The 71287-nt window shown below is 50.2% G+C and overlaps 1 long non-coding RNA gene across 1 annotated transcript; it reads right to left on the bottom strand.

The window, feature by feature from the left end:
* Positions 1 to 47081: 47081 nt before the first annotated feature.
* Positions 47082 to 63335, bottom strand: LOC115513459. Its single transcript, XR_003968701.1, has 3 exons — positions 63264 to 63335; positions 58282 to 58290; positions 47082 to 47092 (listed from the first exon to the last, which is right to left on the bottom strand). It is a non-coding gene; the product is annotated as an uncharacterized LOC115513459 (long non-coding RNA).
* Between the last annotated feature and the right edge of the window lie 7952 nt (positions 63336 to 71287).

Here is a 71287-nt window from a genome sequence, read left to right as displayed (position 1 = left end):
CATTAAAAAAAGTCTGTCAGATCAGAGGTGCCTGGGGGGCTCAATTGGTTGAGCATCGTACTCTTGATTTCAACTCAGGTCGTGATCTCAAGGTCCGTGAGTTTGAGCCCCGCATCAGGCTTTGTGCTGACAGTATAGAGCCTGCTTGGGATTCTTTCTCTCCCTCTCTCTCTCTGCCCCTCCCCCAGTTGCATGGGAGTGTTCTCTTTCCCTCTCTCTCTCTCTCAAAATAAAAAAATAAACTTAAAAAAAAAAGCCCAGTGTTATTAAAAACAAACCTCTTAGCTCAATATTCTTGTTCTTCCTCACATTTTAGCCCACATTATTATGATATAATTGTACAATATTTTACATTTTTAGTCTCCCAGTTTTTCCCTAGGTCATTTTTTTTAATGTTTATTTTTGAGAGAGAGAGAGAGAGAGACAGAGTGTGAGAGATGACACAGAATCCGAAGCAGGGAGAGAGGGAGACACAGAATCCAAAGCAGGCTCCGGGCTCCGAGCTATTAGCACAGAGTCTGAGGCGGGGCTTGAACTCACGAACTGCAAGATTATGATCCGAGCTGAAGTCAGACGCTTAACCGACTGAGCCCCCTAGGCGCCCCTCCCTAGGTCATTTTTATTCTCTATCAAAAACAATAATGGCCAGAGTTGTTTTGGAACTCAAAAGATAGCTACCAATGATAAAGTTTTATGACATCGGAATTTCTCAGGATTCGCATGGGGTCATTTTGATAAAAGTCCTTTTCATCAATTTTCTGAAGGACTGTTCATCATCTTTTGATATTCAGATCATTTTGTTTGAAGAACCCACCCCATCCACACCCTTGTTGGTTCTGTCTTCCTCGTACCTGGTCTTACTGCCGGATCCCCCTCTGTCAGCGGGTCGTGGGGATAGGGTGGTCCTTCCAAGTCACTCTCGTCGACTTCCCGGAATCTTCGCTTTTATTTTACCGTAAGGGGATGCAGTTTTACTTTACGATAGATTGGCATTGAATCTTGTCCTGACATGTCTACACTGTGAAGGCAGCAAAGACTGACAAGCACAGGCATCGATCGGATGGTCTGGAACAGACATCCCTAGTAAGTGGGAGAGGTTCGAATGGGGACTCAAATTCCTTAGATACTCAATACCTTAGGGAAAATGTGTTTCAGTGACTTTGTTTTCCTACCCGACCCTGTAACCAGCGGGATCAGATCCTGAATTCTCAGAGCATTTTCGCTGGAATGAACTTGAAAACAGTAAATGTCAACATCGTGACGTCAGCAGTGAATGAGTTACTGTTACTTTACCAGAGGACAGTTCAGCCCAGGATCCTTCTGCCAGGTCAGAGGGCCCATAACCCAGGAGCTCTAGGGAATCCTTCCTCCAAGGGCAGGCTGGGGTGGGACGGGGGTGGGCCGGCGAGCCCACATTTGAGCCTAACCCCAGGGGTTCTGTTTCTCTTCCCATTTAACGATCTCTTCGTACTCCCTTCTGTCCTGGGTCCTTCTCTGTGTAAATGCGTACCGGACGAGTGCTTGTCGCGAATTCCTGTGTCCAGGAGTCACCTGGGGATTGTTGCCTGCCGGTTCTGGTTCAGCAGGTGTGGGTGGGCCCTCGGGTCTGCATTTCCGACCAGCAGGTGCTGGCCGGGGGTGGGGGGGGGCGGTGGTCACACCTGCAGAAGCCATGCTGCAGAGCCCATCCTGTGTGGCGTGACCCGAGGGGGAGGCAGGCAGGGCACGTGTCCTCTGCCCGCAAAACACTCAGAGCTTAGAGAGGGTCACGGACCAGCGCGGGGTCGCACAGCACAGAAGCTGAAGGGCCGAAGAGCTGGGAAGTAAACCCAGACGGGGACAACTCTAAAGCCGACTCAGCCACGGCCGGGGGGGCACTTCCTACCCTCTGAAGCCAGGGAGACAGTGAAGGCCACTGCTCCCCCTTCTGGAAGGAAGGAAACGCAGCCGGCCTTCCCGTGGGTGGACCCCGCAGTGTGGGGGTCCAGGATGAGGTTCTGGCAGGTGTCCCCGTCACCCCTCCCACGGTGATGAGCAGGAGGACAGGGGGAGGGGGCCTGGCCCTCACACAAAGGAAGGCCGTAGGCCGGCTCTCCTCCCGGCCATCCTGGTTCTCGGGGTCTGCACCAGCCGCACGTGGACGTTATCTGGGAATGTTAGTGACGTAAATTCTCGAGTCCCGCCCTGGCGGAGTGAGGCTACCAACGTGACGTCACCGACGCAGAGTCGGGAACAGATACCCACGATGGGCTCTTGTGAGCGAGAGCCGGTGGAGGGAGGGGGCACCCAAGTTACTTCTGTCCTGACACAACATCCTGAAAGTCAGCACGTTAGGCAGAACCGTGTGGCAAAGAACCCACAGGGCCCGTGGGAACACGGGCCTGGGGCCGCCCTGCTCAGACACCACCCCTGTGACACATCAGAGGACAGCAACCCAGTAAACACGGCAATTTGTACGTGTTCCCTGGATAAATAGTGCAAGCAGCACATCACGTGGAGAAGGTCGCCTTGAGGAAGACCTGAAGTTTGCTCTGGAGTTGGTACGTGCATTTGTGTGGCCCCCCTGTTTGGAGGAAGAGGAGAACAAGGCGGGGTGGGGGGCGGCGAGCCAAGAGGGAGGCACCGGGAGAAAGGGAGCAGAAAACAGCAGAAAACAAACCAACCAGCTGGGGAGGAGAAGGGGGAGTCCCGGCGGGGGGGGCGGGGAGGGCAGGCAGGAGAGTCGTCAGTGTCCCAGAGCCGTGTCCCCAGATGTGGGTGGGACGGCGACACCAGAGTGTGTGGTTTGTGATTCCTGCTGTCTTCACCTGGCTTTTCCGAGATGGAATTGCACACGTGCAGGCTGAAAGGCACATTCTGCTCACATCGTTCGGTATGTGCAATCCCGTTGGAGCAAATCCTCATGTTCGAAACGGGCTTTTACCAGAACTGGCAGAATTTACACCATGGAAATCGGCAAACTCTCGACGTCGGGGCTTTCCCTCCCTGCGGGGCCAGCCGAGTACCTGCCAGCGCACCTGCTGATCGTAGAGCACTGCATGTAGTGGTTGGTATACAGCAAGTGCCTAATAAATGGTCGGAATGAGTAGCACTTTTCCCAGGAGGAAGTCAAGTGGGATTTGAAGGGAACAAGCCGCAAGTAAAGTGGACAAGGCCACGGCGGGTGAGCGGAGGGGCCGGCACAGGCGAGCACCCGTGGCTGGGACCTCAGGCAGACAGAGAGAGGCGTAGAACCTTCTGGAACCTTCTCCCCCTCCCATCCCCTGGGAGTGCGAAGAGACACCAAACGCGTCACACATTCTTAGCATCTTCCGCAATTATTTTCAAGGTAGAAACAAAACAGAAAGCCAGTAAGTTCCAGGGAGACTTTTAATTATTCCGTGAAGGTGTTTTTTTCATCCAGAGTTGTCATTTTCAACTCTCCTGCCAACCCCAGGGCCTGCACAGCTCACTACAGCGTGCTTATTGGCAAGCCTGAATGGGGTATTTCATAAATGAGGCAGCAGCAGATGTTTACTGAACGAAGTTTTTATGAGGAAAACCAAAATGTGCAAGTTTTTATGGTACTTGCCATTGAGCACAAGGGGCGAAACTTACTCCTAAACCGTTGTGCAAACTGCGTGCTAAGAGGAAGGCTGAGTGAGTGGAGACAAGGGCAAAGCCCGGGTGAGACCCCTCTGCCTGGAGTCTCAGAGAAGGCATCACTGACGATGGGAAGCTGAGGCCGGCCTTGAGCCAGCGTGGAAATTGCAGGAGATGGGTGTGCAGACGACACTGCAGGTGGAAAACAGACTCCAAGGGTAAGGGCGGCGAAGCACGGAGCATGTTCTAAGGACTGGAAGACGTTCGCTTTGGGCAGACAGTTTATTTTTATTTTTATTATTTTACTTTTGAGAGAGAGTGCCAGCAGGGGAGGGACAGAGGGAGAGGGAGACAGAGGATCCCAAGCAAGCTCCGTGCTGACAGCCAAGAGCCCTATGCGGGGCTCCAACTCACAAACCGTGAGATCGTGGCCCGAGCCAAAGTCGGACGCTTCACCGACTGAGCCACCCGGGCGCCCCAGGCAGACAGTTTATGAAGGGGCATCTCTGTATCTCTTGCGGGACAGTGCCTTGACGGCAGTAGCTGGGGAGATTTGTGCTGGTTTCAGACAGGCTCGTGTCAATGTCCTTATTCGAGGTTCACTGTTAATGAGTTACTAAAGCTCTCACTTGTTGGTCAGAGATGGAAGTGATCAGCCTCTCCTTTAATCCTTACAGAGATCTAGGAAGCGGGGGATACTGCCGTTCCCCTTCGACATGAGGGAACCGAGACGGGAAGAGGGTAAGGAGCTTGTGTAAGGTCACGGGGCTGCTGAGTTGCGGATTTGGGTTCACGTCCCAGCCTGACATGGCGGCTAAGCTCCTGACTTCTCCTGCCACTGCCTCTTCGTGGGTCCATACCAACAGGTGCTGGAATGTGCCTGCAGGCCGTCCTGAAGCTTCGGGCGGACCATGGGTCCTGAAAAGACTACGAAGATAAAACGTTGTCAGCGCTGTGTTCTTTATAGAAAAACAAAAGGATAGGGTTGCGTCAGAATCTGGAGAAAATTACCTTTACCCCCGTGTGTCACCCAGGAAAGAGGTTACGGAACCGCGCGTGTCATTAGTTAATTCCCAATGACCGATCACATTTCACTTTATGCGAGACCTCGCGAGAGGTGGGGCTCCGGGCCGAGGGTGGAATCGGTGGGCGCTCTGGGGAGATCCTCCCAGAGGCACAGGAGAGACTAGGTCCCCAAGAAGGCGGATCAGCCCCCAGAAAGGGGTGCTCAGCGGGGCGTGTGGAAAGTCTGCCCAAGGTGACGACGTGAGTTCAGACACTGAACACCCAAATGGATCGGGGCTGAAGGGAGAAAGTCAGCGTGGTCAGCAGGGCGCCGGGCCACTGGTCCTACAGATTCATCGTGCTGCAGAACTACACCGGGGCCTCAGGTGAACATTCCGCGAGCACATGTGTAAGAGGGGAGCTGTTGTTCCCAGCACGTTCCGCCTTCCAATAGGAAATGGTTCGGGTCGATTTTCCCTGCTTACACCTTCTCCTTGGCCTAGAGGCTGGCTGGCTGCTGACGGTGTATCTGTGGGCTTCCTCCGTTAGTTTCCTCGGTGTGTGTTTTAATACTGGCTTCCGTTTTCCGCATTGATTCAGGCCAACCCTGCCTGCAAAGACTCAGTCTGATAAAATTTGAGTCCCGGTGCCACAGATTGGAAGGCACTAACGACACTACAACATGTTGCTCAAAGAGTCTTTATTCTGAGCGTAGAGGAGACACCTAGTAAATGTTCTCGGACAACTAAACACCTGGGACTCGTGTCTTGAGGTTCTCCAACTGAAAGGCCTGGGTGTTGTCACATCTAGGGTTTACCAGTTGCCTCCACGGCATGGATGTGGGATTGCTGAGCACTGAGAATCCTATGACGTCCTCAGCCAATCCCAGGGCCCACCCAGGAACTCAGGGGTGGGTGGTGAGTGCAGTCATCAAAGCGTTTAGTGGCAAAGAGTGTGTCCATTGTTGGAGCTGACTCCGTGTGATTCCCCACGCGGGTCTGATGTGACAGAATCAGACAAGGGTTTCAGGAGGCTCGTGAGTAGTCCATATGATTTGGGAGTTGGGCGGCCTCGGGCGACAGGTCCGGTCCTGCTGGCTATGGGGTTACATAAGCGCAAGCGTCTTAACCTCAGCGGGAACCATTTTCCTCACCTGCATCTCCTTCTGAAGGTCATTACAAGGGCAAGGACAAGGCAGTACCTACAATGTGCCAGACATCGGCTCATACCCAGTGTAGATACTGTTTACAGGGATAGAAATACCGGAAGAAACCGAACGATACAAGTTAAAACAATTTACCTGTTTCATTTCTTCCTTTTAGAAATTGTGGTTAGAATTTTATTACACGGATTTACATAAATACTTTTATAAATGTGGAGATCTTTTATAAATGCAGAAAAGTGGAATAATGCTGTTTATTGATGTACACATATAATTCATATAATTATATAACTATACGACTAACTCTCTATATACACACACATACATATACACACACGTATACAGACACCTATGCAGGTGCCTTTCACTATAATGAAATCTCATTATCTGAACTTGTTATTCAAACTCAAGAACAACAGGGCTGGAGAGAAAGCACACATGGCTTCTGTGTTATTGTTTGCTTTGCAAAATAAGGACATTATACATATTTTCTATACCTTGGCTCAATGAGCCGTGCTACCTAGAAATCTCACTGAGTCAACTGGTGTATATTCTACCTAATTCTTCATGCTGGCTGAATAATATTGTGTGGTGTAGATGAGCGATATTTTACTCGTTCCCGTATCAAAGGGCATTTATTTTCTTTCTAGTTTTCTGAGGCTATAAAGAATGCTGCCATAAATATTCTTGTACAGACATCCCAAGGACTCAAGACTTGACTTCCCTAAATAAAATATCATTTGCACTCTCTAAATAGAATTTCATTTTCCTTTTTGTTTAATCCACTTTTACACACACACACACACACACACACACACACACACACAACCCAGGTAACCTAGTTATTTGTAGTAAGTGTTTTATTGTTGTTTTTGTTGGTATAGCCTGAATACTTCTGGACTTCTTTATGTCTATGTCTTGATGAAATACTTAACAAGGGACTCAGGAACTAGTGTGTTGGAACTTTCTCCAGCGAAAAAACCCTAGGTGGGTTCTCTGGGGCCCTGAACTTGTCCGGTGAGCAGTACAAAGCTGCGTACCCTCACATAAAACTCTCACAAGCTCAGTAGCATTTTAGCCAAAAGTCAGCTTTATGGCATTATTTCATTAAAAAAAAAACATACTGCATTGCAATAAAATTGGTAAACTATACGCCGAGTAGCGACTTAAATGAACTCTTCAAAAGATATAAGCTGGTGATGTCCCCTTATTCAAGTAGGAAACTTAATCATATTTCTACAGTGTGTCCAGGGATGCCCATCACTGTCAATGAATTCTATACTACAGTTTTACGAAAGCTTTTTTAAAATTGGAGTACAGCGGACGTCCAACGTTGCGTTAGTTTCAGGCGTACGACAGGGACTAGACAAGTTTATATGTCACGCTGTGTTCACCACGGTGTAACTGCCATCTGTCACCACACAAACTGTTCCGGGACCTTTGCCTTACTCCTGTGTTGTACCTTTCATCCCTGTGACCTCTTCATTCCGTGACCGTAAGGCCGTATCTCCCTCTTCCCATCACCCATTTTGGCCCATCCTCCCGCCCCTCCCACCCCCACAGGCCACCACCAGGTGGTTCTCTGTATTTATGGGTCTGTTTCTGCTTTCTGTTGTTTATTGATTTGTGTGTGTGTGTGTGTGTGTGTGTGTGTGTGTGTGTTTAAGATTCCACATATAAGTGAAATCATAAATTTGCCTTTGACTTATTTCACTTCGTGAAATAAGTCCGTGTTGTCCATGAAATAAGTCACTCCGTCCATGTTGTGGCCCGTGACAAGACCTCATTCTTTTTCATGGCTGTGTAATATTCCACTGCATATGTGTCACGTCTTCCTCATTCCTGCATCTGAATGTTCAGTGGACACTTAGGTTACTTCTGTATCTTGGCTTTTGTAAATAACGCTGCAGTAAACATAGGAGTGCATTTATCTTTTTTGAGTTAATGATTTCGTTTTCTTTGGGTAAATACCCAGTACTGACATTGCTGGAGCATGGGGTAGTTCTATTTTTAATTTTTTTGAGGAACCTCCCTACTGTTTTCCACAGTGGCCGCACCAGTCTGCATTCCCAACACCAGTGCATGAGGGTTCTCTTTATTTTCCACATCCTCACCAACACTTGTTATTTCTTGTCTTTTTGATTCTAGCCGTCCTGACGGTTGTAAGGTGATATCTCATTGTGGTTTTGATTTCCTGACGGTGAGCGATGTGGAGCATTTTTTTCGTGCGTCTGTTGGCCATCTGGGTGGGTTTTTTTTTTTTCTGTTCAGGTCCTCTGCCCATTTTTAAATCAGACTTTCTGTTTTTGTTTTTGTTGTGGCATTGCTCGTAGAAGTTATATATTTTGGATGTTAACTCCTTATTTAGTATATCACTTGCAAATATATTCTCCCATTCATTAGGTCATCTTTTTGTTTCGTTGGTGGTTTCCTTCACTGTGCAAAGGCTTTTTCCTTTGGTGTAGTCCCAATAGTTTATTTTTGCTTTTATTTCCCTTGCCTGAGGAGACCCATCTAGAAAAACGTTGCTACAGCCAGTGTGGAAGAAATTACTGCCTGTGTTTTCTTCTGGGAGTTTTATGGTTTCAAGCCTCACATTTAGGTCTTTAATCCATTTTGAGTTTATTTTTGTATATGGTGCAAGAAAAAAAAAACAACCCACCAGTGTTAGCTTTTGGTGGCACAGCTGTTCTGCTCGTGTCATCAGGCCGTTCTGATTTTGAGCTGGTTTCATCGGGGTGTTTCACTCCGAGTCGCTGCTGTGTGCACGGTTGTGGTTCAAGAGAGCCAAAGCCCATCACGCCGTTTACAAGGGCCCTTGACTTGGTGGGGAGGGGAGCGCGTCATTTACTGAGACTTTGGACACTTACAATCCGATTTTTTTTTGCTTCCGAAGTCTTTATGGAGAGAGAAGCCTGGGGACAGACCAACATGCGACCCTTCCTTGGCGTGGGGTTTCTGCAGACGTCTGGATTTTTAAACACTTACGCTGCTTTATTTTCTACATCAGGAGCTGGTTTGTAGGGCCCCGAATGTAAGCTTTGACAGGTAAGAATGTCTGAGCTTAGCAAGACTCTTTTGATTAGCACTCATTAAAAGGCCAGTTTGGCTTAGAGCAAGTCAATTCTTAATTATGTCCTGTTTATAGGACTTGAGTAATGTTTTTTTGTTTCCAGTTGTGATTTGCTGCTCTTGATGGTAGGCTTTGTGTAACAGACAGAAGCTCACTTCTTAGCCTGGTTTTGTGTGTTTGCCGAAAATAACTGGCCACTGTCCTTTCACGGAATGATCACTGTTGATTCTTCATTCTTGCAACAAATATTTATTGAGTCCTACTGTGTGCCAAACAGTGGAGAGCCTCTAACGACGTCTAGACATGTACCGGGCCCACTCTTCTGATAAATATTTCTTTCGTAAGTTGTGAAAAAGTGTTATTCAGAGACATTAAGAAAGAAGGGATCTAGTAAGGTCAGGTTTTTTTTTTTTTTTTTTTTTTTTTAATATGTAAGCTTATTTTGGGTGCATACGAGAGCGAATTCCAACGCAAAGTTGTTCTTGGAGAATGTGAATATCTCATTTGAATGACTTGGGAGAAAAGTTGCTTCGTGGATTCACAGAAGTAGGTCGCAGATGAAAAGAGAGCTCACAGAATAGGGATGTTAGCTGATGTCTCCTTATCTTGTACTTTGGCAAATAATAATAATAATAATAATAATAATAATAATAAAAGGCAGGTCGAAGCCTCGCCAGATCTCAAGAGGGCGCCGCGTGGAACCCATGCGGAGGATGGACCAATGTCGCAGGCAGCTTGTGGGGGAGGGCCTCTGGGATGCTGTAAGGGGACTCTTGCAGGCCAAGGAGATCGCAGTCGCCTCCTCGCTACGTAGGACTTCGGTCCAGTGTCGGTAAGCGGTCCTCTGAAATTTGTACAGACCTTTCCCTCACATCGCGGTCCGACTCTCCCATCACGGCCAGGGTCTTTCTCCCCCATCTGTCCCTCCTCAGTCCTAGCAGGAGAGGACTGAAGAAACGCACCTGGGGAGAGGAGGGCTGGTAGCGTTGCTGGCTTGAAAGGGAGGATGCTGGGGAGGATGCCCTGTGGCCCATCTCTACCCCTTGGCCCCTCTTCCTCAGTTTCCCCGCACATTCCTCATTCCTCTAGAATTGCCCCCCACCAAATGCCTACTCCCTCCTCCTCTGCCCTCCCTGACCCATCCGTCTTTTTTCTCCTCATATTAAAAGTATTACTGTTCTAGGGGCGCCTGGGGGTGCTCTGTCGGCTGAGCGTCCGACGTCGGCTCAGGTCATGATCTCACAGCTTGTGAGTTCGAGCCCCGCGTCGGGCTCTGTGCTGACAGCTCGGAGGCTGGAGCCTGCTTTGGATTCTGTCTCCCTCTCTCTCTGCCCCTCCCCTGCTCACACTCTGTCTCTGTCTGTCTCTCAAAAATAAATAAACATTAAAAAAAATGTTTAAAGTATTACCGTTCTCCAACATGTATGAGCTGACGATCTGGAATCCTTTCTGCTTTCTTGCCCTCACTCATTACCTATATCCAACTAACCACCGGAGCCGTTAGTTTTCTGCCATACAAGGGTCTCTCAAACACACCCCTGTCCCCACCATCCCTGCCTCAATTTAGATCATACTCATTTCCTGCCTGGGTGTCTTGCCAACAGTCAGTCGTTCCAAGTTCACGTTTGATCTGTGTCTTTCTCCCGGTTGAACCTCTCAGTGGCTGCCCACTGACTATCAGATAAAGTCAGAACATTGCCATTTGTCACCGACCCCCCTGCTTTCCAGCGGTCTCCGACCCGCCGTCACACGCGCACACACCTTCAGGGCTTTGCTGTTTCCGGACGTTTGCATGCGCCTTTTCTCCCTCTGGAACCACCTGCCCTCATACCTCCCCTCTTCCCTACTCGACCTGAGGTCTCACTCTTCAAAGAAGCAGCCCAGTGGGGCGCCTGGGGGGGTCTCAGTCGGTCAAACATTCGACTTCAGCTCAGGTCATGATCTTGCAGTTCACAGGTTCGGGCCCCGCGTCGGGCTCTGTGCTGACAGCTCGGAGCCCGGAGCCTGCTTCGGATTCTGTGTCTCCCTCTCTCTCTGCCCCTCCCCCACTCATGCTCTGCTCTCTCCCTGTCTCAAAAATAAATAAATATTCAGCAACAGCAACAACAACAACAACAAAAAGCAAAGAAGCAACCCAAACACAGCCTTGCGTACACAGCCTTCCCCAGTCCTCTCTCACCGGTGATAACCTTCTTTCCCTGAGCAACCTGCTGTGTGTCTCGGGGTGGGGGGCCCTTCGCATACTGCTCTGGGCTTCTTGATGTACGCGTCCCCGTTCGCCACTAGATGGTGAGAGCTTCCTCAGGGAAGAAGCTGCACGTTACCCATGGCTGGAGCTTTCCGGAAGCCGTGCCTGACACGGAAAGTTCCTGCCTTCTCAGATGCTTCACGTCGGGGGCGCCCCTTGCGTACGTGTTTCCCACTCCAGTGGCCTGGAGAGAATACTGCCTGTCATCTGCCTCGCGGGATGTGCGACTCTAACACGCGGCGGTGTGTGTGACAGCACTTCCCAAACTGAAGTTCATAGCCAAGAGCACGGCAGCATTGTTGTTGTTGTTGTTGTTGTTGTTGTTGTTTTCGCCTACCAGCCCGCTTTGGTTTTGGATCCAGAGCCGTGTTGTGAGGCAGACGCGTCATCGTGGAGGCTGGTGGGGGAGGAAGGGGGGAGTGAGAGCCCTGCGTGGAGGTCCCGTGCTCCCGCGAGCTGGCCGAGCCCCCAGGAAAGCCGGATTCCTCTAGAGTCTGTTTTCCCGGCTTCTAAATAAGCACGTTTCAGTGGCCACTCTTTGTGGCTGTTCGGAGAGGTGTGCGATGATAAGCTAGATGTCACAATGGTAAACGCAGAATTCACGAGAAAAGTGGGGCAAAGAAAAAAATAACGATGATTGAGAAAGATGCATCCAGAGTCGGTCTTTGGTCACCGGGTTCGGGAAAAGTTGATGGTGTGGACAAGGTGGGGGGTAGAGCCACGGTTTCGGGCCGAGAAGCACATTCAGACTCAAAGCGGTGGATGTCCAGCCTTCAGCGGTGGATGTCCAGCAGCTGGGGCCCCGGGAACGGTCAGGTGGTGAGAATTATTCAGAGAAGCCAGTTGGTGTTTCCGCACGAAAAACGGCCACGCGGGGCTCTGCCTGTGTCCCAGAGTTCGCGATCGTAGGCCGTGTGCCAGGCTGTCGACGTCCCGCGAGCTCTGTGAAGCCACCGTCCTGCTTGGGCTTCTGCCTGCGGCACCGGGGACGGAAGCTGAGGTCTCGCCCTGCGTGCTTAGTCTAGAGTGTCTCACTGAGTTTTTGAATGTGGGTTGAATATAAATGCTTCCTATGGAAATACTGGGCTAAAAATATTGTGTCAAAAAATCTGTACATCCCATGAAGTTTGGGCTATAAAACAAAGAAGCACTCTGTTGACAGTTCTTTAACCCGAGAGGTCTTCCTTGGGTTCGTGTCTTTATATTTAAAAAAAAAAAATTATGTTTATTTTTGAGACAGAGCGAAACAGAGCATGAGTTGGGGTAGGGACGGAGCGAGAGGGAGACACAGAATCGGAAGCAGGCTCCAGGCTCCGAGCTGTCAGCACAGAGCCCCACGCGGGGCTTGAACCCATGAGCCATGAGATCATGACCTGAGCCGAAGTTGGCTGCTCAACTGACTGAGCCCCCCATGTGCCCCAAGTTTATTTAAATTTAAAGAGAGAGAGACAGAGTGTGAGTGGGGGAGGGGCAGAGAGAGGGAGACACAGAATCCGAAGCAGGCTCCGGGCTCCGAGCTGTCAGCACAGAGCCCGACGCGGGGCTCGAACCCACCAACCGTGACATCATGACCTGAGCCAATGTCGGAGGCTTAACCCACTGAGCCACCCAGGCGCCCCTTGAAATTTTTTTTATCGTGTCTTTATATTTTTTTTTTTTCAACGTTTATTTATTTTTTTGGGACAGAGAGAGACAGAGCATGAACGGGGGAGGGGCAGAGAGAGAGGGAGACACAGAATCGGAAACAGGCTCCAGGCTCTGAGCCATCAGCCCAGAGCCCGACGCGGGGCTCGAACTCACGGACTGCGAGATCGTGACCTGGCTGAAGTCGGACGCTTAACCGACTGCGCCACCCAGGCGCCCCGTGTCTTTATATTTTTAAATGACATTCCAGTCTCTGCATCCCATGTGAGTTTGGATAAATGTACATAACAAATGGACACTGATGCTTTCTTTTTGAGTATGTTCTCTTAGAAGTGGACCCCATGTATTTTTGGGAAGTAATATCAAAGATCTACTTGCTCTAAGTTCCTTTGTCCCCACCATGTCTAGAATGCTGACGTGAGAAAAACCGGGGTTCCCTGGTAATATCCACATTCATTAAACAATGGCTCTGTGCCACATGCTCGATGCTCCGTAAGGTGCTTAAAAAGACAAGGACGATTTAGTTTCTGTTTTAAAGGAACTCAGAGTCTGGTATGAGACAGACCTGAAGTGTGGGATTATAACACAGCATAAGGAAGATTTTAATAAACGTGCGTCAGGGTCCATGAGCAGAGAGGAAGACCGCTAACTTTCCACGAGGAATCCGGGAAGGCGTCAGAAAAGAGTTTGAACTGAAAATTCAAATTGGAATTGAAAGCATTTGATGCGAATGTTCAGGGGTTGGTAGGAAGGAAGAGGGATTTCGGACCGAGGATGAACTTGAGAAGTCAGAGCTGGAGGTGTGAAACTGACAGAGACAGACAGAGGGCCCTCACAGCTGGAGTAAAGAGGAAGTTTCTGGGGGAGGCAGGAGTGAAATTGGCCTTCCCATGGGATCCATACAAGTCATACTTTCTCTGACATGACACTTTTCTCTAACGTGACACTTACCACACCGCTTGTTTATTTATTGGAATCGCCCACCATGCCCTTCAAAAATACCCGTCAACATGCCCAGCACCAAGTAGGTGTTCAACAAATACCTGACAAAGCTTTAGCAGATGGCTGCAGACCCCAGGCGCTGCTCAGAGTCTAGACGTGTTCCACTTGTTACCGGCAAGGGGACGCTGACATTAATGTGCTTTACGGGAGGGAGGTGACATGATCAGACTTCCATTTATAAATCATCTGGGTGCTTATGATCACTTAGTAGTCTCAGATGTTCTTGCCTCGGTATCAGTATGGACTCAATTCCACCTTCTAGAGTGTATTCAGACAGTAATTACAGAACACTTACAATATAGCGGACACCTTCTCTGGGGAACAAGACAGAGTGTCAGCTTTCACAGGACGTGGAGACTGTACCAGCAGATGGGAATGAGAAGGGACAGACAGTGAACAAATAAAACAGGTAAATAAATAAGATCATTTCAGGTAGTGATGACTCTTATAATATGATGGAGCACTTTCTAAAATTGGGTTGTTACGGGGCGCCTGGGTGGCTCAGTCGGTTGAGCGTCCGACTTTGGCTCAGATCGTGATCTCACGGTTCCTGAGTTTGAGCCCCTGAGTTGGGCTCTGTGCTGACAGCTCAGAGCCTGGAGCCTCCTTCAGATTCTGTGTCTCCCTCTCTCTCTGCCCCTCCCCTGCTTGCACTCTGCCTCTAAATAAATAAACACTAAAAATTCTAAAAATGAAATAAAAATAAAATTGGGTTGTTATATTGGCCTCTGAGAGAAGGTGACAATTTTTTTTCCCTGAGAACTGAATGATAAGAGGGAATCGTAACTGGCTTAGAGCATTCCACTTACTCAGGGCTGATTTGCGTCCCAGTATGTGGAGAACGTTCCATGTGCACTGGAGAAGAATGTATATTCTGCTGCTTTAGGATGAAACGTTCTGTATATATCTGTTAAGTCCATCTGGTCCAGTGTGTCATTCAAAGCCATTGTTTCCTTGTTGATTTTTTGATTCGATGATCTGTCCATTGCTGTGGGTGGGGTGTTGAAGTCTCCTACTATTATGGTATTGCTACCGATGAGTTTCTTTACGTTTGTGATTAATTGATTTATGTATTTGGGTGCTCGCACATTTGGCACATAAACGTTTACAATTGTTAGGTCTTCTTGGTGGCTAGACCCCTTGATTGGGATACAATGCCCTTCTGCATCTCTTGATACAGTCTTTATTTTAAAGTCTAGATTGTCTGATATAAGTATGGCTACTCCAGCTTTCTTTTGTTGACCATTAGCATGATAGATGGTTCTCCATCCCCTTATTTTCAATCTGAAGGTGTCTTTAGGTCTCAAGTGGGTCTCTTGTAAACAGCATATAGATGGATCTTGTTTTCTTATCCATTCTGTTACCCTATGTCTTTTGATTGGATCATTGAGTCCATTGACGTTTAGAGTGAGTACTGAAAGATACGAATTTATTGCCATTATGATGCTTGTAGAGTTGGAGTTTCTGGTGGTGTTCTCTGGTCCTTTCTAATCTTTGTTGCTTTTGGTATTTATTTATTTATTTATTTATTTATTTATTTATTTATATCTTCCTCTTTTCTCCCCTCAGAGAGTCCCCCTTAAAATTTCTTGCAGGAGGGCTGGTTGGTCACAAACTCCTTTAATTTTTGTTTGGGAAACTTTTTAACTCTCCTTCTATTTTGAATGACAGCCTTGCTGGATAAAGAATTCTTGGCTGCCTATTTTTTCTGATTCAGCACATTGAATATATCCTGCCACTCCTTTCTGGCCTGCCAAGTTTCTGTGGATAGGTCTGCTGCAAACCTGATCTGTCTTCCCTGGTAGGTTAGGGACTTTTTTTCCCCTGCTGCTTTCATGAGTCTCTCCTTGCCTGAGTATTTTGTGAATTTGACTGTGATATGCCTTGCTGATGGTTGGTTTTTGTTGAATCTAATGGGGGTCCTCTGTGCTTCCTGGATTTTGATGTCTGTGTCCTTCCCCAGGTTAGGAAAGTTTTCCGCTATGATTTGCTCACATAACCCTTCTACTCCTATTTCTCTCTCTTCCTCTTCTGGGACCCCTATGATTCTGATATTGTTCCTTTTTAATGAGTCACTGATTTCTCTAATTCCTAAATGATGCTCTTTTGCCTTAATCTCCCTCTTTTTTTCTGCTTCGTTATTCTCTATAAGTTTGTCCTCTATATGGCTGATTCTCTGTTCTGCCTCATCCATCCTTGCCACCATGGCATCCATCTGTGATTGCAGCTCAGAGCATTTTTAATTTCATTCTGGCTATTTTTTACTTCTTTGATCTCTGCAGAAAGGGATGTTCATCTATTTTCGACTCCAGCTAGTATTCTTATTATCGTGATTCTAAATTCTGGTTCAGACATCTTGCTTGTATCTGTGTTGGTTAAATCCCTGGCTGTCGTTTCTTCGTGCTCTTTCTTTTGGGGTGAATTCCTTCATTTTGTCATTTTGAAGGGAGAAAAGGAATTAATGAGGTAGAAAAATTGAAATAAAATTAAAATTAAGAAAATACTAAAATTAAAAATTACACACACACACACACACACACACACACAAATCGAATATATGATGCTAGATCCTAGATGTGTTTTGGTCTAGGTGTTGAAAGTGGTTTGACAGATTAGAGGAAAAAAAGGGGGGAAAGAAAAAAAGGAAAAAATGAATTCACTGAAGTAGACTAAAATGAGTTGATGGGGGTAAAATAGAATTTGAAAAAATATACACAAAAGTAAAGAATATAGTAGAAAAAAATTAAAGAAAAATATTTTTAATAAAAACTAAAAATAAATATGAATTTTTTCTTTTTCTGTACTCAAGAGAAAAGAAATGAAAAAGAGAAAAACGTTTAAAAAAAGAAAGAAAAAAAGGAAATCGTTTGAAAATTTAAAAAAGTGAATACACTGTAGTAGACTAAAATAAAATGATGGCAGTAAAATAGAATTTGAAAAAATTTACGTAAAAGCAAAAAATATAGTAAAAAATTAAAGAAAAATATTTTAATAGAAATTGAAAGTAAAAATGAAGTTTTTCACTTTCTGCATTCGAGCAAAAGAAAAGAAACGAAAAAGAAAAAAGAAAAAAGAGGAGATCGTTTGACCATTTGAAGAGGTGAATACACTGACGTAGACTAAAATAAAACGATGGAAGTAAAATAGAATTTGAAATAATTTACACAAAAGTAAAAAATATAGGAATAAAAATTAAAGAAAAATATCTTTAATAAAAATTGAACATAAAAATGAATTTTTTCTCTATCTGTATTCAAGAAAAAGAAGTGTAAAAGAGAAAAAATTAAAAAAATAAAAAAATAAAATTGAATAGATGGACCTGCTAACAGACTGAAGTAGGACTGAAATTGCTTCGTTTTCCCCTAGAAGTCAGTCTGTGTAGCGCCTTACAGTCCATAAACTAAGCCGACCGTGAGACTTGTGTTCTTCAAGAGCGAAGTTGGCCCAGTTGGGCGGGGCTCAGTGTAACGGCTCCGCTGTCCACTAGATGGCGCTGCTAGCCTCCTGGGGTGGAGTGTGGCGGCGCTCGTAGGTGCGTATGCGCATGCGCGGGAGCGGAACATGGCGTCACCCGGCTACCCGGTCTGTTCTCCTAGATCAGCAATCGCGTACCCGTCCTCTGTCTTCAGCTCTCATCCACTCCCCGCTTTTTCACTCTCCGCGACCAGGCCCCAGGCAGTACCTCTCTCCCGAGTTTTGTCTCAGATGCGGCTGTTTTCCCCGGCCCCTTCCTCCCGAAGAACTGCGGCCTTGACCCGTTCCGCCCCTCCGCGGGAGGGTGTCACCGAGCACTGGCCCGACAAGCAATGGCCAAATGCCAGCTGCAGCCAGGAACGCCCGCTGGACCCTGCTGCTGCCGGTGCCCCGAGACTGCGGCCAGGTGCCAGCCCGCCCCAGAAAAAGTTCGCGAGACGGTGTAGCAGCAGCGTTTCAGGGATGGTGGGAAATCACAACACGCACCTGGCACCAGGCTTCACCCTTAACGACCTTGTTTCCAGCACGAGCGAATGTGGCCGTTTTCCGGGGTCTGCTGGGACTCGGCTTCAACGATCTCCACCAAATGTCCTTCCAGCAGTGGGACCGCTTCTCCCCGTGTGGCCCGAGCACCTCCCGGACCCCACTCTGCTCCTGGGGATTCGCCCTTCCCACCAGAGCACCGCCAGGTAGGGAGCTGCGGGGTTGCAGCCTTTGCGCCCCCCCCCCCCCTTGTTTACAGTCTTAATGGAATTGAAACCCTCTCCTTTCTCCTTTCTCAGTTGAGTCCCCGCGGCTGTTTCCAATCTTCACTTTCTCTCCAGCTGCTTTTGGGGAGGGGTGCTTTTCCCGTCTTCTCTACCCCCCCACCCCTGCCTCTGTCCTCTCTCCGCCTGCAAAAGCACCTCCCTTCCTGCGACTTCTCGCTCCCCGAGTTCGCTGCGCCGCGTACCTGCTGAATTCTGTGGTTCAGGTTGTGCGGATTGTTGTGTTACTCCTCCAGTCAGTTTTCTAGACGTGCAGGATGGCTTAGGGTTGGTCTGGCTGTATTTTGTGGACGCGAGACCCACAAAAAGCTTCCATGCCGTTCCGCCACCTTGGCTGCCCCCAATCTTTGTCCAAGGGTTGGAACATCTTGATTTTGCTCATGAACGTCCCTGGGACTTCGTTGTTTCTTTGTCTCTTTCCTCTTAGTCTACATCTCGGTCATTACTTCCGCCGTGTTTTCAGATCCTTTCTTTCTCTTCTCTTTCTTGTTTTTTTATTTTCTTTTCTGTTTGCTGGTGCGACTCTTTCTGGCCAGACACAGGTCAGAGCTCTGGTGGCTTGAAGCCGAGATGCCGCGGCTCCATCCGGCTGCCTCAGGCTGGCGTAGAGCATTCCAGGCAGAGTTTTTTGTTTTTTTTTTTTTTAATTTTTTTTTTCAACGTTTATTTATTTTTGGGCAGAGAGAGACAGAGCATGAACGGGGGAGGGGCAGAGAGAGAGGGAGACGCAGAATCGGAAACAGGCTCCAGGCTCCGAGCCATCAGCCCAGAGCCTGACGCGGGGCTCGAACTCACGGACCGCGAGATCGTGACCTGGCTGAAGTCGGACGCTTAACCGACTGCGCCACCCAGGCGCCCCTCCAGGCAGAGTTTTGCAGACACCCTACACTGTCCAGCGAATTCCGTTTTCTCTTTCTTCCGCGATGCAAAGCCAGGCGTCTCCCAGTGCCCTGTGGGAGCAGGTGTGGCCCGGGGACTGGGTGCCTGCCCCTAGAAAGGGAGCCACCTCTAGGTCCGACCCAGGAAGCCGTTCACCGCAGCCCCTGATGCTCCTTCCTCCTCAGCTGGGGCCGCAGAGACCCAGGGCATGACAGCCACATGAGGGAAGGTTCTGGGTCCCTGAGCGACCACGTGGCAGAGTGCATTTTCCTTCAGTCTAAGCAGGGAAGCAGCTCTCACTTTGTCTCACTTTGTTCCCGAGACACGCTCTTTCTTTTGAATCTGGGAATGTCCGTTCTTAACTGTGTTGGACCAACTTTTCCCGTAGCGAAGTCACGGGGATGGTGTCGGGACCTTGAACTTACATCTGTTTATCCGAACCTGGTAGTAATGGATCCTGCTAAACAAGGATGCTTTGACTTCATGATTTTCTAGTAGCAAAGTCAAGGCGTCTACCCCCTTCCTGCTCACGGGGGTGGGGGGGGAGGGGCCGCCACACTGAAGGTGTCAAGGTTGCCCCAGTACTTGGAGCGGGACGGCTGAACATGCGTTATCGGAATGTTTCTGGCAGCTCTTTAAAGAACCGGAGGGTATTATGCTAAGTGAAGTGAGTCAGTCAGAGAAAGACAGATACCATATGCTTTCACTCCTCTGTGGATCCTGAGAAACTTAACAGAAGACCTTGGGGGAGGGGAAGGGGAAAAAGAAAAGTTACAGAGAGGGAGGGAGGCAAACCATAAGAGACTCTTAAAAACTGAGAATAAACTGAGGGTTTAAGGGGTGGGGGGTGGGGAGGGTGGGTGATGGGCACTAAGGAGGGCACCTGTTGGGATGAGCACTGGGTGTTGTATGGAAGCCAATTTGACAATAAATTACATAGGAAGGAAGGGAGGGAGGGAGGGAGGAAGGGAGGACGGTCTGCATAATTCTGTGGGAAAAATTGGAACTTATCCAGAACCCCAGGGCAAGAAAAATAATCTTCCTCGGATCGATATCCACTCTGCCCTTCCCAGAAGCAGACACACAGATATGAGGAGGGGGGAAGGTGTGCGTCCCATTTCGAATCCTTCCCCGTTTCCAGATCCTTCCGGTGCTGTCACCAGATCTACAGGTGAGGAAGCTGCTTGGTGCTTTGCAGATGTCTCGTTTTCTTTCATTTTGTTTTGTACACCAGCCCCTTTTCTGATGGTTATTGAATGTCTACAGCGAGGAAGGCCACAGATGGAATTGGTTCCTTGGTCAACGACTACCGCGTGCCAGAGTTGACACACAGGATTGGATGTGGTCCTGGCAGCAGCCTTGTGTGAGGGCGGGATTATTCCCCTGATAGATGGAGACTCAGAAGCTCAAGGAGGCCGGTTCCCTTGATTAAGGACACACAACCTTCAGGGGAAGAGCCCGGGCTGGAAACTAGAACAGGGCCCTGCTCCGTGTTGAATTCTTCTGTTGCACCAACAAGACAGGGCCGGCAGGTCCCCAGCGACGGGGTCCCTCGCGTCGACTCCTCCTCCTCCATTCCCCTGAGTACGTTTTGGGGCACCATCTGAGTAATCTCTGGTTTTTCCTGCAACGTCTTGGGGGTCCCAGGGCCTACCGTAGTTCCTAACACTTAGAAGAGGCTGCCCCACGAGTATCTACTGAGAGCGAATTGAAGAGAGCCAGCGATGGCCTGAACCCCCATGACCAACACCACAGGGTGCTGGCACCCCCAGGCTTTCGGAGATGAAGACAGGTTTGTCCTCTTTCCGCGCAGAGTGAATGCCAGGCAAGAGGGGTCCCCACTTGTCCCGCCTGTCGTTCTGAAAACATTTCCATTCTTTAGTTCTAGCAGGATGACAAGGTTTCAGGGGTGCCCGGTACATCAAGGGTGAGGGGTTGAGCTTTACTGCTCTGTGCTCAGCCACTTAGAGGGTGGGTGTCCAAGCACTTGCTGGCCTGAGGGCCTACTCGGATTCTGCCAGGTGGCTTCCAGAAGGTTCTGTGGCAATTATGTATGGCCCATTCTTCTCTTGGGCTCTGTTAATTTCCTTGAGCCCCATTTAGTCTGATCCTCCAAGAAATCTGCATATAGTACAAATAAGAATGATTCTCATGCAGAGTACCTTTGGATCTCATTTCTGACTTAAAAGAAGACCCCATTCAAGCATCTGTAAGAATGCCCATGTGCGTCCTACGCTTCCCTCTCACACCTGCGTCTGAGTAAGATGTAGACAGAGCCTCGATGTACTGACTTTTCGTATATAATATACATCGTATATTTAATGACGTATGAATAGTAACTAAATATTTTAAATACCGTGTTATAAATTATGTATAATTTAGGTATAAATATATAATCTATACAAATGCATAATTTATACATAAACTATAAGTAATGAATATATTGTCCTCCTTAATAATTGGAATGAAAGAAACTGAGAAAAGACAGACAAAACTAGGTGAAAATACAAGGCCTCCTGAATTCTACTCATAGACCACTATACGGAATATCTTTGTGTTTGTGCTTCAAACCTTCTGCGTAAAGTCATTTATACATTTATGTTTTTTCTAAAAATAACGGTTTACTGTAGTTTATAAAACATTTTATGCTGTCATTTTAATATATAACTGTCGATAACTCATACAATCAATCTTTCGTTGTTGGCTTTTAGCTATTTTTCTTAATTTATTTTTAATGCTTACTTATTTTTGAAAGAGAGAGACAGAGTGTGAGCAGGGGAGGGCAGAGAGAGCGAGGGAGACACAGAATCCTAAGCAGGCTCCAGGCTCCGAGCTGTCGGCACAAAGACTGCCACGGAGCTCGAACTCGTGAACAGCGAGATCATGACCTGAGCTGAAGTGAGACATTTAACCGAATGAGCCACCCAGGCACCCCGACTCTTAGCTATTTCTAACAATAGTGTAACAGAAATCCTTACAGCTAAATCTTTAATGGCATCCTTAATTATGTTCTTATGCTGAATTCTCGATCATTTAATGGCTGGCGCATACTTTTTGAAGGGTCTTAGCATACTTCTAATAAATTTGTTTGATAGCTAATAGTTGGAGAAAAATCCAGCAACCTTTGTTCTGCCCTGAGCAAGCCTATGTATGCAGCTATAAAATCTGTCCAACTGCAACATAGTTCTGTTAGACAATTAAATCGTCTTTGGTGTTAAGTAAAGCATCTTAATTAGAAAACAGAATTATTTTCAGTAGCTCTGATGTTGGAAGATCTCTGCAATGACTGATGGAGTCATTCGAGGATAAGGAGAGCCGAATCTGCCTGACACGCTGTGGATGTTTAGCACTGGGTGGGATTGTGGGGAAAGTCTGATTCTTCTCACCTTCGATGCTGTGCTCTAATGGCCAGGGGCTGGGAGCCCGGCTTGTTTTTTAACTGTCTCTGGTGCAGGGACCTGCAGGGAGAGTGTGTCCAAGCTCACAGCCAAGGTTTCCAAATTAACTGCAAACTTCCGAGTTTTTTAAAGGTCCGACTTTTTTGTTTGATTTTTCCATTTCAAATGGAACTTTTGTGTCTAAGAAGGATTTAGACACGGACACAAATGCTGCGGAAGAAGTCAAAATAGGATTGCTTTCTCAACACTCAACGACACATGCACATTTAATTCTAGATTATTGTGGCTGATGGGTTATCACCAGCATTTGGTGTTATCACTAGTTTTTACGGGCTCGGCCATCTGATAGGTGGGTACGGACAACTCACCGTGACTTTCATTTGCGTTTCCCTAAGGGTTAATAATGTCGACCACCTTTTCCTGGGCAGACAATTGCCATCTGTGTATCCTCTCGAATGAAACGTCTGCCCCTACCTTTTGTCCATTTTCTAATTCGATAATTTGTCTTTCTGTCGAAGGTTGAGAATTCCTTATATATTCGAGATACCAGACCCTTGTTTATGTGGTTTTGCCAATATTTCCTCCCAGTCTGTGGCTTCACCTTTTCAACCTCTCCACAGGGGCTTCTGCTCAGCACGAGTTTTGAATTTTGGTGAAGCCCATTTTATTGATTTTCCTTTTTATGGGTTATGCTTTTGTCAAGCTGAAGAAGTCTTTGCCTCGCCCCAGGTCCTAAAGATTTTCTCCTGTTGTCTCCTAAAAGTCCTTTTTTTTAAAAAAAAATTAATGTTTATTTTTGAGAGAGAAAGAGGAGGGGGCAGAGAGAGACACAGAATCTGAAGGAGCTCCAGGCTCTGAGCTGTCAGCACAGAGCCTGACGCGGGTATCGAACTCATGAACTGTGAGATCATGACCTGGGCCGAAGTCAGATGCTTAACCGACGGAGCCACCCAGGCACCCCTATGTCTTACGTTTAAGTTTGTGGTTCATTTTGAGTGAATTTTTGTATAAAGTGTGAGCTTTGGGTCCAGGTTCCCTTTTTTTCTTTCTTTTTCCTTTTTTTTCCTTTGGCTTATGACTACTCAAGATACGGTTTTGTATCAGGGGCGTCTCTGCCCCCACTCCAGGGCTCTGGCTACCCCCGTCCCCATCACCCGCCCACATCTCCCAAACCGTGAAATAGGAATTCAGGTGTCCGTCGTGCCTCCCTAAAGACAGATTCTGAAGAGCGAATTATGTCACAGGTGTGAGAAAGCCAATACGACTACGTCTACTGCAACTGTCAGAGCCCATCTCGGGTCACCTGCATCCAGGTAACCTAGTCCTTGTACCTACTGAGGTGGTGTGTTTTGGGTTTCGGAACCTTCCCTCCAGCCCGTCGGAGAAGCCTCGGAGGCCCAGCTTGCACGCGCCCCCCACAGCCATTCGTACGCAGTCAGAGTGGGTCACCCTGAGAGTATGAGCATGTCTGAATATACAGAGCGGCAGACCAGGTCCCTGTGATTTGAGCAAAGGGAAGGAGCCGTGCACCCATGACCCGGTGCGTTTCTCCCGACAGCACCCGCGCCCCACGACTGGGGAGGCAGGGATGTGTCAAGAATGCTGTGTCTGAGCCACAGCCCGTGGCGTAGGGATACCTTGGTATTTCTGACATCCTAAACTTTCTCTTGAGCCCGCTTTCCCGCCACCTCCTGGACTATTTATTTTCTTTTTGCCGGAAACGCCTTTAATGGCTCATTTGTGCTCACAAGCTCGAGCCTCTCTCTTCTGTGCTTCCCTCTGGGGTTTCCCTCCAGTCAGACCCCCACCCGCCTTTCTGCACAGAAACTGCCTTGTCAGAGTCACCGATGACCTCTGTGTGGCCGAATCCAACGGTTAGCTCCTGGCCCTCTTCCGTCTGGCTCTGCGAACACACTGGACAGATGACCAGCCGTCCGTGCTCCCCCTCTTTAACACACAGCCCTTTCTTCACGTGGTCCCAACACATCACATTCTGCTCGGCCTCCACACTCACTGGTCTCCTCGGCTCGTCGCTGCTGTTCCTCTACCCCAGGCTCCCTAATGTGGAAATGCCCCAGAGCTCACTCGTCCGTCTTCTTCTCAACCTGTTCTCCCCTCCTTGGATGATCTTACCCAGATTCCTGGCATTAGATGACATCTACACACCGTCAATTTCCAGACTGATTTCTCTCGTCCAGACTTCTGGCCTCCCCTCCAGACTTGTGTATCTGCTCGGCATCTCCATTTGGATGTCTAGGAGATACCTCACACTCGTATATCTGAATCTGAGTCGCTGATCTGTCCCCACCCCAAACTCTCTTACCCTTCAGCCTCCCTCATCTCTGCTGATGACAATTCAGGTCTTTCTGTTGCTCAGGCCAAAAGTCTTGTAGTCGTCGTCCGGCCCTTTCTTTCTCTCACATCCCCTGCCTGATCCATTGAGTAAATCCTATTCACTCGACCTTCAACGTCCATCTAGAATCCTACTGCTTCTCATTATTTCCATTGCCACTACCCTGACCCAGCCACCGCCATCCTGCACTGGTCTCCCTGCCCCTAGTCTTGCTCCCCTCTAGTCCAGTCTCAACACGATGGCAAGAGCAGGCCTGTTACAAGGTAAGTCGTGTCTTGCTTCTCAGCTCAAAGTTTGTCAGTCCTCCCTACCTCACCGAGAGTGAAAGCTAAAGTCCTTCAAAGGGCCAGCATGGCCCCACGTGGCCTGCCCCTGCCTCCCTGAACTAGCTTGCTACTGCTCACCCCTTGGTTCACTCTGTTGTGGCCAACTGGTCTCCCTGCTGTTCTGTGAGCACAACAAGGCCTCCCTTGTCTTAGGGACGTTACACTGGGTATTCCCTTTGCCTGAAATCCCCTTTCCCTGGGAGTCTCCATGTATCATTCCCTCACCTCTTTAAAACCTGGGCTCAAGCGTGATCTTTCTTAACGAGAGCTATTACACGATTTAAACTAGAGCACTTTTCAGATTTCAACTCGTGCCCCCCAAATTCCTCTTCCTGTTCTTCCTTATCCTATTCTTTTATCCAAAGCATTACCACCTTCTAATATACGGAACGATTTTTTTATTATTATCTTAGGGAGAGAGAGAGAGAGAGAGAGAGAAGGAGAAGTGGAAGGGGAAGGGGAAGAGAGAGAGAGAGAGTCCCAATCAGGCTTCGTGCTCAGTGCAGAGCCCAATGCGGGGCTTGATCTCACTACTATGAGATCATGACTTGAGCCAAAATCAAGAGTCGAACACTCGAGGGACTGAGCCACCCAAGCGCTTCTATACCCAGTGATTTTTAAGTTTATTGTGCTGTTCTTATTATTTGACTTCATCTTCAGCTTCTAGAATATTCAGTTCCCTGAAGGCAGCAATCATTGTCATTTTTGTTCCCTGCTGTATCCTATGTGTTCAATGTATATGATCCTCCTTAATAATATAAATGAAAGAAAAATGAGAAAAGATGGCCATAAATTGGCAAAAATAAGGCCTCTTGAATTCCACCCCCAGACCAACACGATACCTTTGTGATGTGTTTGCTGGATAAATAAATCACCACCAACAACAGGTTGTTCTTTTTGTGCTTTCTAATCTGACCACGTAGGACTAAGTGCCTCCAAGTTTAAGTCCGTTCCTATCCATCTGAGATCCACGTACCTTGGCTTTTACCTCTTAGCTGTTGGAGACATTCCAGGATAGTGACAAGCCGTGTGAGCAGGAGCTGGGGAACACTAACAGAGGAAATCTGTGACCCGGAGTCGTTCTCGTGGAGAGATGGCTGTCCGTAAGGCACATCTCAGAGCCAGCGGGCCCGCACTTGGCTTTTCTATCCCCGAGACTTGGTTGGTAGGGTCTGACAGCACGTATCAGAAGGCACAGACCTGCACTCAAGGCCAGGAGCAACAACAAAGTCCACCTTCAGATTATTCTGTGAGTGTGTAAGTTTCCTTCTCCCTTCTCAAAGAAGATTTTGATCACGTAGAGGTTGGAGAAGGGGCTCTTGGTGTCTTGAGAATGTATGTATTTAATATTAACTGAGCACTGACTGTGGTTTCAAATGATGGGGCTGTGGTGGTGTAAGATAAAAATCCCTGACCCATGGGATATATTCTGGTATATTATCCTGTGTAGAACAAGTAAACTAACAAATATACAAGTAAAAATGTTTCAGATAACGATAGACATAGTAAGATGGGAAACTATTCATGAGTAGTTATGAGCACAGAAAGAAAGGGTGGAAACATCAAAAACAATTTCTTACCAACTTTAAAATATAAACAAAGTTGATCGTACCCGTTGCTGACTTTGATCTTTGTTCTGGAGTCTGTGGCAAGCAGGTGTGTGTGTGTGTGTGTGTGTGTGTGTGTGTGTGTGCGCACGCGCACGTGTGTGCACGCACACACATACACACCTGAGAACCCAACCATGGAAGGATAAGCATTTTGATAGTTGCTCAATACAATTATACCAGGATCGGAAGACCAAGGGCCTTGTTCTTAAAGGTAGGGGTTCTTTTTCTGTAACACGTCCTCCCTCCAGACTAACAATGTCCTGTACACAGAAGACTGTCAGTGAGAATTTTTGATGGAAAGAATGAGTGTGAGCGTGCGTGCAGGAGGACAGGAAGGTAACTAAGTAGAAAATACATAAATAAATAGCCTTGATCCTGCTTTGTACTTTAGAGTGGGAGTCAGGAAACTCTTCCTGTAAAGGGCTAGCAGTAAATATTTCAGGCTTTGTGGGCCACATGGTCTCTATTGCAACCACTCAGCTCTGCCACTGCGGTAAGAAAGCCACCACAGACGACATGCATCCACACGAGTGTGACTGCATCCCGAAAACGGTTCACCAGACAGGCAGAGAACGGACAGTAACGGCCGACCACTTTAGATGAGTGACATTTTGTATGGCGATTGAAGAGAGGCTAATGATGTGTAATGACACAAGCCAAACCTATAAAGACATCGGAGACTCTGAGGCATGTAGAGAGTGCATCACCAGGGGAGTAACCTCACTGCCACGAGGTTTCTGAAAGCCACCAACAGCGAGGTTTCTGGCCTGGCTGGACTTTTACTAGAACATTATATTGCGCTCCTCTGCACAATAAAGTTCAAGGAATGTTGAATGGATAGGATTGAAGGACCACGAAATGATTATTGTTCTGAAGTAGGCTTGTCAAGATAGCTCAAGATGGTTGGCCAACCGCAGATGGCAGGCCAGTCAACCCGGGGCCTGTTTCTGTACGGGCGGTCAACAGAATGGTTTCTCAAAGGGTTGTAAAAGAGGAGGAGGAGGAGGGGAAGAAGGGCGGGGATGAGGACAGAGGACAGAGGATCACAGAGATCACAATGTGACCCCCAAAGCCTAAACTATGACCTGGCACTTGCAGAAGTTTGCCGACCCCCAGCTGCAGGACGGAAAGACCATGGTGACAGAAGAAACCGAGTCTGTAGAATGACGAGGCGCTCACTCTCAACAGCATGAATAGGCCAGGCCATTCTAGGAGGGTGTAGGCCCGGGCAACGCCTTCGCAGTTGTGCCACCTGTCACCTACGGTGTCTTCACGTCCCGTGTCCCAGTGTGGGGCCTAGGACGTCTGCACGGGCTGCCCTGTCCCAGGGCACGGTGTGTGCGGTCCCATCCCAGGAGGCAATGACGAGGCTCTGGGTCTCTGTTTCCTGTCTAAAGAAGCTGGTCCATTCAGAGAGATCCATGTTTTTTTCAAGGATAGAGTTTTGTGAACCTTGGCCATTTGCCACCGCCATGGGTACAAACAAAGCGCTTCCCCGAAGAATATGATTTGCGTCCACACTTTGCGTTTGGTAGGAGCAGATTTTCTGCCATCTGTCATTGAAAACAGCTCTCTGTGGGGCGCCTGGGTGGCGCAGTCGGTTAAGCGTCCGACTTCAGCCAGGTCACGATCTCGCGGTCCGTGAGTTCGAGCCCCGCGTCAGGCTCTGGGCTGATGGCTCAGAGCCTGGAGCCTGTTTCCGATTCTGTGTCTCCCTCTCTCTCTGCCCCTCCCCCGTTCATGCTCTGTCTCTCTCTGTCTCAAAAATAAAATGTTGAAAAAAAAATTTTTAAAAATAAAAAAAGAAAACAGCTCTCTGTAACTGAGCACAAGGTTGCAAACACATCCGGACAGAGAATGTGAGACTCTGTCACTCATCAGTGTCATTAATTTCCAAGGTGCCCTCACTGGCTCCCCCTGCAGGCCGGGCTTCAGATGCAGAGAAATGGTTGCGGATAGGCGTGTTTGTAGGAAATGTTCTAATATCTGACACCATAGTAAATTTGTTTTAAAAATACAAACTAAGGGGCGCATGCATGGTTCAGTCAGCTAAGTGTCCAAGTTTGGCTCAGGTCATGATCTCATGGCTCGTGAGTTTGAACCCCATGTCAGGCTCTGTGCTGACGGCTCGGAGCCCTGAGCCTGCTTCGGATTCTGTGTCTCCCTCTCTCTCTGCCCCTCCGCTGCTCATACACTCTCTCTCTCAAAAATAAATAAACATGAAAAAAATTCTTTTTATTTATTTAATATATTAATTTATACATTAATTAATACATTATTTATTTATGTAAAAAATTATTTATTATTTAAATACATTCTGCTTGACTTTGTCAGAACCTAAAACTGCCCTGGAAAAAAAAGACCACTAAAAACAGTACATCCATGTTTGAGTCCACCTTCCAGAGAATTCTATACATGATGAGACCACTGTGGTTAAAAAATGCCCACAGCTTCTAATATGTGGCGTTTGAATGTTCACTCTGTATTGTCCTGCACCACCCTGGTGTTGTTGGATTGCACAGTTATTTCCCCTTTTGAAGTATAAGTGAATTAATTCCTGTGGGCTTCCTGTACTTACTGAGCAATGTCTGGGGGATGAGGAGAAAGAGGTGTGACACCAAGAGGCGTCAGAGGCCTGGTCTCTCTCTCAGGAGCAGGTGGGAAGAAATACAAGTCAAAAGGGACGGCTGGATGGAACCGACATCATGAAATCACAAACCCCAGTGCACACGTGGACGTCGGGTCTTGGGATCCTGAGGCTGGAACAAAGCTAAGGGCTGGAGCACTGCCAGGGGGCGGGGCGGGGGGGGGGCGTCTGATGGTGGTGTGGGGGGGGTCTAATGGCGGTGTGGGGGGTCTGATGGCAGTGTGTGGGAGTCTGATGGCGGTGTGTGGGGGTCTGATGGCGGTGTGGGGGGTCTGATGGTGGTGTGTGGGGTCTGATGGCGGTGTGTGGGGTCTGATGGCGGTGTGTGGGGGTCTGATGGCGGTGTGTGGGGGTCTCATGGGTTGTGTGGGGGTCTGATGATGGTGTGGGGGGTTGTGATGGCGGTATGGGGGGGTCTGATGGCGGTGTGTGGGGGTCTGATGGCGGTGTGTGGGGTCTGATGGCAGGGTGTGGGGGGTCTGATGGCAGTGTGTGGGGGGTCTGATGGCAGTGTGTGGGGGGTCTGATGGCGGTGTGGGGGGGGTCTGATGGCGGTGTGCGGGGGTCTGATGGCGGTGTGCGGGGGTCTGATGGCGGTGTGCGGGGGTCTGATGGCGGTGTGCGGGGGTCTGATGGCGGTGTGCGGGGGTCTGATGGCGGTGTGCGGGGGTCTGATGGCGGTGTGTGGGGTCTGATGGCGGTGTGTGGGGGTCTGATGGCGGTGTGTGGGGGTCTGATGGCGGTGTGTGGGGGTCTGATGGGTTGTGTGGGGGTCTGATGATGGTGTGGGGGGTTGTGATGGCGGTGTGGGGGGTTGTGATGGCGGTATGGGGGGGGTCTGATGGCAGTGTGTGGGGGTCTGATGGCGGTGTGTGGGGGTCTGATGGCAGGGTGTGGGGGGTCTGATGGCAGTGTGTGGGGGGTCTGATGGCGGTGTGGGGGGGGTCTGATGGTGGTGTGTGGGGGTCTGATGGCGGTGTGTGGGGGTCTGATGGCGGTGTGTGGGGGTCTGATGGTGGTGTGTGGGGTCTGATGGCGGTGTGCGGGGTCTGATGGCGGTGTGGGGGGGTGTGATGGCGGTATGGGGGTCTGATGGCGGTGTGCGGGGGTCTGATGGCGGTGTGTGGGGGTCTGATGGCGGTGTGGGAGGGTCTGATGGCGGTGTGGGGGGGTCTGATGGTGGTGTGTGGGGTCTGATGGTGGTGTGTGGGATCTGATGGCAGTGTGTGGGGTCTGATGGCGGTGTGCGGGGGTCTGATGGTGGTGTGGGGGGTGTGATGGCATTATGGGGGGTCTGATGGTGGTGTGTGGGGGTCTGATGGCGGTGTGGAGGGTCTGATGGCATTGTGTGGGGTCTGATGGCAGTATGGGGGGTCTGATGGCGGTGTGGGGGGAATCTAATGGTGTGGGGGTCTGATGACGGTGTGTGAGGGTCTAATGGTGGTGTAGGGGATCTGATGGCAGTGTGTGGGGGTCTGATGGCGGTGTGTGGGGGTCTGATGGCGGTGTGTGGGGGTCTGATGGCGGTGTGGGGGGTCTGATGGCAGTGTGCGGGGGTCTGATGGCAGTGTGGGGGGTCTAATGGCGGTGTGTGGGCGTCTGATGGCGGTGTGTGGGGGTCTGATGGCGGTGTGTGGGAGTCTGATGGTGGCATGTGGGGGTCTGATGGTGGTGTGGGGAGTCTGATGGCAGTGTGTGGGGGATCTGATGGCAGTGTATGGGGGTCTGATGGCGGTGTGGGGGGGTCTTATGGTGGTGTGCGGGGGTCTGATGGCGGTGTGCGGGGGTCTGATGGCGGTGTGGGGAGTCTGATGGCAGTGTGTGGGGGATCTGATGGCAGTGTATGGGGGTCTGATGGCGGTGTGGGGGGGTCTTATGGTGGTGTGTGGGCGTCTGATGGCGGTGTGTGGGGGTCTGATGGTGGTGTGGGGAGTCTGATGGCAGTGTGTGGGGGATCTGATGGCAGTGTATGGGGGTCTGATGGCGGTGTGGGGGGGTCTTATGGTGGTGTGTGGGGGTCTGATGGCGGTGTGTGGGGGTCTGATGGCGGTGTGTGGGGTCTGATGGCGGTGTGTGGGGTCTGATGGCGGTGTGCGGGGGTCTGATGGCGGTGTGCGGGGGTCTGATGGCGGTGTGCGGGGGTCTGATGGCGGTGTGTGGGGGTCTGATGGCGGTGTGTGGGGTCTGATGGCGGTGTGTGGGGGTCTGATGGCGGTGTGTGGGGTCTGATGGCGGTGTGTGGGGGTCTGATGGGTTGTGTGGGGGTCTGATGATGGTGTGCGGGGGTCTGATGGCGGTGTGTGGGGGTCTGATGGCGGTGTGGGGGGGGTCTGATGGTGGTGTGTGGGGGTCTGATGGCGGTGTGTGGGGGTCTGATGGCGGTGTGTGGGGTCTGATGGCGGTGTGCGGGGGTCTGATGGCGGTGTGCGGGGGTCTGATGGCGGTGTGTGGGGTCTGATGGCGGTGTGTGGGGTCTGATGGCGGTGTGTGGGGGTCTGATGGCGGTGTGTGGGGGTCTGATGGCGGTGTGTGGGGGTCTGATGGGTTGTGTGGGGGTCTGATGATGGTGTGGGGGGTTGTGATGGCGGTATGGGGGGGGTCTGATGGCAGTGTGTGGGGGGTCTGATGGCGGTGTGGGGGGTCTGATGGCAGGGTGTGGGGGGTCTGATGGCAGTGTGTGGGGGGTCTGATGGCGGTGTGGGGGGGGTCTGATGGTGGTGTGTGGGGGTCTGATGGCGGTGTGTGGGGGTCTGATGGTGGTGTGTGGGGTCTGATGGCGGTGTGCAGGGGTCTGATGGCGGTGTGGGGGGGTGTGATGGCAGTATGGGGGTCTGATGGCGGTGTGCGGGGGTCTGATGGCGGTGTGTGGGGGTCTGATGGCGGTGTGGGAGGGTCTGATGGCGGTGTGGGGGGGTCTGATGGTGGTGTGTGGGGGTCTGATGGCAGTGTATGGGGGTCTGATGGCGGTGTGGGGGGGTCTTATGGTGGTGTGTGGGGGTCTGATGGCGGTGTGCGGGGGTCTGATGGTGGTATGGGGGGTGTGATGGCATTATGGGGGGTCTGATGGTAGTGTATGGGGGTCTGATGGCGGTGTGGGGGGGTCTGATGGCGGTGTGATGATGGCGGTGTGTGGGGGTCTGATGGTGGTGTGGGGGGTCTGATGGCAGTGTGTGGGGGTCTGATGGCAGTGTGTGGGGTCTGATGGCGGTGTGGGGGGGTCTGATGGTGGTGTTGGGAGTCTGATGGCGGTGTGTGGGGGTCTGATGGTGGTGTGTGGGGTCTGATGGCGGTGTGCAGGGGTCTGATGGCGGTGTTGGGGGGGCGTGATGGCAGTATGGGGGGTCTGATGGCAGTGTGTGGGGATCTGATGGCGGTGTGAGGGGTCTGATGGTGGTGTGTGGGTCTGATGGCGGTGTGGGGGGTTCTGAAGGTGGTTTGGGGGGGTCTGATGGCAGCAAGACCTGGGAGGGAGGGAGGCTTGCTGGGGGCACTGGCTGCACCTGCACTTGCCCTGCTCCAGCGCCCTACGTGCCCCGCCGAAAGAACATCTTTCTGGCTCTTCTCTGTTTCTTTTCTTTAGTTGATCTACCCTTTGTATGGCTCACAGGTGTACTGTTGTGGAGGCCAAGCCCTTATTCCTCGATTTGCCTGACCTGACTTGGGACACTCACCATCTCCTTTGTGTGGGATTGGCGGGCACGTTCACAGCCAGTCTTTCTCTGTGCTTCTGTGTCGCTGGCAGGATCCCAGCTGTGCCCTTGTCTTCACCTCCATGTGTCCTGGGACGGATCTAAGCCTGTGGTGGGTTAGCGAAAGCCCAGCATGTGCCCCGCACCCCAGCCCCAGGCTCTGAGTCAGGAGACAGCTGCTGGGAAAAAATGCATATTTGGGGTGCAAGCATGACCCTTTTCCTTCCTGGGCTGAGCGCAGTGCTGGGACTTAGTGTCACTGTCTTGAAACCATGAAGGAAATCAAAGGCATTTCAGCAAAGCCAACCAGGGACCCTGATTGAGCTGTGAGCTGTTGAGTTACCGACCTTGGAACCACCCAGCCCCCAGGCTTCTTATGTGAAATACCAAATCCCAGCTTTTTGAACTCTTTTTCACCAGATCTTCTGTTGCCTGTAACTGAGAATATCCCACCAACACATAACTTGAACAAGAGAGGTGACTGTTTGAAGATCCCCCATGTGGTAGAGACAGAACTGGGCAGTGTTGTTTAACAGAGGACATTCATGGGGCACCTGGGTGGCTCAGTTGGTTAAGTGTCCAACTTTGGCTCAGGTCACGATCTCACGGTTTGTGGGTTCTAACCCCACGTCGGGCTCTGTGCTGACAGCTCAGAGCCTGGAGCCTGCTTCAGATTCTGTCTCCCTCTGTCTCTGCCTCTCCCCTGCTCATGCTCTGTCTCTCTCTGTCTCGAAAAAAAAAAAAAAAAGATTAAAAAAACAACAACAGGACATTCGTGTTTTAATGTACTATAATGACAGCATGGTTGGTCCACATCCCACAGAGCGAGTGAAAATTCCAGTTGTTTGACAGCTACAAAACAGGCAGAAATGTTGGTAATTGCTGAAGACCAAAAGAAGTCAGTTTTTTGTTTTGTTTTTACTGTCTCTTAACTCAGAGCCTTGCAACAGGACGCTTGCTGTACCCGAAAGTTCGGTATATGCCTGTGAATCTGGCATGAGGGGGACAGACAGGTGGTGGAAGGAAAGGCGTGTTTTCTTTTCTCCTTTGTCATTAGCTTGGGCTGCTGTGTGGTCATGTCAGCTGTAGCCGGCAATAAGGCTCGACCTTACGTTCCTGGTTTGAATCTGAGTACTCACTGACCCAGTTTGGGCAGAAAAGAACACGTGGAAATCAAACTTGGAATTAGGCCATGAGTCTCATGATGCTGACAGACGTCTTTCCTTTTTGATACAGGCCGATCTTGCAGAAACATGTTTGCGTCATCGGACCGCAAATTCAGAACTGGCATTAGGTCTGACAATGGCTGACGACAGTTTCGCTTAGCATATTTAAAGCGGAATCATTATACATTCTGAAATTAATATTTCCATGGCAATGTCAGCACAGCCACCTCATGCAAAAGTCATTACTCATGGATTGTTGCTGTTTGCATCTTAATTTAAAGACCGACGTGCGGACCTAACGATAGGGCTGGATTAAGCATTTGTAGGAATACCTTTGTATCAAAATACCTTTCTCTGGTGGATTCATATATTTTAATGCCGGGGTTATCTCAGGCTTTGATTTGTTTCAGAAGGCCGACCAAAAATAGGATTTAAAAAGAGTGATCATCAAAATGGCAGTGATGCACCCGTCTTTGCACCCCCGTGTTTGAGCACACCGAGGGGTGCGTTGAAAGGAACGGGAAAGCAGAAGAAGCTTTGAAGTATGCACATGGCCATGATCTAGGCTGGGAGCGGTCATCTTAGCTTTTAGGAAAGCAAAGGGGAGAGCTCATCAGACCACGGTTCCAATGCCACAGCGGGTGTTTATGCACAGCAGCTTGTAGGGCCGGCCAGGTCACCCGAATCAGAAAGCCGGGAAGAGAAAGGAGGGCTCTGAACTAGGCGGTTCTTCCCCGTCCTATTGTGCGGCTGCTTCTCTGGTGTAGAGAAAATGTGGGCTGAACCGTGACAAGTGATGGCAGGTGTGGAAAGGCCCCCCCCTCTGACCTCAGCCCTCTGGGATCTCTTTTTTTATTTTATTTTTTATTAAAATTTTTTTTTAATGTTTATCCATTTTTGAGAGAGAGAGAGAGAGAGAGAGAGAGACAGAGCATGCATGGGGAGGGGCAGAGCGAGAGGGAGACACAGAATCCGAAGCAGGCTCCATACTCCCTGGCTGTCAGCACAGAGCCCGACACCGAGGTCAAACCCACGAACTGTGAGATCATGGCCTGAGCCAAAGTCAGACGCTTAACCCCTGAGCCACTCAGGCGCCCCAACCCTCTGGGATTTCTCACTATGCATTCTAGCCTTCTCATGGAATGTATGGTCTGAATCAAATTTTGGGATTTCATTGTATTTTCTTGTCTTATTCTCAAATTATTTCTCATTTTATTATTATATAATTTTTAAAGCTGCTGGTTAATTTTTTAAAAAATTATTACAGTGTGGGAGGAGAGGCCCTGTTTTGTCCTCTCCCTCAGCCTCAGCATGTACCTGTATTTGGGCACCGGATTGGCCAGGCTTCCATCTGAGCTTCTAGCTGAATACAAGCACTTCTAACAGGCAGTTAGATGACACATTTTCCTGTTGCAAAAGGAAATTGGTTTTGGACACACTCTGTAATTGTGCGTTTTCAAGTTAGAACTCCATGCTGTTTGTTAAAAGCCCCCTTTGGGTTAATTACCAAGCGCCTAAATGATATTTGATTATTTTGGAAGCAAAATAGGCATTAGGAGAGTGCTTCCGTGCCTGGAGACCAGTTGAGTGACGTTCCGTTCTCTCATTTCGCTTTTGCTCTCGACACATCCTGAACCACATCTGCCTTCAAACAAACCATCGCTGCGATACAGCAGAGAGCAGCACGGAACCCCCTTCCAAGGCCAAACTTTAGGTCTTCGATGTACGTCAAGACAGCCGACACTCACATAACTCGCTTCTGCCCGTTTGTCCCGTCTCTGATACCTTCCCCCACGTGCTCGCACACTGGAGATAGTGACAGAATGGAACAGAGGTGGGTGTGCCTTTCTACATGTGGGCTGTCCCGTGGCTTGAGGGGGAGAGCGTGTCTTGTGGCTCCTGCTTCTCCTCGCCTTTTTCCAGAGTGGCTCCTGCCACCTGCGTTGGCGATATCACCGGACACTTTCCATTTCGCCCCCTCCCTCTATGCCTGTGCACAGCTGTTGCCCATTTCCCCCCGAGCTGCCGTGTCTCCGTTTTGACCTGTGTTCTGCAGCCGGGAGAAATCTGCAGGGGCAACTTGGTGAGTGCTGCGAACCCCTTGAGAATGAAAGATGCCGTAGCAGCGAAATCCTGGAATTCAGTTTATGAAATGGCCTGAAGACTCTCCATGACGCTGGGCCCGGGACGTCTGCCCTCTAAGCCTCGGAGGCAGATGGAGATGTGGGGACACCCAGGAGGAAACGCCCGCTTGTTTTCCGAGTTAGTGTAGCTCACTGATGACGTCGTAAGATCGCTATCACCTAGGCGATGGGACATGTTGCTATGGGAACCTCAGATCTGTCTGATAACTGTGCTTCAAAATGTTGACAGTTGGAAAAGCCTCCTTTTTCTGTACAGCAAGCCAGTAGGGGCGTGTACACAGAGGGTGGGTTTGTTTAAAAAGTTAGCACTTAAAGTTTACTAATACAAACTATTTGGAGACACATTTGTGAAACTGAAAACATTTAGAATATTGACATTTCTTGGAGAAGTATTACCATCTAGCTGCACTGAAGGAAGCCCTCGTGTGCGAGACTCTCATGGGCCTAGTGAAGTCAGAGTTGTTATAAGAAAGATAAAATCTCGCAAGGTGAAGAGCACAGACATCTCACATGTCACATCTCGTTGGAGTCTTGTGTTGAACTTTGGCCACGGACGAGCGTTTTGCACACAGACTCTTAATGTGTTTCTCTGCCCTCACATTTTCCATCTCCTGAGAATGTTGGTTTCACACTATAAGTGATACTGAATCAGGACAGCGTTGTCTCATGAAACCATGACCTCAGCCCTATGTCATATCCCCCCCGCATGCTGACATAGTCACACATACATGTGTGTGAATGTCAATACATACATTTGTAAACACACATAAAGTCACACAAACACCAAACTGGCAAACGCTGGGCCATGGCTCCTAGCAGAAATACAGGGTTAGTTTCCCGCAAACCTCTCTTCACAGTTTTGTCTGCTGATAAATGTAAAACCTTATTTTATGTGTGTTTCTGATTAAAAACACCTTACTTTTTAAAAACATTTTAATGTTTATTTTATTTTTGAGAGAGACAGAGCATGAGTGGGGGAGCGGCAGAGAGAGGGGGAGACACAGAATCCAAAGCGGGCTCCAGACTCTGAGCTGTCAGCACAGAGCCCGACGCGGGGCTCGAACCCACGAACTGCAAGATCATGACCTGAGCTGAAGTCAGACGCTTAACCAACTGAGCCCCCCAGGTGCCACCAAAACACCTTACTTACTATATAGTGTTGATTCAGTAACCTTGAACTCACGGCCAACGGCAAGTTAGCTCATGCCTGAACAAAGCTTATCTAACACGTGTTTTCTCTATAAGGCGCTAGACAGCGAGCGCTCCAGCACACCCCACACATACAGCCTAAAAATGTAGAGAATGTGGCACTAAATAGACCACCTAACGACACTTGTTTACGGTATGAGAGCTCAAACAAGAAGGCAAAGCGTTGCCCCGTTCGGCCTCCTTGGGGACACGTCCATAAAGAAGCTCAAAGTTTTCGTTTCTCTGCACGTGTTGGGAAACGAGCAGAAACACTTGCAAGTGCTGATTCGAGGTCTACAAATAAATTTTAGCAAGTAGGCAAATTCACGAGTATGGAATCCGTGACCAATGCGGATCGACTGTAAGCGTCCATCTAGAATCTTCGCACCCACTGGAAGGTGCCATGGTGAACCACTTGCAAGTATAAGGACATGCCCCTCCCCCCAGAGAGAAAACATGCACCGCCTTGTCCCTCGAAGGCCCCTGTCACGGCCCCTGGAGAATGAGCTCTCCTCTCCCGGGCGCTCCAAGCACCGGCCTTATCCCGCTCACATCACAGTCACCGTGCCCGTCTGGTGTTATGCGTTCTCCGGGTATGTCGTCCCTTCTGGGTTGTGTAGATGTGGAGGGTGAGACGAGCGTCACGGACCCAGTGACCGTGTTCCGCACCCAGGGGGTGAGCCACATATGGGGAACGACTGTGATACAGAAACACACATGTCAGGGGACTGAAGGTGAAAAGGCCTCATTCGAAAGGATGCTAGTAGCTTGCGTCTCGCTTTTCCAAGGTTCATTGGTCTGGTTTTTACCCGGCCATAGGGTCACACTGACAGTAAGGGATTAGAAGCCTGGCGACCATGGCGCATCTTGTCTCTACGACCAGATGGGAGTTGGCCATCGAGTCCCTGTCTCTAGAGCAAGATCATTTATTTCGGGGAATTCTTTGGTTTTAAAGTTCTTTTTAGGAAAAAAAAATTTCAGTATGGAGTGCTAAGAAACGGATGGAGTTGTGTGACCGGGTCTTCGGATGTCATGTTGGGAGCTGTGCTCTCCTGAAAGTGTTGAGGGAACAGGGCAGATATATTTTTTGTTCTCCATCAAGAGGTAGATGTGTTTTCACCAAAAACACTGATGGGTTTTTCACCAAAAGCACAGTTTTGGGGGAAGGTTTGTTGGTGGCTTATGTAGATGCCATACATAACATAATGGGTTGTTAGAAGTTGTAAGATTGAGCTCTAAAAGCACCGTGATTCTAAACAGTGCTTTCAAAATGTCACGATTGGTCCGTTTTGCTGTCGTTGTTTTTTTTTTTTTAACTGAAAAGACATAGATTGTTAGTCACTTCGGAGCTTGAACTGTGTGCTGAGTGCCCTTATAGCTACTATAATTACAGCCGTTCTAATCCAAAGCCCTACAAGGTTCCCATTTTTCAGATGGTGAAACCAAGGCTCAGAATAGCGACGGTGACTGATCAGCAATTCAAATCCAGCTCTGATTCCAAAACCTGCACTCTTTCTCTGTGGCTTTAAACTAATTTGTGTTAGATTTTATTCACATCATTTAGAAAAAAAAAATTTTTTTTTTTTACAGTCTTTAGCTCCAGTACCGTTATAGGATCCTCTAGTATAAGGGAACAAAGAAATTGAGGAAGCAAATTCATTGTGCTAGGAACCAAAGCTTCGTCCCCTTTGCAGAACCAAATTAGACTTCCAAAAAAAAAAAAAAAAGAAACAAAAAAACAAAAAACCACAACCCACCCTCAAGATGTTATTAAAAGAAACTTTCAAATATAGTTTTTACAGTGGCAGTATTGCGTCTAAGCTGGCGCACACTGTGTGTGTCAGATGCCTTGTGACTCTTCTGAACAGAAAGCACTGTACTTAGCAAATTTGTCAGCACTTTGTTTCGATGCAGTTTGACTATCTGATGAGCAATCAAAACGTTTCCATCTGTTCGTCGGGGAGATCTGAATGTAAACTTGCCCTGCGGCTCAGCGCGCCCCGGTTCCGGCTTCCTGCGCCTCCGGCCAGCTCGGCCAGCTCACCAGCCTGGTCGCCAGCGTCTCTCGCACTGAGGCTTCCGCACTTTCCAGAGCCTCCCCTGCCGCCACACTGGCTGTGTCTCCACGCCCCCCAGTCCAAGAGAGGATGGTTCTGTCTTATCACATCTCATCATTCACTCGGCATGTCTTGGTTGAGCATCTAATTCATGCCAGACTCCTCTGAAGACATTGAGGACAGAGCGAAGAAAACACTAGAGTAAAACCCCTGCCCGGGGCTCGAACTATAGTGGAGAAAAGAGAAAATAAGCAAGAAAAATACATTTTTAACGCAGTGGGAAGTGCTAATAAAAAATAAGGCAGGGAAAGGAGGTGCGGAAGGAAGGGGGGTGGGGACAAGAGTCCAGAGTCGGGCCACGCAGGAGCAAGCCCTGTGACACCCCATTGAGGAACATGGCAGGGAGGAGAGGTGAGTGAAGGCAGTGTCGTCGCACAGGAGCCTGGGGGCCTCCGGGGCCGTCCTAAGACCCTGGGCTTGATACAGAGCAAACTGGGAAGCCGGTCAGGGTTTGAGCGGAATGCGTTTTCACCCTGCTTGCTGTGCCGCGGGACAGCAGAGTGACAAGGGCCCAAAGCAGGGGACCTCTTGGGGCCATCCATGTGAGGGGTGGGGCTTCCATCAGAGCACTGTAGATGCAGGAGAAGGGGTTGGATGCTGGGTCTACGAAAAGCTAAAGGCAGCAGGATGTTCTGGGGGCTGCAAGGGGTGTGAGAGAGGCATGCGTCAGAGGACTCCAAGATCAAAGTCCTGAGCAGCGAGGAGAAAGGGTTCCCGGGGACAGGAAGCCTGGAGAAGGGATTTTGGGGAGCAGGTGAACACAGCAGGGCCTGCAGGGGGATGTCTGTGTCTGCGGCTCGGCCTGAAATATGACGTAGGGTCACCTGTACTGTTGTTGTTTGATGTCATGGGATGGGGAGGGGGTGTAGACAGGAAAGGAAAGAGGCTGGGAGGCGCCCCCCCCCCCGTTTGAAGGTCTGGTGGGGGGGCAGCAGGAAGGAGATTGGGAAAAGGGGGAGCACACAGAGGAGACGTGGCAGGGGGGTACGCGACCCTGACCGGGCATGCAGGCAACGTGCTGAGCCCCGCTCACCGCTGCTGGCCGCCGGGTGCCACTGCCCATCTCCGGCGTGCAGCCTCGCAAAGGAGGGGCGGGAGGGGAGAGCGTGGAGGGCACAGGAAGCCAGAGGGCCGGCGGGGGAGCCGTGGGGACAGTGTGGTGGAGAAGGAGGGTCACAGGATGGCCTCGGGGCAGGGCCAAGGGAGAAGCAGGGAGTAGGGCAGAGGTGACACGGGGGCGAGTGAAAGGTGGTGCGGGCAATGGTCGTGGTGACTACAGCAGACTGGACTGCAGGGACTGGAGTGAAGCCCCGACATGTCTGGGACAACCAACCAAGAGCAGGCGGTGGGTGGTGTGGAGAGTGAGTGGGGATGTGGCCAGGAGGCGGTGACACGGAGGAGACACAGAGGAGGCAGGTGACACAGAGGAGACACGGAGGAGGCAGGTGACACAGAGGAGACACGGAGGAGGCAGGTGACACGGAGGAGACACGGAGGAGGCAGGTGACACGGAGGAGGCAGGTGACACGGAGGAGACACAGAGGAGGCAGGTGACACGGAGGAGACACGGAGGAGGCAGGTGACACGGAGGAGACACGGAGGAGGCAGGTGACACGGAGGAGGCAGGTGACACAGAGGAGACACAGAGGAGGCAGGTGACATGGAGGAGACACAGAGGAGGCAGGTGACACGGAGGAGACACGGAGGAGGCAGGTGACACAGAGGAGACACGGAGGAGGCAGGTGACACGGAGGAGACACGGAGGAGGCAGGTGACACGGAGGAGACACAGAGGAGGCAGGTGACACGGAGGAGACACGGAGGAGGCAGGTGACACGGAGGCAGATGACACGGAGGAGACACGGAGGAGGCAGGTGACACGGAGGAGACACGGAGGAGGCAGGTGACACGGAGGAGGCAGGTGACACGGAGGAGGCAAGATGACCAGAGGAGGGATCACCGGGGAAGCCGTAATGACAGGCCCGAGGTCACGCAGCGCAGGCACGAGGGGCCTCCCGGGGTCATGCTGCTGGACCAGGCAGGTTGGATTGAAGCCGTTATTCCGGAGAGGCAGGGGCAGAGCCATAGTTCTCTTCACCGTTATTGTGCTGCTAAGCGCCTACTTTCTGGGCTGTGAAGACAGCCCTGGGGGTCTCAGGCCCGCTTTGCCGGAGGGGAGACCCCAAACGTTGAACTACCCGGCCAAGTTCAGACTGCGCGTGCGCACGGCGCTGCCGGGAAGGGCGGGCCGTCTGGCTCCGGGCTCCGCCCGCTCAGCTGGGTTACTATGATCGACGGGGAGACGATAATCATGGGCAAGGTCTCCGTCCCCCTCCTCTGTGTCTAGAACCCCATATTCGATTCCGCCCCAGGTGACCACAGTTGCTAGAATGTGCAGATTTAGCGGTCCTGACTCTTCATCCTGCATCCTTCCCACGTGGGGTCCCCAGGCGTGAGCCCGAGGGATGCCAAGAGCAGTCACAGTGGGGGGGACCCTTGGGACAAACCCCGGGGCTGAGAGGAGATCTGGAGAAGCCATCCCTTCTGGATTGTTCCCCTGGGGCAGGGCAGGGCAGATCTCCAGGGCTGGCCGGGGGAGGGGGCACACAGAGTAGGGGGCAGAGGGAGGGGACACCCCTGAGGAGGAGGGCCTCTGCCCACTAGCACTTTCGAGAGCATCGGGACGTCTCTCTCAGAGATGCCATGGTGGCGGGGGGTGGGCAGCTCCAGGTTCCCGCTTGGCCCCTTCCCATTAACCCTGGGTGGCTTACCGGCCAGGCCGGTGGGCAGTCTTGGGCTTTGCCGTCCTTCCCAGGCGAGGTCTTCTCATTAGCAGGGGAGCCACACAGCTCCCGGGGCTGATGCCCGCACCTTCCGAGCCTTGTGTGAGCCCAGGAAAGCAGTCTGTGGCCTCGTGGGCCAGCCTGTACCAGTTTCCCCCCGGGAGCAAGGAGGTGGCCGGTTAGAAACGTCTTTTGAATGTGGCTCCCAGACCTCTGTAAAGCATCAGGCCGTTGCTTCGGTTGACTTTTATCCTGAAGCCATAATACACACAGCCAGGGACCCATTTTCTATCTCGTTTCCCATTTGCCTGAAGCTGTCCATGTCTCACGGGCAGCAGCTGACGTAGCTTTGGAAAATTTCCCACCCGGCTCTCGCCCATCGTCAACTCGAGACCTACTGGCAGGATAATTCAAACTCTGGAATCACTGAAAGGCATCTTCCCCACGCCCTTCCTTTCTCTCTCTGGCACTGCCCTCACCGGAGGGCCCAGGGACTGCGTGTCCTGCAAAGACCAGGCTTTCGGAACCGGCGGCGACATTCAGGTTCCCCCGAACGGATGCGGCTCCTTCCGCGGCTTCCGGATTGGACTGAGCCAACTCTGAGAGTGTGTGTTCCATCGTGTCAACGTTCCACGGAACTGTCAGGACAAGGCTTTTTATGGAGATAGAGTGGCGGCTTTGCCCGGAGCCCTAATTCCCACCCGGGAGGCCCTTGCCATCCAAGGAAACTTGAAACCTGGGAGCGGTGCCCTAAAGAGATTCTCCGGGAATCGGGGGCTAAAATCATACTGTAAACGGGGAAAATTCTGAGTGCGATTTTATTCTGAAAAAGTAAATCGTTATATGTTATAGTCTAAAGAATTAGGTATTTGTTTCAATTACCGGTTAATTCTGGAAGTTTTCCTTACTCTTGGCCAACGACCTCCCCTTGTTGATTATTGCAGTAATAGAACAGAATTCATCACAGAGACTTCCTGGTCTTTTTGCCAACTTGCACAATCCATACCCAGAGGGGGCCCTCCGTCCTCTTCTGTTACGACAGATGAGATCCCCCTGCCCCTCCACTGGGGTTCAGGAGCCTGTCCCTTCTCTTGGGTCAAGGACTTTGTCTCACAGTTACTTTCCCCTGTGCCACCAATTGTCTTCTGTACTTGATCATTTGCCTCCACATGAAGCATTGCTCTTGTGTTTTTCGTCTTTAACAACACAACCCTCCGAAATCCCGCAATCCTCTCCAGTAGCTGCCCTGCTTCTCTGCTCCCCTTGGAAGCAGACATCTCCATCCCTGCATCCTCAGCCTCAGATTCTGTCCACGGCCTTCTGTCTCTACACCCAGCGAAAGCTCCCTAGTGTCTCTGTCTTCCAGACCCAGGGGTCACTTCTCTTCTCAATTCCTCAACAGCAGCTCAACATAGTGCTCACTTCCTCCTCCTTGAAAAGTCCCCTTCTTTTGGGCCCTGTGACATCTCCCCTCCTGTTTGCCCCTCTCTCCTAGTGTTCTCCATCCAACCTCTCTGTTTGCTCCGCGTTGGGGAACCCAGCCCTCGTCTGTGGCTGCACTTGCTCCCCAGGCGATCTCATCCAAGATAATGGTTTTAAATACCGTCTCTACAAAAGTGATTTCCAGAGTTTGACCTCTGCCTTTCATATTGTCAGTGAGCACCAGACTGTGGTATACAGCAGTTTTCTGGACCTCTCCAACACCGATGCCTCGTTGAAATCTCAAACATCCTACGTCCAAAGGAAAACTCCTGCTTTGGCCTCTAATTGCTTTTTGCTCTCCAGTTTTGTGCACTGACCTCTGACCCAAACTGGCCATCGCCTCTGATCTCTCTCCCTTCTATACCAATGGCATCCAAACCTTAAAGAAATGCTGTTGCCTTTACTCTCAAAATCAATCTGCTCTCTGTCTCCACGCCTGCCAGCCTGCTCACCTTCCACTTCAAGTCAGCTTTCCTCCTGGTGTCTGTCTCCTTGTCTTCCTGCAGTGTGGTCAGAGCAGAGACGATCTTTTTAAAAATGGAAACCACATGGGCCGCCTGGGTGGCTCAGTCGGTTAAGCGTCCGACTCTTGATTTCGGCTCAGGTCGTGATCTTGTGGCTCATGAGTTCGAGCCCCGCGTCAGGCTTGGCACTGACAGTGTGGGGCCTGCTTGGGATTCTCTCCCTCCCTCTCCCTCTGCCTCCTGCCTCAAAATAAATAAATAAACTGAAAGAAAAAAACAGAAACCACATGAAACTCCATTGATCAATATTCTTCAGTGGGCTCTCAATGCATGAGAACAAAAATTCCAGCTCTTTGCCTGACTGTTCCTTATAGAATTCTACGGGAGCTGGGACGCACCCCGTTCGCTCCTTCACCCTGCCTCAGCTGTGCTAGGAAGTCCGGCAACGGGACTTGGTAACGAATCACATACAGGACGCGAGGAAAGCAGTGTCGAGAATGGCCTGTGTGTCTTCCCTGCTCCATCGGATAAGGTATCAGCGACAGTCACACTTGTCACCATAACAGATAGTTCGCAAAAAAGAGGCTCAAATACAATAGAGGTTTAGTTCTGCTTCACGTGCCGGTATGAGATGTGTGTTTCTGGTCCGGTCAGATTTCCCCCATTCGGAGACTCAGGGGCCCAGGCGCTGCCCATCAGACGGGCGTTCTGTGCGTCCAGACTGTGGAAGGAGAACGAGTGTGTGGCAGTCACATCTGCTTGTGAGTCTTGGTCCAGAGGTGACACCTGGCTCTTTCGCTTGTATCCTGCTGTCAAGGGGCAGCCAGGAGGCCACATCTAGATGCAAAGTGAGGCTGGGAAATATCGTCCCTGGGGCAAAGCCACTTTCTAGAACCCTTTTCTGTGGTTGGGGAACACAAATCCTGGTGGTCGTCTAGCCAGCTCTGTCACAGATTACCACTCTCTGATGTGGGGACCCAGAGCCAGTTTTGTGAAGGGACATAGGAGTTCACAAGGCATCCATCCAGGGAGAAGAAGAAGAGAATGTTTCAGGGTGAGCAGTCTATACATATGATCCCAAAGACCATCACTCCGTCTAGATGGGAATCAATTAGTCAACTGATAATTTGAGACTTTGAAGCCAGAAACACAAATCAAAGGAAAATGCTCATTTCTCAGAAACCATCCAAACACTGCATAAACTCAGCCACCGAGGGGCAGATCCAAATCCCGGTGCCCATTTTGTGGCTCTCTGAGAAACCAGGGCGGTGGTCAGAAAGACGGGCACGTGACAAGATGGGTGGGCTTCCTTGAACACGGATTCTGGAAAGACCATGAGCTTCTAAGACAGAGTGTAATCTGTATATACAGTCAATGCAGGCTCCAAAATGACTTGTCTTCATGTTATTCAATTTGGAAATAGTTATTGATCACCACTTCCTACAGCTCCCATAAACGATGTAAGAAGAAGGCGATCCATTGTTGATAACAGGCAGACTGTTTGGAAAGCAACTTTGACAATGGAGCATACGTATAAGTTAATGGAGCATGTGTATAAGTATAAGCTCTAGATATTCAGTCCTCAACACCGACTATCAGATCAGCTAACATTTTGGACTTTTATGTGACAGGACTATGCTTAGTGGTGGCGAAAAAGAAAATTAAAAAAAAAAAAAAAAGCCTGCTCTCTAGGGCAGACGTCACACCATATGGTAGAGACGTGGGAATAAAAATGGATTATTGCAGTGCCCTTCGATGAGGTCTAAGTAGGACGGCCTGCTCAGGGTGCCGTGGAAAAGAGAGGGGAGGCCGCCTGGCAGGGGGGGAGGACTAAGTTGAGTCTTAAAGCTGAGTATGTCAGAAGGGCGTTCCAGGCAGAGAAGACAATGAAAATTAAGACGCGGCTGCACAGGGACGCCTGGGTGGCTCAGTTGGTTAAACTACTTGATTTCGGCTCAGTTCATGATCTCACGGTTCGTGCTGTGCTGACAGTGCGCAGCCTGCTTGGGGTTCTCTCTCCCTCTCTGTCTGCCCCTCCCCCGCCCTCTTTCTCTCTCAAAATAAATAAAAAATAAACTTATAAAAAAAGACACAGCTGCACAAATCAGAAGGGCTGCTGAGGGAGCGCCGGGCCATTCCGTAGTGGCGGAGGGTAGACGGCGAGGGGCTGAGACACACGGGGCTCCCGAGCGCACAGAATAAAGTCCAAGTTCGTCAGCAAAGCTGTGGGCCTCGCATGGCCTGGCTCTGCCTGCCTCCTACCCCCACCAGCCCGAGCCTTGCCGTCCACCCCCCACCACTACGGAACGGCCCAGCGCGCCTTGACGTGCCACACTGTCGTCTTACAGCAGAGGAGAGATGAGGCCCTTTGTTACACGTTACACGAAGTGCAGACTGAGTTTGAAGAGATGCCTGGAACAGAGTTGAGAATAACAGAGGAAAGAAAGCCCATCCTTTGCTGCTTGGTGTGGCTGTCTGTTCATTTGTGCACGCGTGGTTCATTCAACTGGTATTTAGGGAACGTCACTGTCATGCGGGCTACTTGGCCCTGTGCTGGAGATGCGATTGAGAACAGGCCCTGTGCAGAAGGTGCTTCCATTTGGGCGAATGTTTCCCTGTGTAGTCATCCAAATCTGCTCATCCAGAATTAGGTTGAGAGTTCAATATGTTTGCCAGCGTGGAAAATGCTGGGCTTCTAGACTCTCGGTCTCGTCCCTCGTAGGCTCTCCGCTTCTGTGGTTGACCACGCGAGGTGAGAGTGGCCGGCAACAGAACCTCTCTACCGAGTAAGAGAGGGCCCAAGTCTGGTTTTAGCCATGAACTTGCTCAGCACTTTCGTCGGATCCTGTTGTGAACATTCGGGTTAGTCCGGGAAATATCACATATTTTACTCTATGTGATAATCACTGTGTTATCCCATAGCCAACTGTATGCGTGGAAAGTGTACTGAATAAAGGCAAGCTGATTGTTTGGCTTTATGGACCGGTGATGGCGTTTGGACGTAAGACTGGAGTTTGAGAAGGAGAGACTGATCTTCGCACTGATTTGTCCTATAACCTTATTTCCCTTACCATCCAATACCCTCTGAGTTGGAAGAAAGGTATTCACCTTTAGTCTCTAGTCCTTTCCAGTTAGGTAGGTGAGTGTGTGTGTGTGTGTGTGTGTGTGTGTGTGTGTGAGAGAGAGAGAGAGAGAGAGAGAGAAAGAGAGAGAGAGGGAGAGAGAGAGAGAGAGACTTGATGCCCATCAGCCAGATGGATGTCTTTACTCTTGAGTGACAACCAGAAAGGCAACCCTTATGCCCTTTGTGTCCTTGATGTCCTCCCTGTGGTTTCCTTCGGCCTCTGCCTTTCCTATAAGGTTGGGCAGGAAGCCCCCAGATTCCGCCTGGGTCGTCGGCTCCGGCAGCGAGCCTGCACGGGTTCTGCTTCCCTCCCCCGTGGCGTCACGGTCGCCCTAGCTCTTGCCAGCATGACTTACCACATTGCTCTGACCAATCAGCCCTTCCAGACTAACTACGCAAAGGGCCAATGAAAAATTAGTGTACGAGGAGATTCAAAAAGGAAAAGGAAAAAACCAGGTTGCTCAGCAACCTGACTCCGTAAGCAGAGGAAGATGCTATTTTTACACTGAGAAGGTGGCTGCGGTTGATTTTGTAGCAAACTCCTGAGAGGGCAGAGTCCCGGCCTCAGCCAGCAGCACGACCTCCTGAAGATCCGGGAATGAGCCGCAGAGCTTGGCCAACACGCACATCCTCCGGGTCCGTGGGTGTCACGCCTCTGCGTACCTTGCTTTAGGTCTGCGGTTAAATGTGACCTGTTCAGAAAGGACTCCACGCTAATTATGTCCCTTAGAGTGCCCTGTGCGTTTTCTGCATAGCACATGTCAGAATTTGTAATTATCAAGGGACTTTTTTATATTTACAAAAATCTCCCCGGGCGCTAGACTGGAAGCTTGCTGAAGGTACGCACAAGTGCCTGTTTCTGCTTAGCCCATATGTCCCCAGCACGCCTTACGTCAGCTGGGACACAGCCAGTCTCAACCAGTCCTTGTGGAGGGAATTAATGGACAAGGAGACAGGGCGCCTGGGTGGCTCATTGCGTTGAGCCTTGGGCTCCGGCTCAGGTCATGGTCTCGCGGTTCGTGAGGTTGAGCCCCGCATCGGGCCGTCTGCTGTCAGCACAGAGCCCGCTTCACATCCTCTGTCCCCCTCCTCAAAAGATAAAATAAACATTTAGTGGACAAGGTGAGAATGAGGCTACTAGTGGTTTGGATCTGATTGGCATTAAATGTCCTCTCTGGTCAAAATGTGGGAGGGGGGCGCGATCTCAATGGTGTTTCTTTAAGTCGCCAGCAGAAGTCTTTCTCGATGATAAAATACCTAGACTCCGGCAGCGCATAATTGAGCATTGTTCCAAAAATTAGCCAACACGCTCGCGTTCGCCGCACACAAATTTGTTGATCGCTATTCTGTCAGGCATTCTTCTGGAGGCTGGGAATAAGCACATAAATTACCAGAGTCCCTGGCGGCCTGGAGCCCACGTGGGCGGGGACAGTTCCGGTGAGCGCGGGCTTCCGGGGGCCGCCCTGTGGGGGAGCACAGCAGGTGGAGGCCTGGGCTGCCCGCTCGCTCGCTCGAGAAGAGGCTGAGCCACGCCGACCGCGCTCTCCTTCTGGGGTCTCTCCACCCCGCACACCCCTTGTCCTTCTCCATCCTTCCCACCGCCAAACACCGGAGGCCCCGCCTGCCCAGGCCGCTGATGGATTTTTCCTCTCTCTTCTTGGCTACGAACACCGCGTCTCTCTGGCTGGTGTCACCGCCTCTCGAACACGTGTTTTCCAATACAAGCCACACGTGGATGTCTCCCGAACTCATGTTGTCCTTCTGAAACTCTGCCTCTCAATTCCGGCTTGTAAACCAACGGCCAGAAGCCGCTGGCCGCACGTCAACTGTTGCTTCCAAACACGGAGGGTCCGGCCTTTTTCCGGACACCCCGAGGTGTGGGGAGCTTCATTCTGCTTGTCTGCTTCCCTCTCGAGTTCCGGAGCCACAAAAACACGCCCACGTTCTTGTCCAACTGATGCTCGTACTTCTCAAGATGGTTCCTCTAGCTCTTTTCGCTTGCGTGTGTGTGCGGCATGGCACCAGGTGCTTTGGCTGCTACAAGGATGGGCGCGAAGCCGGTCCTCAGGCGTCTCCCGGTTCAACAGGAGTGAGGAGGGTGGGCCTGTGTCAGCGGGGACCAGCTGCACCCATGGGGCAGAGACCCCCCCAAAAGCCAGGGCCCCGAGGACACGAGTGCTTGTGCAGGGAGGCGCTGGGTCCGGCTGGGGGGTGCGGGGGGCTTGGGGGGAGGAGCGCACTTGAGCAGGAATGTGGAGGGCTGGCAGGATGCAGACACTTGGAGACAGGGAGGCTGAGAGAGTGCTGAGCGCAGGCCAGAAGCAGGGAGGCCCCAGGCGCCAGGCCAGGAAGAGTTCAGGTGTGTGGCTTGAGGACCAGATAAGGAGACTGTGCGATTCCCTGGGGCTGCTGTAGCCAGAGTCCCCCTGACTGGGCTTAAACCACTGAACTTTATTCTCTCCCAGGTTTGTAGGCTGGAAGTCCAAGATCAAGGTGTCAGCAGAGCTTTGCTTTCTCTGAAACTCCAGGGAAGGAGCCTTCCGCACATCCTCCCCCAGCTTCCGGTGGCCCCAGGTGCCCCTTGGCTTTCGGCAGCCTCCTGCCAGGCTCTGTCTTCACGTGACCCCCTTCCCTCTGCATGTGGGTGTCTCTGCTTCTCTTCTTGTAGGGTCACCTGCCATATTGGACCGCCCCCCCCCCATGACTGCCCCCACACTGGAGTATGACCTCATTTTAACTTGATTATTATATCTGCCAAGACCCTATTTCCCAGTGAAGTGGGGTTCACAGGTACTTGAGATCAGGACGTCAAACACATCTTCTGGGGGCACACAGTTCAACCTGCAGTGAGTGGGTTTTGGAAGTTACAGAGAGAGAGTGGTCTGGGGGCAAACCCGTATTTCTCTGACAGCCAGCCGGGCTGTGGAGTTCAGACTTTGTCCCTTAGGCCAACGGTTCTAAATCCTGGCTGTTCATCGGAAACACCTGGAAATCTTTTAAAAAGGCAGACGGCCAGATTCTGCACCAAACCAGAATCACAGTCATCCCACATATGAAACTTGTAAAGCCCCCCTGGGGTTTCTGACACTGAACTGGGGCTCTGAGCCACTCATCTGGTTAATGAGAACCTATTAAAAGGTTTTCTCTTCGTATGATGTCAGTCTTAGGGAGCCTAGAGATCTTGAACAATGATATATGAGTGTTTTCCAGCGTTTCCATCCTAAATTGTGGCCCTCCAAATTGCACATAATCCTTAAGCTATTGTGTGGCCAGTCTGAGCACAGGGGGGGGCCACGACCAAGTTTGCTCTGCGTCTTTTTCTTCCATGAACGTGGCATAGGGTGGGGGTCCCTCTCACCATAGTCGCATCTGCTCTGGGCCCCCTATTGAGTTTATGATCTTCCTCAAACTCCTCTGTGTCCTTTTCACACGAATGCCTGTAAATCCCGGTTTTCAGCACTGATGCAATTGGTTTTTGGATCCTAAAAGCAAGCCTTAACATACATCTCTGTTTCATTTCATCTTGGGTTTCAGTCAAGCCTTCTGGCCTGTTGAGGCCTTTGGCAGTTCAAGTCTATCATTTATCATGTTAGCTACATCTTGTAAGTCTGTCGTCTGCAGATTTGGTAAACGCCTCTCCCGGCTTCCCCCAAATCGCTGTAAAACTGGTTAAACATGTCACGGGGAGAGACATACGACATTCCTCCAAAGACTGACCTCCGTTGGCAAATACACTTTGGGTGCATGGTTCCTAAATCAGCTGTCCTATTGAACCGGCTCTTATTGAAGCCATATTTTGTTCTCAGAGAATTCTTTGAAACTTCAGTCATGCAGGAAGTGCCACAGAATTATCATCGGCCCTTAAAGTACATGACAAGAAGACCAAAGAGCGGCAGGTGAGGTTGACCAGGGCCGTGAGTGCATGAGTACATCAGCAACGAGACAACTCAGGCCACAAACAAGGAATTTGTATCGTCAGCGTTAAACCCAAAGCAACCAGTGAGTCAACTAAGCACCAAGTGACCATATGCTGAGAAACAAATTTGAAAAGCCCACGTAGCGTGAGTTTTGGAACTAGAAGCTAGAGCGTGGTGTTAGCTGTGCTGCAATCCAAGCCCGACTGAAGTTCCGTGTGATGCCTGGAATGTTCAGCTCTGTCGGAAAACCTTTCCTGAGCTCTGACTGCACGTGTAGCCTGCGCTGGGTGCCCTGAAGTAGACTGACATGTGGCCATCTGGGAAGAGGAGACTAAGGATCACAGATGGGCAAGCTGGCGATCTGGCGGCATAGCCGTGTGGCTGCATGAACTGAAGGGCACACTCCTGGGATGGACAGACGGGACTCACGCACCCCTGTGACAGTTGATTGCCGTGGGACTGCCGTGGCGTCATTTAGGTTCTCTGAGCCTCATTCGAGCCGTCAGTTAAGTGTTGGCAACGAGAGACGCTCACCTAACAAGATGGAGAGAGTGATGTGGAACGTGTGCAAAAGTGTAACCAGGAGCGAGCCCAGCACAGAGCCTGCGGGTCAAAAATCAGCTTTTTTTTTTTTTAAGAGAGGGAGAGAAAGCGACAGAGAGCAGAGAGAGAGAGGGAGAGAGAATCCCAAGCAGGCTCCACACTAGTCAGCATGGAGCCTCATGCGGGGCTCGAGCTCCCGAACTTTGAGATCATGACCTGAGCCAAAATCGAGAGTCGGATGCTTAACCCACTGAGCCACATGGGCGCCCCCAAAAGTCAGCTTTTCTAAGAAGTTCTGACAACTAAATGTAATATGTCATCCTGAACCGGAAAATGGATGTTAGTAGGACAGTTGGCAGAATTTGAGGAGCGACGACAGCGCAGTTAGAATCAGCTGTGTGGATGTTACCTCCTGATTTTGTTCGTGTCACCACAGTTACCAAACGTGTGGAAAGGACACTGGAAACACCTTCCATTCTTCTTGCAGCCCTCCTGTACTCAGCATGAAGGACAGATGCGGGCATCAGCTCCTTTAGCATGTTGTCCGTCCCGCTCTCCAGGAGTCTCCAGCCTCAGCGGGGACACAGGCGTAGAATGAGGCAGTTCCAGAAGCACACAGAGGAGGGAGGACTCTAAGCCGGAGCATGCATGGTGCAGGCGAAAAAGGTGAGAGACAACCAGAGATAGTGCATACAGCCTTCTGGGGTCCCTCTTGTCAGCACCTGAACATTTTCAAGTTCATAGTCAGCCTTCCCTCGGACAGAGTCACTGCTGAGACCCTGCGGTGGGGACAACCAGCAGTTTGGACGTGACGTGGACACAGGGCCTTTTCCCCGGGATTATTCCTAGAAGGATGTGGCCAGACACTCGTCGGACAAGAAGATAGTTACAGTGCTTGGGGACGCACCCTGGGAGCGGCTGGAGGTGACGGGCACAGGGTGCAGGTACGGCTGCCCACGGGGGTCAGAGAAGCCAGAACACGGGGCTCTGGGACCCACAGGGGGCAGCGAGTGTCAGGAGTCCAAGAGGAACATGAACCCTGAGCTGTGGGGGAGGGGTTAGCAAGGCCAGTCACCAAGTGCTAGTATTTTCTCATCAAAAGGGCCACCAGGGGCTCGCATGACTATCTGGGCTCAGTTTCCCTGTGGCCTCTTTACGACAAAAGGTGTGGGGGGAGCAGCGCTGGTGAGGTTGTAAGCAGGGGCTCACTATTTCCTCTCGTCCGTCAGACAGCACTGGGGGACTAGGGGGCTGGGGAGCAGAACCTCTCGTGGCCGTTACCCGCCCGGCCTGACCACCCAGTCTCGCTCAGTGCACCACACTTGTCCTCTGCACCCGCAGCTTCTGTCGCCCGCCCCCCATTACTTTCCAGTTATTATCGAGAACTTGGAATTGGAATTTCAGGGGGGGAAGGGCCAGCAGCCTTTGTTCAGAACATATATAAACATTTTCCCTCCATAAGTTTTCTTCTTCAAACATTTTTTCCCAGATATTCCATGCCTGGAGCATGTGGGGGGAGGTTGGTAGGGGGAATTGTGTTGTGTAGGACTTTGGGTGCGTGAATATTGGCGGCTGCAAACCCTTGTCATGTTAAAACAAAAAGAAAAAGAGTAAGAACAAGAGGAAAGAAAGAAAGAAAGAGAAAGAAGAGAGAAAAAGAAAAGGTGAAAAAGAGAGGAAGGAAGGATGTGAAAGAGGAAGAAAGAAAGAAAGAAAGAGAAAGAAGAAAGAAAGAAAAGGTGAGAGAGAAAGAGAGGAAGGAAGGAAGGAGAGAAGGGAGGGAGGAAGGAAGGACGGGAAGGAAGGAAGGGAAAGAAGAGAAAGAAGGGAAAGAAGAGAAAGAAGGAAAGAAAGAGAAAAGGTGAGAGAGAAAGAGGGAGGGAGGGAAGGAGGAAGGAAGGAAGGAGGGAGGGAGGAGATCAAGGTGGGTTCTCTCTCTAGAACCACAGTAACCACTCTCCGAGTCTCTGTAACTACTGGAATTGATCACGACACTGCTAATAAGCACACATCTTACTCCCTTTGAGCGGCTGTAACCGAACGCCAGAGACCCAGTGGCTCCGGAACAACAGACATTCATTTGTCTCAGCTCCGAAGGCTGGCGGGTCCAGGGTGCCAGCAGGCTCTGGTTCCCGCCCTCTTCTGGGTTGCACGTGGCCGTCTTCTCGCCGTGTCCTCACCCGGTGGAAAGGGCAGGAGAGCTCGCTGGGGTCTTTTTTGTAAAGGTGCTGCCCGCGTTCGTGACCCGATCCCCTCACCTGCTGAAGGCCCCACCTGCAGCCCGATCACGTGGGGAACAGAGCTGAGTGGCAGCCAGCACCTGGGTCCTGGTGGCACCTTTGAGCCCCAGATCCACCCACGCCTGCCGCTATGACCATGAACTTACATTTGCGTGAATGAATACGTTCTCCAATACGGGAAATACAGGAAAAAATGCTCTAAATGTAGAACCGCCATAACTTGAAGTGCCTTCAAATTGTCTGCAAAAACCCTTTCAAATATCTTTAAAATGAGACCGAAAATCATGACTCTTTATGGAACACAATGGATGGCGTGTTATTTATCAGGCATTAAAAGGGTCTGAAAACACCAAGTTCAGCCTCAGCCCCTAGTCTCCCAACATGCTTATGCTTTGGCTATTTTAAGTCTATTAGAAAGAAAATGTTGGGGGGGTGCGGTGCGGGTTCTGTTTTCTTGTAAAATTTGAAAGGGGGTGTGACAGTTTAGGACGAGGGGGTGAGGAGTGACCCTGAATGTTTGGCCCACCTGCCTGGTACCATGCAGGGTGGGGACCCCTTTGGAAATGCACACATTCGACTCCTTCTTTCCTTGACTTGAAAATAATGACACGTTTAGATGGAGTGCTGTCAGAGTTAGAAGGCGCTAACACCATTCATTATATGATGACCCACACCCCACGTATTCTTTAACTTCGTCACTCGGACCCCGTTCCATCGTTGGCCGCTGGTGCTTTCCTCGGTGAACAGCGGGAGGGCTCTGTGCGCACCAGGGACCCGCGGGAAGCGTGGGAGTACGACGGGGGATCTACCCGGCTGGAGGAAAAGGAGTAACCTGTAACTGTTTGTTTTTAAAATAATTAACAACTTGTGTATGTTAGAGTCGTTTTAAGCGCAAGCAGAATTGAGCAGAAGGTACAAAGAGCTCCATGGAACTCTTGTCCCCCTTCCGCCACCCCCACTGTCGACACCCCACCCCCGAGGTGCCTTTGTTACAGCCCTCGAGCCACACTGACCGTCCTTCAGTCATTCACGCTGGATTTGATGGTTTTGCCGTAAAGACAAGGAAGGTAAGTGGTGGCTGACAAAGCTCATTAACTTCTCATGAGGTCTCCCCACGGGCCACGGAATCAAAAGTCGAGGCTTCAGAACTTGGGAAAGAGCGAAAGGCAGCCTCGCAGGGGCCCTTGGTTTACTCTCGCCACCCCCCTCGCCTGCCTCGCTATCTGCAGATCTTCCGGCTGAAAAGGCAAATGCCACTGCTGAGCCTCCCGGCCATCTTCCTGCCCTCAGTGGCCAGGGACGTCTTTCCAGAGTTTGCTGCCACCCAGTGGAAACAAGGAGACACAGTATTTGCACGTCCTCCTCCGGGAGACGTTTTCATTTGCATCAGGACAACGTGGAGCCCCTCTAGTTTTGCGTAAACGCTTCCTTAAATTGCATTCAGCTGAAGTCACGGGGCACTGGTCTGAAGTGGCCATCAGAAGGGGATGTAGCCCCATGTTGGTGGCAGTCACTGTCTCTCAGGGCACAGCGGCCGGCATCTGGCACCGAGCGGTGCTCGGGAAAGGTGCGTGGGGGATGGACGGGGGAGGGAAAAACCATGTGCCTCTTGGGTCCCTTGAGGAGAAAAGCAGCTGGGCCCTCAGGTCTAGGGAGTCCTAAGTCTCATTGCCTGAAATAGTCTCGCTGTGGAAGATTCTGATGTGGGAGGTGATTCTGAGATTGTTATTTACTGAGGTTAAGGATAAGAGAGCCTAGGGAAGGTCCAGGTTTATCCGTATGTCCTGATGTGTGCCTCGATGGGGTTAGCAGCTCAAACAAGGTCTCATACTGGCTTGATGGCCCTCCCAATCCAGACGGGAAGTCGAGGTGAACCAGCGGTATGGCAGAACCACCTGTGACAGGCGCATTTTACCAAGAAGCGGGTGTGTCATTGCTCTGGTGTGTGTTACACCAGCAGGCCCACCAGGAAACAACTAGCAAGAATGTGCTTTTTCTCTGTAACAATTGTGCAAAGGGCCGTCCGAATATAGCTTTCCCTCCTTATTAGTGGTACCTAGAGTTGATCCTTGTCAATAGGCAGAATTGCATAGTGATTGCTGGCGATGGACACCGTCGATCATGCCTTCTCGAAGAGGTGGTGTCCACTCCAAGGGAGTAAAAGTTGGTTGGGGAGGGGTGGAAAAATGTCAGATATTGCCATGGTTTGTGCCCTTGTGCCCCCCCCCCCCCCAAAGCTGAACCCTACTCAGCCAAACTTTTCTCTTAGTGTTTCATTCTTTCTCTTGAGCATCTCGTAGGCAGCGTTGACATTGAACTCATGAAAGGTGCTCAAACGTGCAAGGTCAGGGCTAGGAGACTGCGGTGAAGACATGGCTGTCACCGGAGGACTTGGGTTATGGCCTCTTCTCTGCCACGTTTGTGAGTGTGGATGTTTTCATTACTTACATACTGTACCCCAGGGTCGTTGTATGAGCTCCATCTGAGGTTTGGCACCTCTCTCAAAGGCTCAACTTCTGTCTCCCACCGGTGCCCCTGTCCCTCCGGGACCCCAGTTACTGTATTAGACCCTGTACCCCATCCGCGCTAACACTACACCTGCTTTTTAGTGAAATTCATTGGGGTTTCCAGATGCTCGATGCTACTACCAACCCGGCAACGGTTTAAAACAGTCTCCTTGTCCAGTCGGTGATCATCGTGTAGGTCTGAATCCCGGAGCAGGCAGGCGGTGCTTACAGATTCTCGCTGGACGTAAATTCTCCCCGCCGAGGAGCCAAGGCCAACATGGAACACTTTCCGTTGTCTCCTTCTGTAGGTCTGATTTTCTCCTCGTTCACATGCTCGCTGAGGATCTCCTGGTCCTGGCTTCCCAGGGGCCCCTGTTCCTCCACTAGCTTTGCACAGGCCACCCGCACCTGTCTGCCTACTTCCTGTTGGTCATTAGTCCCAGCGGGGGCGGCCCCCAGCTCCAGAGCCCCGGGGCCTGCGGGACAGCCACACTCCCACTTACGACCTCACTAAGGAACTCAACTGCACCATTAACGGATTTTGAAAGCATTTCCCCCACTTTTTTAGGTTTTGTCGAGACTTTTCGGGCTCTCTTGATTGCAATTTTCCTTTATCTTTACAGTGTCCTTGCACAGTGTCCAGCTCACCGTAGGTATTCAATAAATAGCTGAGGTGAATAAGCACACAGTCACAGAGTCATCTAAGCTATATAAACTCTCAGACTTAGTTATCTGAATAATTCCTCTTTCCAGATAGAGATAGAGATATCCGAGCAAGTATATAGAGACTAAAAGAGCGTAACAGTTCATTCCATTTGGTCTTTCTGCTCTCATTCTCCGCACATTACGTATACATATATCACATCTACAGGAGATGACAGATCTAGAAGGGAACAAGAGAGCTGTTCACTGAGCATTTCCTCTCTCTGAAGGCACACGATATAGGAGCAGAGGGCATATTGGAATAACCTTGGGAGCTTCATAAAACTCTAACTGTCAACATCTACGACTTTGGACCTGTGGACTCTGCCTCTATCGTTTGGCTAACGGCCACTCCCTCCAGGGGATTTCCAGGTGATTCTGAGAGGCCGCCTGCCGCTAAAATCCCATCGTCCGAGCCGCCATATACATAGTCAGGTGGTACCTTCTGTTCATTACTAGGTCTTCCTTTCCTTGGCTCCAGCCCCTACCTTATGCACTGTATCCTCACCTGTGTTTCCAGTGGGTTTTGAAAAGAGATATTAACATGGATTTTGAAATCTTAACAATAAGTGTGAGAAATCACCACACACACCCCTAAAATTTCAAGCTAGCTTTCCGGCCTGGCTTCTTTATCTGGTGGATCCTTCCGTCTAGTGGTTAGCTGCTGCAGAAGCATGCAGATCGTAGCTTGACTGCGTGGTCCCCCCCAGAACTGTGCTCACACCCCCCACACAACAGCATTTCCAAGCCTCGCACTTACACGCACCGTACCTTCCCCCCCTCCGTGTTTTTCCTTCCCCAAAGTTCTTTGCCGTGCACTTGCCAAATATCCCCTAGACCCCCACAGTCAAAGATGCCTGAAATAGTTTATTCTTAAAGTCTAGCACATTGTGGTGTTCAATTAATCCGATCCATTATTGTGCTTGTCAAAAGGAGATCCATTACCCTTGACGTGGGTTGATTCCTGGACTCTTCCTTACTGTTTGGAAGGACATTTTACATAAAATTCCTTTCGGTAACATCAAGACTAAGGCATTTATATCAACTTTAGATTTCTTTGAGTGATACAAACAAACCCATGTGATTCAGATGGATTGAAATTATGTGCGTGGTGTATTTTTTTAAGAAATCGTATAGTTGTGAGGCGCCTGGTGGCTCAGTCGGTTAAGCGTCCGATTCTTGGTTTCGGCTCCGGTCATGGTCTCACGGTTGGTGAGTTCGAGCCCCACCTTGGGCTCTGTGCTGCCAGCATGGAGCCTGCCTGGGACTCTCTCTACTCCTTCCCCACTCATGCTTGTGCACTCTCTCTCTCTCAAAATAAATAAATGGACTTAAAAAATAAGCAATAGAAATTGTATAGTGGAAAATCTTAGAGGAAGGATAGTGTTCTAGAGGTGGGATGAAGGGACCGCATCTCCTGGTTGTCTCCCTGTCACTGGCCAGAAATTGATGGAAGAGGCTTTTTTTAACAAAAGCCTTAGGGAACTTTTAGGAAGAAATGCAGGTTTTAAAATGCACGTCCGCGGGTCCTTCTGCCTTCCTCTGCCAGTGCCTGCCCCCCCCCCCCCACAATCGGTGCTCTTCCGTGTCTCCAGGGAATAGATGTCACCTGCGGTCTTTACTTCTCCGGAAAGTGGTTTCTGTGACTGAGGGTTCGAGTGCTCTCTGTCGGGCCCCCCATCACCGCCCCCTCAGGATCTCCCCACGCCTCCCTTCCCTCTCTTCACCTCCTTCGGCGGCTTGTTCGGGGCGGAGGCAGGGACTCCTTCAGGCACAGGATGTTCCAGAATCACCTTGGCTTTCTCTCTGGGGTCTGCGCAGCCCCCTCCAGGATGGCAAATCCAGGCAGGCCACTTCCGATCGCAGCCACAGAACCCAGTCGTGGGGGGCGGCCCCTTCACACTGGGGTCACACCTCTCAAGCTCTGGGTGGGGGTGCTGCACCCGATCACCCTGCTTGACTTCTCCCATAAAATGACCCTCTCCACGTGCCGGGCGCGGCGACCCAAGGACCTCCGCCACCCACGTTCCGTCCACCAGGCGTCCGGGCTCCCCAGAAGGCTGATGGTGACACTAAGCCCAGCCGGTGACTGTGGGATGCCAGGCCACCTTCGGTGAGGACTGCAGGGGTGCCCGGCAGCCCCCTCCCAGCCTCACGTTGCCCCCGCTGCGCCCCCGACCCTGGGCGGGAACGCAGCGGAGCACGGTGTGCTTCACAAACCAAAGGCAGGCACGCCTGACCTGTGCCTGTCCCGGTTCCAGATTCCTCTGACTCACACACAGTTCACGGCCACTTTTCTGCTTGGGTTTATGATACGCAGCGCCGTTCGTGACTGATGTTCATGTGTCTGTTCACACAACACCCGTAGGCTGCTGTGGCGGGCTAGGCATCCGCTTCAGGGCAGGGACAGCTGCACCCTTGAAGATCTCACAGCCTGGTTCTGCGAGAGTTCCATCATCCCACAGATGTTCTGCGAGAGTTCCGTCAGGTGACCTTCAGAGTCCGGGGCTGCTCCCCCGACAAGGTCAGTGTTAGCGCTAGGGGTGCAGACCCACCACATACCCCAGTTCACTTGAAGCTGAATTGTGTCAGGGTGCCCGGGTGGCTCAGCTGGTTGAGCGTCTGACTCTTGATTTCAGCTCAGGTCTCGGTCTTGTGGTTCCTGAGTTCGAGCCCCAAGTCGGGCTCTGTGCTGAAGGAGCGGAGCTTTCTTGGGATTCTCTCTCTTCCTCTCCTACTGCCCCCCTCTCTCTCTCTCTCTCAAGAATAAATAAATAAACATTTTCTTAAAAAGCTGAATTGTGTCACCAAGGTCAGCGGGTCTCTTAGCCACAGAACTCTTTCCTCCTGGCCCGGCTGAGATCCGATGAGATGAGGCTGTGCACACAGGTGTGCGGGGGTCAGGTGCTGGGGGGGTGGGAGCTGCACGGTGGGTGTCAGCCAGGGTCCAGAGCACCCAGCCACCTGGCAGACCCCTCCCCCCAGCTGCTAGATTTTGCGTGAGGTACAAATAACACCCCGGGCGGATGTTTCCAAACGACGTGCACTTTTGCAACGATGAGGAGGGTTGTGCACATGTGTGATGTGGTGCAGGGGGCTCGGAGAGGCAGGGAGACCGCACACCCCACTCACCTGCTGCCACCGTGGTGCAGTCGCCGTTCCCTACACGTTGTGTGTTCAGACAAGCGCGTTCCCCTGAGCTGGAGACGGTTTGCTCCTCTGGCCTCAGCCAGGAAACTATTTCTAAAGGGATGCGACTTGTTTGTATTTAGCAGAGATTGTTTCACTGTCTTGCCGGGTGGAATTTAGATATGATTTACTTAAACATTCCTGGGCCCGAAGGGATGACTTTTTGAAATTGGTTGAAACTTTCCATTCCTATGAGCCAGTGCATTGCCCAATATTCCGGTTTAGTATAGAAGGTAACATTCACTGGACAAGTCTGGAACCCATCCAGGTTTCTTACGTTTTTTCTGAATGGACGACCCGTCGCGAGTCTTTTAAGACTCGGATTCTGTTTGCTCTTTTGTGGTTGCTCAAAAATGTGGCTTTCGTAGTTTAAAGAACAAAAAGACAGGCTTGTGAAACGTACATGGAAAGCTTCTTAAACATCAAAGCTCTTGCGAAATGACAGAAGGATGAGTTGAGTGTGAATGAATGGGGAGCATACGGATTAAATTTCCCTTGAAAGGCGCATGGATTTAAAAATTAGGGAGAAAAGTACTTGGCAAAGTGTGCTGAGGGTTTTCCTGGGCCTGGAAAGTTTGACAAATGCCTCGTAGTCCTTTGTCGGACACGCCCAGCCGCCAGTGGGCCTGCTCCCAGTGAAAAGTCTTCACGAGGTAGGGTTTTACGGTTGGAAGTGGAAACATTTCCACCAGCGAAACATGGCTGTCACTACACATCAACAGGCCTTGGCCCAGTTGAGGCAGAGGAGCTCGGGGACAGAAGGAGACGAAATCAGGAAAGACCCTACACTTTCACAAACATAAGAAGACTCATCTCGGTAGAAATTGTGCATGCCCAAGAACAGAACTTTGAAGTTAGGCATCTCAAAGCAAAACGGAGGTGTCTAGGACGACGTGACAAAAAAGACTGCCACATCCAGCAGGTGGCCCAACGCCATCTCACTTTGACCCCTGAAAAGAGATACATCCCATCGGGAACAGGGACATATGTCCTCGTAGGGTCAAGCCCCGCCTCTGCGGAAGATTTTGGATCAGTCTGGGTCCGGTCGGGTGAGAGACGCCACATGGTAATCTGAACAGGGGAAGTTCAGACCACGGCAACACCTTCCAAGATCTAACCAAAGCCATCATTGTTGAGCACAGAACAGTGAAGAATATTTACCGACATGAGTCTACACCTCCTTCCAAAGCAGGACTGTCAGGGGAAGAAGGACTCGAGGGTGCCATATGGCGTGTCCTCAGCGGGGGTTCATGCCCGCTCGCTAGAATGAGACCCAGCACATCATCTGCCTTCTGCGCATGAGATCTTACTGCAATGTTGTGATAGCCTATTTGAACACCTAGATTTTTTTTTTGATGTTTATTTCTTTTTGACAGAGCAGAGCAGGGGAGGGTCAGAGAAAGAGGGAGACACAGAATCCGAAGCAGGCTCCAGGCCCTGAGCTGTCAGCACAGAGCCCGACGCGGGGCTCAAACCCGTGAACCGCAAGATCATGACCTGAGCCGAAGTCGGGCGCTTCACCCACTGAGCCACCCAGGAGCCCCTGAAGGCCTAGAAAAGTGTCTGGTATACAATAAGTGCTCAATAAATGTCACCACTGCCACTTTTTATTAATTTCTAACATGTCCCTAACTAACGCAGGAACCTGTCTTGATGAACCTGGACCAGTCAAGGCTGACCGCATCTATAGACAGGGTGCGCGCTTCCCACCTTGCGTGATTTGAGACACGGCGGAAAAAACTTTAAATATCTTCCCCACTCTCCTGCCCACCATTAGTGCTTTATTCTTTATTTCTTAGTCCTGCCTTTTCCACTACGCTTTTCAGAGGCAAATACTAAACATATTTTTAAAAACAGAAAAGATCTTACTCTTTACAGTGCAAATAAAACACAAACAGCGTGTGGAGGAGAGCGCCGTGAGTTTGTGACTCCTTAGTGTGGGCTGTGATGTTTGGAAGCCTGCCACGATGTTGTGAAGCAAAGCAGAGGGTCCTGAACCTCTGTGCGGGGAGGGAGGTGGAGGAAGAAGGGGCTTGTAGAAACAGATACAGGGGGGCCCGCGGGGGGGGGCAATTACCGCTCAATTTCGTTGATGATGTCCAGCTTTTTGAGGTGAGAAGGCAGACAGACAGTTCAGCATTTTACTCTGTGTTTTCTTTGATCGGATTATCAGGGGGACGCCTGGGTGGCTCCGTCGGTTAAGTGTCCGACCCTTGATCTCGGCTCAGGTCACGGTCTCGCGGTTCATGGGTTTGAGCCCTGTGTTGGGCTCCGTGCTGACCGTGCGGAGCCTGCCTCGGATTCTCTCTCTCCCTCTCGCTTTGCCCCTCCTCAGCTGGCTGTCTCTCTCTGTCTCAAAAAATAATCAAATAAACTTAAAAAAAAAAAGTAAATGGTATTATTAGGAAGTTTGAAGGGTCCTACGGATTCAGCACCATCGTTATTTTCCAAAGGGGGATTGGGAAAAAAAGAACCATCTACAACAAAGGAAGTGACTTGGGCTTTGCCATTATTGCCTGTTCACGTGGTCCTGAACCTGAATGGTCTTTTTTGAGCATGGTTATCAGCACAGCACCCTCGCTGACCTGCTAAAGGCACAGACAAAGGTCACCCTGAACACCAAACGTGAAACAGCCTCAACTTCTTTTTTTTTTCTTGATGAATTCTGATTGTCTACACCGCAAACCCCAAATTCTGCCTTCAAGGTCCTTTACAAGCTTTCCTCTCCAAAAACTGATCTCCAGTCGCTCGTCCTAAGACCTTCATATAGTCAAACTTACTATTTCTCAAGTCGATCTTGCCTTTTTCTCCTTCCAAGCTTTTATTTTTTATTGTTAACATTTTAATTCCAGTGTAGTTAACATACAGTGTCATATTAGTTTCAGGAGTGCAATCTAGTGATTCAGCAGTTTCATACGCCACCCAGTGCTCCTTGAGACAAGTGCACTCCTTGATCCCCATCACCTATGTCCCCATCCCCCATACTCGTCCTTTCTGGGACCATCAGTTTGTCCTCCATAGTGAGGAGTATGTTCCTTGGTTTCTCTCTCTCTCTTCTTCCCTTTGTTCATTTGTCTTGTTTCCTAAATCCCACATATGAGTGAAATCATATGGCATTTGTCTTTCTCTGAGTGGTTTATTTCACTTAGCATAATACACCCTAGTTCCATCTGTATTGTTGTAAATGGCAAGATTTTATTCGTTTTTATGGCCAAATAATATTCCTGTGTGTGTGTGTGTGTGTGTGTGTGTGTGTGTGTGTACCATACCTTCCTTATCTATTCATCTATCAACGAACACTTGGAAGCAGCCTCAATTTCAGCATTGAACTTGGTTTGGGAGATTGTTGATGACGATGAAGTTCCTACAGAATGGGGAGCATTTGGAAGACCTGGAATTTCTCTCCGTGAGGTTTTTTTGGGTCTTAAACAATTTTGACTGTGTGTTTAGGGTTCATCATATGTAAGTCAGGTGTTACTTGGATTTCTCTGCCCCTCGAGTTCAGAGTCCAGTTGAAGTTCCCGGCCCCACGTCCTCTTCTTCCATCCCCCCCACCCCCCGTTCTTGGGGATGGGAGTGCCGCCATTTTCTGTAGGAATCCAGTCACACGTGTGCGTCTCAAAACAGACTGCCTTCCACCTTCTAGAAAGGCAGCTCCAGCCCCTCCCACGGAGGCCCTCCGTCCAGCTGCCTCCATGGTGTAAAGCAGCCTTTTAAAGGTAACATTTCGGGGCGCCTGGGTGGCGCAGTCGGTTAAGCGTCCGACTTCAGCCAGGTCACGATCTCGTGGTCCGTGAGTTCGAGCCCCGCGTCAGGCTCTGGGCTGATGGCTCAGAGCCTGGAGCCTGTTTCCGATTCTGTGTCTCCCTCTCTCTCTGACCCTCCCCCATTCATGCTCTGTCTCTCTCTGTCCCAAAAATAAATAAAAAACGTTGAAAAAAAAATTTTAAAGGTAACATTTCATTAATACATTTGTAATCTCAGATGAGTTAATCATATCTTGAAGTGCCCAGCATGATTCCTGCGTGGATGAGACAAATTACGTACAAGGCGATGTTAGGCTCGTAATTAACCAGGTGGCTCTAAAGATGAGGGAGACATGACACCCAGGTCCTTCTCACCCCTAAATTACAAGCTGACCGCTGTCGTGACTCCCTATTGCTGCCACGACAAGTTGATAACAGCTTAACACAACACAGATGTGTGAACTTGATCGTTCTGGAGGTCGGAAGTCCAAAGTGTGTCTGCGGGGCTACAGCGAAGGTGCCAACAGGCCCGCGCTCACGCTGGAGGCTCCAGGGGACAGTCTGTTTCTCTGCCTTGTCCAGCTTCTGGGGATGCCCGCACCCCTTGGCTCATGGCCCTTCCTCCCCCGTCAGGGCATCCTACTCCGTCCTGTCTCTGTCGTCACGTCTCTTTTTTCTGCTTTTGGCTCTTTTGCTTCGCTCTTACAGGGACCCTTGTGAACACATTGGGCCCACCGGATAACCCAGGATCATCTCTGCAAAGTCCTCCCCATGTAAAGCGCCACATCCACAGCCTCAGGGGTTAGGACGCGGACGGCATTGGGAGCCCATGACTCTATCTCCGTTTCTAAACCAGGGAAGATGAGTCTCACTGTTGAGTCAAGATTTCTAAGTCGGTCACCCTGCATTCCTTGTCCTGACCCTTGCAGCTTCTACCATATTTTAGGGACATCATCATTTAGTCTCACCGTTGAGTCAAGATTTCTAAGTCGGTCACCCTGCATTCCTTGTCCTGACCCTTGCAGCTTCTACCGTATTTTAGGAACATCATCATTTAGTCTCACCGTTGAGTCAAGATTTCTAAGTCGGTCACCCTGCATTCCTTGTCCTGACCCTTGCAGCTTCTACCATATTTTAGGGACATCATCCTGGGTGGTAGTGAGGACTGATTGGTGTGCCCAAGTGGTTGATATCGCTGACCTGACCTCGCTCGTTCACTGAGCCTGTGGATGGTGACGCCCCCAAACACCCTTGAAGACAGCTTATTCTCTGATGATTTAACTCTTCCTCTTAAAACGGCCCCATACGTGCGATGACCGTGAATGGCTTCTGGAGTCTGGGCAAAACTCAGCAAAGACACAGATGTTAGGCTCTCGCTTCTGACTGTCCATGTAAGAAGGAGGCATCTCTGGTTTGTGTTTGATCTCATTCTCAGAAATCAGGCAGATTTTTTTGTGCAGGACACTGGGCGGTGATGCCTGATGGAGCCCGTCCACTGGTCAGACAGGTTTCCTTTGGGTCAGAGTGACCAGCGTCTGCTTTGCTTTGGAAACACCTGTAAATTCTGGTTCTACCACTTACTAAATGTGTGGCATTTGGGCAAATTTAAAAAGTTAACACACTTATTATTCTATTTAATAAATGTAACAAATTCTATTTAATAAATATAATGTATATCAATTAATTGTATTTAATAACTGTAACTATACTATAGTAATTAAATGAAAATTATTAATAATTAAATAAACTAAGTCGTTTCTCTGAGCCTTTATTTCCCATCTCTTCCATAAAACACAGATGATAATTCCACCTTCCTGAGAAGGTTGTTGCGGGAAGGCTAACTAAGATAGCGTATGAAGAATTTAGCTCAGTCACGGGCACATGGAAAGCTCTTAGAGAATAAGCATCACCATATTTAATTTTATGAAACTATTGTGAAGCGTTGCAGTAGGTAAGATTTTCATGCGGGCACTTTAAAAGATTCTGATTTCAAAAGTGATTTTTAAAAGGCATCGCATTCAGATGTGTCGAAGTGTGAAGAGGTTCCGGGAGCACCCGACTGGGCTACGCTTGCAGACCCTCGGCCGCTAGCACATGAGCAGGAGCAAGAAGGAGCAGGTGGGGGTGACAGGTGAGCGCTGGCAGGGAGGGAGGGCCTGGGCGTGAGCAGCGATGGGGACCGAGTGAGCCACGGGGACACGAGGACAAAGCCAGCACAGGAAGCAGCGCCTCGTTTCCAGAAGGTGAGGCTCGTCTGTGAGTCCTGGGCGCCCAGAGCCCACGGGAGCCAGAACGATTAGTCCTTGTGAAAGCAGACGGTGTCTGCGGGAGGAAACCAAAGTAGTCAGTTTCGAATCCTTTTCCTCGAACCGCGTCGGGCGCAGCCTGTTGGGTTTCTAAGTGCAGGTGCCGAAACGTCCATCCGAAGCCCACAGGATCAGATGAGGTCGGCCGGGCGGACGCTCGGCGTGCACGGTCCGAGACCGCGTCCGGGAATTTTAACCTTTCCTAGCTTCCCAGCGGCCGCTCGTCCCTTTGCCCTTTTCCTGCTCGGGGACTTGGGTGGGCGGGGGGGGACGTCCCGGCCCAGGGGAGTCCGTGCGATGGTGGAAGGGCCGGCAGACAGATCGCAGCTCTGAGCCTCGTCTCCAGGCTTCTCCCCGGGATGTTGGGATCATCTGTGGCCTTTGTGCTCCGTGACGCACGGGGGCTTGGCAGCCAGCCTCAGAGCTGAAGGCTGTTGGTTTTTAACCGTGAAGGTCCCGTAGAAGTGCTGTGTCTGCAGTGGCGACTTCTGACTTCGGGGAGAAAAAGAGTCTCGCGGGAAGTGTTTGGGAACGAGACGGTCGTGGACTCCGCCGCCCGACTGCTGGGTTGGTCGGTGCGCAGACTGGGATGGTCAGGTGAACGTGTTTACGGAGAACCTCGCCCCCATTTTGGTTTTCTCCGCCGCTAAGACTTGCACCGTTTGAGGCTCCAGCGGGAGCATTGAATTCATGACAGTAGGTTTCCTTCTGGAAGAAAAGAGCTCATCCTCGAATCAGAATGGCATGCTCCTTTATTTTAAACGTGCCAGCATCTGAATTAAGCACTGCCTAGATTCTCCTTTCTTCTTCATTTGACAACATCTGTGATGAGTTAGTGGGCTCATCACTGGTTGTTGTTGTTGTTTTTTTTTTTTTTTACAAAATATACGTATCAGATTTGTAAGTAGACCTCTCTCCTCCCCGCTTTTACCCCTTCTGTGTCCTGTGTCACACGCTGGCCTCCCGACCTTGGGGCAGGCCTGCTGTGTTTAAATGGCCCTAGAAGCCCAGCAAGTCCCTGGTGTTGGGCATGTATCAGACACACAATGAATGTTTGTAGTATTCATTACTTCAGGAGTTTCTAAGCAACATCCAGATATGTGAGAGTCACTTTATTTTTTTTTAAGTTCATTTCCTTATTTTGAGAGAGAGAGAGAGAGGAGGGAGAGAGCAGGGGACGGGCAGAGAGAATCCCAAGCAGGCTCTGCACTGTCAGCATGGACCCTGATGTGGGGCTCGAACCCAGGAACCGTGAGATCGTGACCTGAGCCGAGATTAAGAGCCAGATGCTTAACCGACTGAGCCCCCCAGACACCCCCATAAGAGTCATTTTACATTCTCATTGCAGCTTCCAAACTCAAAGGCCCATCTCATGTTATCCGTGAAAGTTTCTCCAAAAAGCCACTTCGCGCAAGTATGTTACAGTCGAGCGTTGGGCTCGCTGTCGGGAACGTTGCGTTCTAGTCCCTGCTCTGCCCTGTATCGCTTTTCCACCACAAAGTCACTTCATTTCTCCCAAATCCAAACCCCACTCTTAAAAACCAACAGAGAAGGCAGGCAGAGCAATTAGAAAGCATCTCATTAGGCAACATCTCTGGGTTAAGACAAAACAGCAAAAGAAAAGTGATCTTCCTAGAAATCAAAAACCAAGCACATCACAGCGAATTGCCCGCAATCTGAGGATGACGGAAAAAAGAACAAACTGGGTGTTCAAAGCAAGGACTGGAAACTAGTGCGTGTGCAGCCTCTGGGACGGGCGGCTTCCTGAGTAAGCACTTCTCGAACCGATGGCCTCCGTCTTGTGTTGGTCAGTGAGGATCTGAAATTTTAATTCTCTGAAGGCTAGTAAGGTAAATCCGTCTGTAGGACTTAAATCATTCCTAGAGACTCAGATATCCCCGCGTGAAGCTGAGCCCGCCATATAAACTCCTGGGCATTTACTGATACCGGGTATTGGTCTACGATCTGACGGGACTGGTCATGACCGATGACAAAGAAACGTAACCTGTGTGGTATTTCCGTGGATTTCTGTATTGCTTTATGCAGCGATCGCAGTCGTGACAGGGATTAAAACCCTCGGGTGTCTTCTCCTACAGTGATCTCAACCGCGCCAGTGACCCGGGGGAGAGAGACACAGGGTACCTGCCCCCTGATGTCACCCTGATATCGAGAGTGCCCATGCAAGGATGTCAGAAACCAGTCATTTTGGAAGAATTGGAGAAGATACCAATTTATTTAGTAAACACAGGGTCAGGTCTGCCCCTGAACGGCTGACCTCGACCCACACCAAAAACCCCCCAAGCAAGCCCTCTTTCGTGATTGCCTCTGCTCGCCTTTTGCATTAGTCTTAAAAATTGTGCACCTGCTTTGCTTTTGAAGTCCTTTTTTCCTGCTTCCTATTCCTCTCTAGGAAACTGACCAGTTTGATGTTAACCAGCGTCCCTACTGACCCCGCCCAGTGTCCTTTCTTGGACCAAATACTCCTCTGCTTTGGAGCCCCGGAGAGGCAAGGGAGCAAACAAGGTTATGAGTTGCCTTTGGGGATTTGGGGTCTTCTCTGGGGAGGGATCCCGACATCTCAGTGTGGACCGAGTGAGTCACACTGAATCTCCTATACGCCACTGAGAATTCGGTGGAAGTTTTTAGGGGCTTGAGATATATTTAAGTTTTCCCTCCACTTCCTAATTTCAGTTGGGAATACTGTGGACTGCAGACTTTTGCAAAACCATATTAAGAAAATATGTGAAATGTACATTTCACATCCGTCGCCAGCACTGTCATTTATAGAATTTTTTGTTTCAGAACCGTTTTATTTTTTTATTTATTTTTTTTTTATAATTTTTTTTTCAACGTTTATTTATTTTTGGGACAGAGAGAGACAGAGCGTGAACGGGGGAGGGGCAGAGAGAGAGGGAGACACAGAATCTGAAACAGGCTCCAGGCTCTGAGCCATCAGCCCAGAGCCTGACGCGGGGCTCGAACTCACAGACCGCGAGATCGTGACCTGGCAGAAGTCGGACGCTTAACCGACTGCGCCACCCAGGCGCCCCTCAGAACCGTTTTAATAGTCAGCTCGTGACCGTTTCTGGCAAACCTAGTAATGCCACCTTTCTTATCTTGCACAGAAGAGGAAGTGACGTCATGGAACAAATTCGTGCCATGGTTAGCGTGTCTTGGGAGCTGAACCTCAGATCTGAGAACTGGGTCCAGCTGAACAACTTTTTTCTTTTTTTTAATTTATTTTGAAAGAGAGAGAGAGCTCGAGCAAGCAGTGGGGGGTGGGGGGGATAGAGGCAGAGAGAGAGTGAGAGAGAGAGGGAGAGAGAGAATCCCAAGCAGGCTCTGTGCTGTCAGTGCAGAGCCTGACGCGGGGCTCAAACTCACAAACCGTGAGATCGTGACCTGAGCAGAAACCAAGAGTCAGATGCTTAACTGAGCCCCATAGGCACCCCTGACCATTTTTTTTCCTAATGCCAAGCAAGCCCTCGTCTCCCGTGTAGGTGAACGAGCTACCAAGGAAAAGACTGCATTTTCTTATGTGTTCCATTTATGGGGAAAAAAACCCCAGAATTTTCATTATAATTTTTTTTTTGATGTTTCTTTTATTTTTGACAGAGAGAGACACAGCATGAGCAAGGGAGGGGCAGGGAGGGAGGGAGACACAGAATCCTAAGCAGGCTCCGGGCTCTGAGATGTCACCACAGAGCCCGATGCGGGGCTCAAACTCACAAACCGGGAGATCATGCCCTGAGCTGAAGTCGGATGCTCAACTGACTGAGTCATCCACGTGCCCCTAATTCTTTTTTTTTTTATCTCTCTCTGTCAGAATACTTTATTTTTCTTTTGCCATTGAATGTGTTCATATTGCAATAAAATAAAAACCCACCAATAAAGCAATGGCTGCATTAAAGCATGATGCCACTAAAAATAACGAGTCATATCTTTACAAGTTGGCTTGGAAGGATTTCCACACTGTTTTGTTGTTGTTTTTATTTCTTAATTTAAATCCAAGTTAGTTGACGTATAGTGTAGTAATGATTTCAGGAACAGAATTTAGTGATTCATCACTTACATGTAACACCCAGTGCTCATCCCAACAGGTGCCCGCCTTAATGCCCATCACCCGCCTAGCCCACCCCCCACCTCCCTCCCTCCATCAACCTCAGTTTGTTCTTTGTATTTAAGAGTCTCTTATGGTTCAACTCCCTCTCTGTTTTTATATTATTTTTCCCTCACCTCCCTTATCATAATTCTTAACAGAGTCTCAAAACATGCACACACTTTGAATTCCTAAATGATTAATATTTTTAAAAATCCAGTCGTGAACGAATAGTTTACTTTCAGGCACTTACCAGCTTTCCTTCACAGTATGTGTTTCAGTGAATTGTGAGCAGAAGAAAAAGGGAAAGGCTAATCTTACATCATCCATGTTAAGGAGGACGACTTTTTTTGTACACCTGAGCTTTAAAATGCGTCCTTCACATCTCCTCTAAGAACATAGATCATCAAAATGACAGATCTCGATGGCAAGAATTTTATGTCAATTAAAATATCGACATCAATCTCAAATGACAGTGTGTGTGTGTGTATGTGTGTGTGTGTGTGTGTGTGTGTGTGTGTGTGTGTGTGTGTTAAGGAAAGTTCTTTAAAACCCAAAAGTACAGGCTAGCTGTTACAAATCTCAGTTTTATAAATGAGCTCAGCAAATGTTTGCTCTCTCTTGGGGGAAGGCAGAATCTTAAAAACCTGTTGCCTTTCAGGCTCTGAATTTATAACACGAAGTGATGGATGATCACCATTTTGAGAGTGTT

The sequence above is a fragment of the Lynx canadensis genome, chromosome B2 (genome assembly GCF_007474595.2).
Source record: "Lynx canadensis isolate LIC74 chromosome B2, mLynCan4.pri.v2, whole genome shotgun sequence".
Classification (NCBI taxonomy): Eukaryota; Metazoa; Chordata; class Mammalia; order Carnivora; family Felidae; genus Lynx; species Lynx canadensis.
Note: the sequence above shows the minus strand (reverse complement) of the source record. Positions and strands in the feature narration are given on the sequence as shown.